Source organism: Adiantum capillus-veneris, chromosome 24, assembly GCF_014529385.1.
Source record: "Adiantum capillus-veneris isolate H3 chromosome 24, ASM1452938v2, whole genome shotgun sequence".
Taxonomy (NCBI): Eukaryota; Viridiplantae; Streptophyta; class Polypodiopsida; order Polypodiales; family Pteridaceae; genus Adiantum; species Adiantum capillus-veneris.
Window position 1 is genome coordinate 121,793,322 of NC_140954.1, and position 72,089 is coordinate 121,865,410.

The 72,089-nt window shown below is 43.4% G+C and overlaps 1 protein-coding gene across 1 annotated transcript; it reads left to right on the forward strand.

The window, feature by feature from the left end:
• Nucleotides 1-22,028: 22,028 nt before the first annotated feature.
• On the forward strand, nt 22,029-58,550 carry LOC147427049 (lysophospholipid acyltransferase LPEAT2-like). Its single transcript, XM_086498820.1, has 6 exons — nt 22,029-22,691; nt 45,808-46,089; nt 46,461-46,738; nt 46,887-47,004; nt 57,740-57,898; nt 57,976-58,550. Exons 1-6 carry the CDS (start codon nt 22,179-22,181, stop codon nt 58,135-58,137), a joined length of 1,512 nt encoding a protein of 503 aa, XP_086354946.1. The 5' UTR covers nt 22,029-22,178; the 3' UTR covers nt 58,138-58,550.
• The last annotated feature ends 13,539 nt before the right edge of the window (nt 58,551-72,089 follow it).

The following is a 72,089-nucleotide window of genomic DNA, read 5'->3' on the forward strand; positions in this document are numbered from 1 at the left end:
GGATCCTAAGATAGGTGGATATTGAGAACTCACGTAAGTCCAAATGCTCGCTAGTTGCTCTGTCTCTGGCACACGACCAAAGCACAGATGCATGTGCCTTGGGCACCCTACAATCATCGACGAATAACCTCGAAGGTTAACCGCTCACTCTTTTAGGCGTTTTGCACCCCGTTTTCACTCGTTTTTTGATGTTTTTTGATGATCGGTTTTTGGATTAGAATGTGTGATAGCTCAAAACAAGAGTATCACTTAGGGGGTCATGGTGTGCTTTACAACACAATGTTCGGTTACCCGAAGCTCCGTTGCTCCTCAAAAAGGTCGATTTTTACTTACACGTGAGGCTAAAATACGTAATTTTAAAGGGTGACTGAGACTTGAGCCTGAGCGTGGGCTTGGGCTTGGGCTTGGGCCTGGGGAATATTCCCGATCTCGGTCCTACCTTTAAATTTTTTTTATTTTTTATTTTTTGTTTTGTGGATAAGGTCGCCACGGCCGCGCTGCGCGTGCGAGCACACACACACCTAACCTACCTACTTACAACTAACAAAGCTGTTGTTACACACTAACACAGTACTGCATCAACTCATTAGCTAACAGGTCTACTTACTGTACCTTACAGAACTAACATTATAGCTCTCCTACCTTAATTCTAACACCTTATGAACAAAAAAAACACAGTACCTTTCAACATCTTATTAACAAAACAATACACAGCAACAAAACAAACTCCTTCTCAACACACACACCTTCTTTCTCTAACTTTCCTACATCTGAAATTGCACCACAAAGCAGCATACAGTGCCATTCGAGCTTAGTGCAGGGCATTTCCCCGGCAGCGGCGCCAAAAAATGTGGGCGTCTGCCGCACGTATCAAAGCAAGGGCCTTGCCTAACACTGTGTGTAAGCCACAGATGGCTCCAAGCACGCAACTAGCCTAAACTAGTAAGCTCAAAGATGACGATGGTGTGTCACTCACCGCTCTACGCTTGCTGTTGTGGAGGATTCCTCGCCGCGAAGAAGAGGGAGCCGCCGCTGTGCCGCACTCAACCGTCGTGCCGCCCCAACGCTCGATCACTCTCTCAAGCACACATACACATACTATTACACAAGGAAGACGGAGAAGGAGATGGAGCAAGAGCACTCTTCTTGCATTGCACAAATGAGAGAATGAGGTATTTTAGGTTTAGATTTATATGGGTTTGCCCATTCACATTTGGGCGCCCACACTTAGCCAATCTTACCCAAACATTATAGGTTCCAATTTTAGAGTGCGCCTCTCATCGGCAATCACTGTTAACCATTTCTATTGGACCGACAAGCCCGGTACCTGACTCTACCAAATAAAGAATACGGCGTCTATCGTAGGTGATAGGAATGTGCGTGAGGGTTAATAGTCACTCTTTGTGTTCTCATGGAGGAAAATGGGTTGAAAGGCAAGAGATTGTACTGTTGCTTTGTGGAATATAAGAAAGCCTTTGATATAGGATTCCATGTAATAATTTGTGGAGAAGGATGGAAAAAACTCCAAGTGCCAAGTGAGTTTATGCTTGCCGTTTCTAAAATCTATGAGAAGGCGATGTGTCAGTTGTTGCGCATGGGAAGAGTAATTTCAAAAAAAATGCAAACACATTAAACAAGGATATCCAATGTCACCAACTCTCTTTGGTCTATGCATCGGTCAATTGGAACAAATGGTACTTGACTTTATGCAAGAAGAAGGCATTGAAGAGGTCACTATTTGCATTGCGATAATCATGATTTTCTTGTATGTGGATGATGTAGTGCTTCTAGCACACACTTTAGAAGATGCACAAAAGCTTATGGTTGTCCTTGAGAACTTTTGCTTGCATGTGGGCTAATTGTGTATGAATCCAAAACAAAGGTTATGCTTGTGAAAACCAACCATAAGGAGAAGCCATGCATTGTGTACAACAATAAGACACTTGAAGTTGTTGAGAGATTTAAGTACCTTGGCCTTGAGGTTCCGACCAATCACAAGGGGCATGAATGTGCTATGTGTCATTTGGAAGTAGGAAAGAGAGCATACTATGTATTTAAAAACATGTGTAATGCGGGAAACATCAAGTGTTGGGTTCTCAAGGAGTACCTTTTCTACACATTGGTGACACCGGTTCTTCTTTATGGAGTTGAAGTGTGGGGTGAAAGCGTTTCAAAGTCTACTTGGAAAGAGTTGAGAATTTCCAAAAGCGTTTTCTTACAAACTTTCTCCACGTTAAGACACAAACACCATATATGTTCCTATTTCTTGATTTGGGATCTCTTCCAATTGAGATTATGAACATGGAAAGGGTTGTGGAGTACATGATAAAGATACATCAAAACCCCTCACATCGACTTCCTAAAATTGCATGGGAAGCAAGCAAAATAGTTCAAAAGAGACATAAAAGCAAGATCGTGAGCACGGGATGGATGCAAGACATAAATAATTGGTTTGAGAGATGGGATGCATTACACTTGCTACATGATGCCTCAATTGAATCAAGCTTTTCTACGACGCCAATGTATTACAGCTTGGGAGGAATTTGGCAAGTCATGCTTCATACATTACACCACCCATATTGCCCCCAACTACAAAACCATGTTCTTTGGTGAAAGAGGAAACCAGACTCACCCTTACATGCTTGAGCTTACCCCCTTGTAAATGATACGCACTACCATAGCCATTCAACTTAGCTCCCACTTCCTTCAATATGAGACAAGGCATTGGGCCAATGGAGAAGAGTCAAATCAATTGTGAAAATTATGCACTGCAAGTTTGAGAGTCTGAGTACCACACACTACTAGAGTGCTCAGCTTTTGGTCACATCTGAACTTGCTTCCCTCACATTTTTAGCCATGACCTAGACCTACACACTTTCCTATCCTAGCCACAGTGTGGGCTCTCCATTGCGACTCTCATCACCACAATTTTGGAGCATCTAGAGTCACTCATCAGTCACACACATACCACATCACATGTAACTTTGGTCCCATAGATCATATTTGACCTTTGAGAATGATAATAAAATCTCTCTCTCTCTCTCTCTCTCTCTCTCTCTCTCTCTCTCTCTCTCTCTCTCTCTCTCTCTCTCTCTCTCTCTCTCTCTCTCTCTCTTGCTTCTATTGCTCATGAGCTACCCAATTTCCCTGCTTTGTTTAGGGCTCCCAAAATTTGATGCTCGCTTCCACCTCAAATGTTGGAGAGTTGTGCTACTTGCTACCTTAGCCAATTCTTTCATTGGCTATTGGATTTCTTGCTCATAAGATTGCCTGTCTCAACAGAGCTTACTTGCAATGTTCCCCAAGCTCTTCAATTCTCAAATGCTTTAGTCGTGTCACTATATTGCAGCTCAAAAGTTATTTTTAGCTACTACTTGACAATAGATCATGCTTGCTCACTTTGCCTTGCTTCCAATGCTTGCAGTCTTGATTCTCTTGTGCTGCAAGATTCCAAGTTGGCTCTTGAATACCCAATTTTGAACTTATTGTTTGATTCTACTGCACTCCCCCAAGATTTGCTCAATTCCTCTCTGCACAAATTTTCCCGACGTGCACCAATGTCTGCAAAGACGCCATTACTACAAGATTCCATTGAATCTTACAAGCTCTAGGAGGAGCTGCACACACTGGGATGGTTTGAGCTCCAAGATTAGCTAGATCTCCTCCCAATGTGCCTTTCCCTTTCCAAATCTACCACCATTGAGCACCAAGCTCGATCATCAATGTCGAGAGCTTTCCCGAGAGGGGGGTGCAAGACTGCCGATTGCCTCCATGGCTCTAATACTAGTTGTAAGAGTGCATGTGCATGGCTTAAGTGTGCATGGTGTGCTGTGAAAGAGGGAAGATAATAAGCGTGCATTGCGTGGGTGAAGCAACACTCTCAAATGAGAGGCTCCTTATTCTTTGTATATGTACAAAAATAAGTATGGTGTAGTGAGTGGGTGGTCGAACACTGGTCGTCCTCAGCCCCGGGTAAAGGCATTTCGCCTTAACCCCAACAACTATGTCGCACCACTAATCGGTACACTTTTCTAGGAAAAGTTTTCATTGTCCCAAGAATGTGAGAGTTTGAATATCCCTTTGTTATTCACCTCTTTGGAAACTTCCCCCCAAAAGGTTTTCAAGCATCCTCCTTCCAGCATGGAGAGCCAAGGGGACCAATGTGAGATGACAACTTGATTATTTGAAGATCTCCCTACATTCTAGTGACAATGCTTCTTTGTTGCACTTTCATAGTATCTCCCCCATGCAGCCCCCAAGCTTCAAGAAAGTTCAATTTGGTGCCAAAATTTAATCATGCACTTTAACTTCCTTCCATGGGTCTCCTTGCAAGAAAATCTCTACTTTGTCAATCATATCCCAAACTATGATTGCCAAATCGTGCCTCTGATTTGTTAAAGAGACTACTAGGTTTGAACACATGGATTTTGTATGTAGTGATGGGTCCAATATCCTAATGCCACCTTGGTAATTGGGTCTTTCCACCTATTCACATTTCCCCTACTAGCATGCAGTCATGCTTTTGTTTTATTTTTCCATAAAAACTATTTATTGGGTTCAAAGATTCTCTCCAATTACATTCAAACATTTTCAGAATACATAACACAAAGAGATGTATGGAATGATGAAGGAGTTAATCACAGTCATCTTACTGTGAAAGGGGAGGAGTGTGTACTCCCACCTTCTCATCATACTGCTAATTGTGTTCATGACCTGGTCAAATCTTTTCTTATTAGAAATGTTCACCCCAAGTTGGGCATCAAGGTGTCTAAACACTTTTCCTTTTGAAATAATCTCCCCGACCATTTGGTGGGCTTAAACAAGTCGTTGATTGAAGTCAAATCTTTATTTTTTGATGTTGCACTTAGAGCTTGAAGTAGTTGCAAACATTTGGACTATCTTAAGTGCTCGTCTTAGCATCTGAGAGTTGACTTTTATAAAGAGCAGTGAATCATCTACAAATAATTTTGCTAGCCCTTATTTTCCCCCTAGTCGTGAGAGACCTTGAATCCCCCCTTTCACATCATCATCGTCAAGTGGTCACAAGTGGAAGTGAACCAATTGCAAAGATCAATGGTGCAAGTGGGAAACCTTGATCAATTGATCTCTTCACTTGAAACATTCCTACAACCCTATTTTTGAAGAGGGCCTCAAAGCAACTAACCTCCCCAAGGATGCATACTAACCTATTACGGGTCATGTGATTGAAAGAGTTGTGGGTAAGGATCGCACACATTCTCACCAACACGTTCATAACAGCTACAATGTAAGACCATGAGATTTTGTCATATGCCTTGTCAAGGTTGAGTTGAAGGAGGAGGCATTCTTGTTTGGTGAAATTAGCATGTGATAGAATCTTATGGTCACATTACATTTCTTATCATCATTCATATCTGCTTTGTGACCAATCTTAATCGAGTTCCTTATCAACAAACACTTTATTTTCCACAAAGATAGACATCATATTTTAATATATATTTTATGTTGCATTTAACTTCAAAATGTAGAGAAAGAGAGCTTGTATCCCATGATGCATCAGCATAAGAAAAATCATGAATGGATTGATTATCATCCAATGCACGTCTTAAATGTCCAATCAGCCCACAACTCATCAAAAACCTCAATATTATAAAACACAAGATTGCATACATATTATTGCACACATTTTAAGAGCCAATATACTTCTCTCTCGAATGTACGCTATGAGGATAAGGTTGAAACAAAGGAGGCTAGAGGTATGCCAAAATGTATGGTGCAAACTCTACTTGATAGTAAATTGGGTTTACCTTTGTCTATTTATACTCATTCAAGTTCTTAGCATATCTGTTATGTATCACATTGTTAGGTTTTGGTTGTGTTTAGTCACAGGGCCTCCACTATTAGAAACCCTCTATATCACATGTGTTCAAGCAGCATTTAAATAATCCCTCTTCACATACATACTTTCATGAATTGAGCGACCCCTCTTCCTTTAAAACCTATAGATTTTTTCCAAAAGTAATTTTGTAAACCCCTTCCATTGGTGTAAACCGTACCCTTTTTGAAATTAAATAGCCCTATTTATGAACTCCCGTGCTACATTTACATATTTTGAGGTGGACCCTCAAGTATCTAGTATGTATATGAGGAAAAACCTTTGTCCTTTTATGAAGCACAAAAATTCAAAAAGTTGGTTAGCTATAATGCAAACTGAGTACGATGCTATTCTAAAGAATGGCTTGTGGTCCCTGGACAAAAGCCATCGATACCAAGTGAAATTTTTTCTTGAAATGTAAGCTCATGGTAGTGTTCATTGCTATAAGGCTAGACCAGTGGCAAAAGGTTTTGCTCAAGAGAAGGCCATTGATTTTGATGAGATTTCTTCTCCCACTTGTCATATGACTACCATTTGTAGCATTTGTTTGTTGGTAGATCATAATGGCTAGAATGTGCACTAGTTGGACTTTAAGATTGTTACTTTTAATGGAGGTTTACATGAGGAAATGTATGTAGTATAGTCTCACAATTTTATTCTAAACGGGTAGAAAAACAAGGTGTGTAGGTTGAAAAAGGATTTGTATGGTTTAAAGCAAGTTTTGCATGATTATTATGAGAAGATACTTCGTTATTTTGTTGACATGATTTTCAAAATAGTCCATGTGAAATCACTTTATATAATAAGTGTATGGATAGTGTACTTCTCATCATTGTCCTCTATGTTGATAAAATGTTCCTCATTGGACCAAATCAAGAAAAGTTGTTGATTTTAAGATTGACTTAAATGCCTTTTCTAAAACATTAGGTTTGGGGCTTTTGCATCATTATTCAAGCATATGCTTTAAATAGTGTGATGGAGGCATTGTTAAGGACACGGGAAGTACACTAAGACATGGATGCATAGACTTGGTCTTGAGGACTACAAGCCTATCGCTACTCTTATGGACATAGGTTGAACCTGAATCTTCATGTTGTTGCATATTATTTTCATGTCATTCTCTATCAGTATGGTGTTGGGTGCTTGATTTATGGGTGCACTACAAGGTCAAATTTTCACCATGAAGTCTCACAATTGAGAAAATGTATGCATAGCCCAAGATATAAGCATTGTAAAACAATTAGTGGAACTTTTGCTAGTTGAGTGGCACTATACATCTTGGGTCGGATTAATCGTTGTGATATTTACATCCTTTCTTGGCTTGATTGGGCTAGTTGCTATGACTTTTGAGTGTCCATCCGTGGTTTTTGTTTCATGATCGATAGCTTATGGGAGCATATCTTTCCTGACTAGGAAATACCCTACAATGGAAACTCCTAGTCATGAGGTTGCATATAGAGTAACTTTCATAGCTGCAATTGAGTGCATTTTCCTCAAATGCCTTAGGAATAACTTGGGTATTGGGCTATCAAGCCTATCTTCATTGGTAGTTCAAGTATAGTGGCAATTGCATTGAACTTGTTCATACTGAGGTGCATCACTATGTCAAAGAGAGGCTCACTACAAGAGGTGAATCATTATGTCAAAGAGAGACTCACTAAAAGACGTGTCAAGTTTGACCTATGTGCCTATGCAAGACAACCCTATGGATATTTTAACAAAGGCTTTGCCTCGTGAGAAGTTTGAAGCTCTTTATGAATCTTTGGGCTTACTCCATAGGGTCACATATTGTCTGGAAATTCCCCTATACATGAGTTCTAGCTCATGTTCATTGCATCACTCCTAGAAGAATTTGTTACCATATTACAATAGTGACGTGCGTGAACACACGTCACCAATAACGTCAAGTGTGAACACACTTGATGTTATTGGTGCACTTTGCTTTCTTGCTAGGAGGATTTTACCCCGATTTTTATATATGCCCATCATTCAAGGGAAATCCTTATCAATGTATGGACACACTATGTAATACCACTTCCTATGTTGTGTGCCCTTAATCTTGGGCCTTCATCTTCACCATCTTCATATTCTTGCAACCATGTATCCCTACCTAGTGACACAAACTAATTGTTGGTCCTTGGAGTACTAAGTGGTGGAAACTCTTTGCACGCATCTTGGTTGAAGGTTTGATGATGGTAGAGAAAATGAGGGCCTGAAAAAGAACACAATTGGAAAAGAGGGTAGTTCAAGGGGCATAGTCGCACATAGAAGGAGTATCACCATAGTATCCACCAACTTTGATGACAGCCTTGCAAATTTTGCAGTAGCAACGACAAAAGCTATTGTGATCCAACCGACAATCACATGAATAAGATATTTGTAGATCAAAGGTAGCAGTCATAGTTCTAGAGGATGATTGAGGATGAGAGGAGCAGTTAATGGCACTGAGAAAGAGACTTGCAAGAGGCCAAAGTTATCATCTGCAACCAAAAAAGCAACTTAGACATGTGTATTTGTAGCACACTCTTTTCCTCTTCGCGTGCTCCATCATCTTTGATTATGGGGACCTTTGATTGCATTCCACCCAGTGTAATGTTAGAAACCCATGGCCTTGTGAAGAAAAGATCAAGAACTCATGAGGCATAACCAAGAAAATCCCTAGTAAGGGCCCACCATCTCCACCAGACCTAGAGATTGGAGCGACGTGATAGTTGGCCTTCCTTTATTCTCAAGTTCCATCGATGAAACCTTAATCCAATTCAAATAAGTAAGGATACAAGCAATAGAAGTGAGGAATTCCTCTATCCCTCATGGTTGTGGATGTAAGGGTCATACACCACAAGCTAGTTCAATAACCCAAAGGTTATGATGAGAGCTATATCCTATATCGCAAAAATAAAATCTCATTAACATGCTTAGGATCTATAAACAACGCCTTTTTCCCCACGTTTGAAGAGGCACGACCACCATTCATAAAATCCTAGGGGTGATACAAAACTTAACTAGTCGGTAGACTTGTGAAAAATACCCGACTAATGAGGCCTACCCATCCATAGACATAGTTCCATTTGAATACTAGTCTCCTACCTTCCACACCGCACTCACCCATTCCTCTTGTTTCTTAATTACTACACATTGTTTTAAATATACAACTAGGGTTCCTTCATTAATTATGGGCACAGGTTCTTTCGTATAGCCATTCAAGTATTATGCAAACAATTTTTTCTCAAACAAGGTCCATTGAAGACAGTCCTATAATTTAACAAAAATGATTATCCAAAATTATGAGTTTGCTACTACCCACGGACTTTCTTTGTCTAACCGACAAAGCCTTTGCAAAGGTTTTCTTATTCGCTAACCGTGAAGCCGGTAATCATAACTTTCGATGTTGCTAACTGCTAGGGATACTTGTTTACCGTGAGATGCAAGTGCTGTTAACCACAAATTATTCTCCGATAGCCGTGGTAATTCCTCGCTAATCACGAGTTCCATCTGGCAAGAACATGACTTATCAGTGATTTCCTTTTCTAACCACAACTTATTCTCTGCTAGCCATAGTATTTTCTCACTTATAACGATATTTCCTCGCTAATCTCCGTGAGTTCCAGCTGGAAAGAACATACCTTATCAGTGACTTTCTTTTTTAGTGATAACTTTCCATAGTGATCAAACAAGTTTTCCCTAGATCAAATGATTCTTTTGCCAAACAATTCTTTCAACTTAATTTAGAAAAATATATTCTTGTCTCTTGTGATGATTATCACCTTCTTGGTCAATTGAGGACACCCTAGGCTTCTCGTGCTAAGGTCAACTTATGTATGAACAATGCAAAAACTAACAATTGACTTACCAAAATAGGAGCGGGTGTGACAACAACCTATGATTGGGGATGGCCACCAACAACCTCATTCTTTGGTGCCAGAGGTTTAGTGTTCACTTGAGGTTCAGACACGGCATTGGAGCTTCATGTTCTCTTCCTTGGTGGGGCCATCTCTCATGTAGTACACAAAAATGGTAAAAGGGTGTAATACTTGAATCAACCAAAATCACATGGATGTTAGTTACAACAAGGAGATATACTTGTAACTTACATAAGAATATGACTCTAGTGTGAAGTTTATGCATCCATTTAGCTAGAAACACCTCCTACCACCTACACAAACTTATGTAGGAAGGAAATTATGTTTCACACTCCACATCAAAGTGATCGGGAAAAGGGTATTCAAAGAAGAAGCATAACAACATGGAGGATGATTTTGGTAAAGAAAATCACACAAAACAATATTCTACTCCTTAATTATTAGTACACACGTCCATGTATGCTTAGTTAATCCTAGATGTTCCTTTATATGCTTATTTTTCACATGGTTTAGCTTAGGTAGACAGAAAACTCAAGCTTAACTCCATATTCTTTTGAACAAAGAGGTTTAACTCAATGGTTAGTTACCTTGTGGTTAAGGGTTCTCTATCAAAACCAATACTAGAGTGGGTAAACTCCCATGAAGTTTTGAGTCTTGGTAAACAATTGTGCCTTACGCGCAGCCAATAATTCCAACAAAGCCTTTGTAGCATTATTGCCAAGTATGCCAAGGACCATGCCTTGGTTGCCACCTTAATTGCAGTCGAGGTGAGGGGGTAATGCATGGATGGTGTGCTCTCACCATCGTGAAAATTTTTTATTGAAAAGTTATCTTGGTCTTGCTCTCTAGTTGTTCTTTGCTTTCCCTCTACCTCTTTTTATAGGCTTCTAGGGTGCGTTATTCATGGTGCATGCTTTTCAGATCCTTGTCTCACGTATCACTACTTTCATCTATAAGTCTTTGGCATCATTGATTTTTGTATAGTCAACTATGGGCGACCTTTGCTTTTAGCTATAAGGTCACGTAGGCCTCTCCTTTTGGAGTCTTTTTCTCTCGTTTCTCCAGGAGCCACAAATTATTCAACACCCAATTTCCTAAAAGTGAGGCCTCTAGAACCTTCTCTTAATTCCTTTAAGATCTAAAACATAGAACTAACATAACTTGCACATAGAATATCTGATTTTGAACCAAGCCCTGATTACTAATACACTTAAAAATGATCCAAAACTTAGAATAAGGAGCTTGAGTGAAAGCAAATTTATTACTAAAGTTCAAGTACATTACAGACTCCTCAACTTGGTATTTCAAGATGTCCTCATCCCAAGAACAACTGAGGATAGTCCTTCTCTAAGGTGGCTTTATCTTCCCATGTTGCGTGTTCTTTAGGATAGTCTTGCCATGAGACAAGGTGTTCTCTAAGAATTCTATTACAAAGAACTTTCTCTCAAGATTCCAAATTTGTAGAGGGTTGGAGCTCCAAGATGTTTTGGGTGGGCATGACAATTTGTTCATCGTCAAGGAGTTGGCCACCACTAGGAATATGGGGTTTCAATAAGCTTCCATGGAACACATCATGGACTTTGATATGATTTGGCAACTTCAACTTGTAAGCTTGAGTGCCTATACACTTGCTTACATCATAAGGACCACAATAATGTGGGCTAATCTTCTTGTACTTTCCAAGTTATAAGCTACTTCTGTTTGGGTGGGTGAATCTGAAGAAAAACTTTGTCTCCTTCCTTGATTATTCTTTTGGATCTCTTACCATCAACATATTGCATTTAGTGGTCTTGAGCTACTTGAATATCCTTTTGGATGGCTTAGAAAATGGTTTTCAAGGAGGAATAAAAACAACACGGAGAGTGATGAGGTAAATAAAATCACACAAAACCTCCCTAATTATTAGTTTGTGTGTCCTTAATACGTCCACAGACATGTCCATAATGCGCCCACATACATGCAAGATTAATTAATCCTAAATGTTTCTTTATATGCTAACTTTTCACATGGTTTGGCTTAGGTAGACCAGAAACTCAAGCTTAATCCATATTATTTTGAGGATATAGACAACAAGGAGGTATGGTTATTTACCATGGGTTAATCGTTTTCCCTTAAAACAATACTGAGATGGCTGACCTCTCGTGAAGTTTTGAGTCCTGGTAAATGGTTATGCCTCGTGTACATCCAATGACACCAATGAAGCCTTCGTAACCTCATTGCCAAGTATGCCAAGGACTATGCCTTGGTCGCTGCCTTGGTCGGAGTTGAGGAGGGGGAGGTGAGGGGGCAGTGTCGGGATGGCGTGCTCTCATTGTCGTGCAAATTTTTTTTGTAGAGATCTATTGCTCTTGCTCTATGACTGTTTTGTGCTTGCACTCTTACCTCTTTTTATAGGCTTTCGAGGTGTGTTATTCATGAAGCGTATTTTTTTGGTTCTTTGTCTCGCATGTAACTACCTTCGGCTACAAGTATCTCGTGTAAGTGCTTTTTGAGTAGTCAACTATGGCCAACCTCTGCTTTTAGCTAATGAGTTCACATCAGTCTCTCTTTTTGGAGCCTTTTTCTCTTGGTTATTAGAGAGCCACAAATTATTCAACACCCATTTTCTTAAAATTAAGACCTTTAGAACCTTCTCTTTATTCTTGTTGGAAATAGGGTTGCAGGGAAACACACACAGCTTGGGGAAGACGAAGGAAGCTCAAGGCACACAACAGATAGTAGTATTACTTAGTGTGCAATGGAAAGATTAGATTGCCTTAGAGTGATGGGCGTATATACAATGCGTGGGAGAAAAAACCTCCTAGTGAGAGAAAAAATACATTGGCAGTCCTAGGTTTGTTCACACACATCCCTACCACATGTATATGATAGCAATTCTTTAAGATCTAAAACATAGATGATCCCCCTTAGGATAAAACAACCCAAGATGTAAAGTGCCACTCAAGAAGAGAAAGATTTGCTTGACAGCTTGCCAATGCTTAGACCCTGGGTTATGCATAAATTTGCTGACCTATGAGACTACAAATTGAATATCTGGCCTTATGTTGCATACATAAATAAGGAAACCAACATTAGTTTGGTAAAGAGTGATATCGGCAGGATCACCATCATCATGAAGACTCAATTTCAAACCTGTTTCCATGGGAGTGGCAATAGATTTGCAATCCTCAAGTCGAAACTTACATAACAATGTCTCTATGTAACTTGTGTGACATAAGGCAATACCACCATCACAATGCTTAAACTATATGCCCAAGTAATGATTCAACAACCCCAAATATTTCATTTTGAAAGAAACATTCAAGTCAGTCTTAAATTTAGCAATATGTACCTCATTCGTACTAGTGATTAGTAAATCATCCACATATAGAACGACGATGAGAAGTACATTGCCCTCACATTTTACATACAAAGTGCTTTATATTGGATTGTTATACGAAAGCCTTGTTTAACCAAATGAGTGTCAGCTTTCTCATACCAAGCATGAGGAAACTGCTTCAACCCATACAAAGCATCCTTACATTTCAACACTTTATCTTCCTACCCTTTAATGACAAAACCGTGAGGTTGCATTACATAAACTTCCTCAAATATGTCACCATTCAAGAAAGCAATAACAATGTCTGATTGATGTACATCCCATCCAAAATGAGTTGCCAATGTACATAGAAAATGCTCAGTAGTCATACAACAAGTGGGAGCAAAAGTCTCTTCATAATCTATGCCTTTCTGTCGTGCATAGACTTTTGCAAAAAGTCAAATTTTATAGCGATCAATCTCACCATCCGGCTTGCGTTTCAACTTGTAAACCCACTTCATGCCAATGACCTTTTAGCTAGGAGGCAAATCACATAAAGTCCATGTGTCATTTTCTATAAGTGCATAATATTTTGATTGCATGGCAGCCATCCACAAGTTTTTGAATTCTGTGCGTCATCAACAGATAGAGGTTGCTCTTCACATCCCAACCATCCGATTTTTCGAATTCTGTGCTTCATCAAAGTTAGCCCTTTCCATATTGAGTACATCAGGTACATCTACATCTGAACTGTAGCATTTTCAAAAAACCCCCATAGGCTATATATTTGTTTTCACCACTGAAAAGAGGCAACAGACTGTCATAAATGTTCTATGAACCAGTACGACTAGACCAAGGTGCATCCAATTTATTGTCACCCAAAGTATGCACCAACCATTTTGTCATACCTCTAGCCTCATTCTTAGCCCTTTCCACATTGAATACATCATGTACATCTACATCAGAAATAGGATGATCTGTAGCATTTTCAAAAAAACCCTGTAGGCTATATATTTGTTTTCACCACTGAAAAGAGGCAACAAACTGTCATAAATGTCCTATGAGATTACATTACTATCTCTAGTACATGACAGCAAAGGCTGAACAGAATCTTCCACAAACACAACATCACGTGAAAACAAGATATGCTTCATTTGTGAATGGTATAACTTGTAACCTTTTCTTTCACTATAACCAACAAGAATACATTTGATATCCTTATCATCCAATTTGTTTGCACTGCGTTTGTGGCACCAAAGAAAAAGCCAAACAATCAAATACACGCATATTATCAATAGATGGCTTTTTATTGTGCCATGCGTCATATGGAGTCATAGACTACAAAGCTATTGAAGGACACCTATTAAGTACATAAGTAGCACACGTGCCTCAAGCCAAAATGCATGTGGCAAAGCTTGAATCTTAACCATACATTGTTCCATCTCCGTAAGTAACCTATTTTTCCTTTCAACAACACCATTTTGTGGAGGTGTATATGACACCGTACATTGGTGTTTTATCCCACGACTAGCCAAAAATGCATTACATTCATGAGACATATACTTCCCCCCCTCGATCAGAACGGAGGGTGCCCATACTACATTTAGAGACATTTTCAACCATAGCCAAAAATTGCTTGAAGCGCATAACACTTCGGACTTAGCTTTAAGCGGATACACGCATGCATACCTGGAGTAATCATCAATGAAAGTCACGAAGTAAAGGTAACTGCCCAAGGATGGAGTTTGCATGGGCCCACAAACATCACTATGCACAAGTTGCAACCTGCATGTAGCCCTTACCGAATCATCCTTTGGAAACTTTGAACGTTGCATCTTACCCAAAATACAACCTTCACAAACATGCTTCGCAGGTGCTTCAAGAGGTGGCAAAGAAGCAACCATATCAAATTTTTGCAAACGCAACAGACTGGCAAAATTCAGATGCCCAAAACATGCATGCCAAAGTTTGGCATCTGTAACAGCCTTTGAATCCACAACTACATTTGCAAAATTCTACCCACACTTGTCATACAAAGTGAGTTTATACAGCCCACGACACAAAATACCACATGCAACAATTTCATCACCAAAACTGAGATCATGAACTGTACATTTGTCATCCACAAATTTGACAACAAGACCAAGTCTAGTAAGTGCAGATACAGATAAAAGGTTCTTCTTGATCCCAGGTACATAAAGTGCATCAACAAGTATGAAAGAACTGCCATTTGCAACAATCAGCACAATATTTCCAACTCCCAGATAAGAGGCATTGTTGGGACAAGTGACTGATTCCCATGAGGTACATGGAATATGTGATTTACCACTTGTAGAAGAACCATGAGAATTGACCACATTGCTGTTACCACTTTGCCAAAATATTCGAACCTTGTTTAGCAGATTTAGATGAACAAATGTGAGGAGTAATTGTGCACTTCACAAACAATGCAATCAATGCATGAGCTTGCACATCTCTAACATCCCAACGAGCCTACTCAACCGTAGGAAAAACAAATCAGGCATCAACAACCATGCCAGCAAAACCTGCAACATCCTCAACATCACCTGTATCCTAAGAACCAGAGCAAACATCAATGCCTTGCACAACATTCCCAACGCCCTTTGACACAAGAACATGTTGCATCATGTAAGTCCACATTGGGTAGTTTTCCTTATCCAATTTATCCTCAACAACAAAGATCTTGAACACATCTGTGGTGTTGTCATCCATGGTGAATGCCTGCACATGATGTGAAAATTGCCCGAAAAGAGGAGAGATGAGGCGGGACTAATTAAGATCAATTAGCCTTGCTAATTACGTCGATTGTGTTAGGAAATAAGACGTAGCTAAATAGATAATTAAGTAGATTACTTAATGGAGAGAGACAGATTTACATACACGAGATTATAGAGTAGAGAGAGAGAGAGAGTACACACGATATACGTGGTTCACCCAATGTGGGCTACGTCCACGGGAAAGCAGCCACTCAATGGCTTTAGTACTTCAAAACAAGAAGTAGTTTACAAAGGGATTATACCCTTAATGGAGCTCCCGCCTTGCTTCACTCTCACCACCTCACACTCACCTTGCTGCATCAACTTCACACTATCAAATGTGTGTAGAAATGGCCTCCTTTTATAGGCCAAAAGGGCTGCCCTCTCTTATGAGAGACAGCCATGTGTAGCTGCCCTTGTGCGAATAAGTCCAAATCGGACCCTCCAATCCGCCCATGTGTGGCCGCCCTTGAGAAGACAAGTCCGCTTTTGAATTCGGCCACCGGCCATTGAATTCGGCCACCGGCCACCGGCCATTGACTTCCGACCACCGGCCACCGGCCATTGACTTCCGACCACCGGCCATCGGCCATTGACCACCGGCCAACCGATCGGTTGTTTTCCGACCACTTTCCAGCCGCCGTCCGGCCATAATATTCCGGCGAAAAAGAATATTCCGACGAAAAAAAAGTCTCGGGGGCCTCCGCTCCCGAGGCCTTTAAAGTTGCCCCTGATTCTTGTCCGTGAAAATTTTGGTTCCAGTGAGTGATTTTCCTTCACGCATGATGGCTTCTCCTCATAATGGGGGCCTTACAAATGTGCGCTTTTACCACAGAAAATTACAAGGGTAAATCAGGCTCCATACTTAACAGATTGTCCAAATCGAAAATGATCTGAAATTTCAACCATGCAGGTACTTGTCTTGAACACGTTGCAGTTGAATCGAGTGTGAGTGGTATTGCTTTCGACCGCAATCAATTTGAGAACTACTGTCGCTAATGAATCCGCTTATGAAGCTTTTATCGGCGTGCTAAATTTCTACAGCCAGCACACAGGGAATTTGTGAAAGCCATGTACTTGCCGGCCCCGTCTCGATTCCACTCGGTTGTGCTCGAGTTTGTTGCTCGTGGCGGGGGTGTGTATCCCTTGCGGGGGTTTGTAACACCCCTAAGCTTTAATTTGAAGTCCTAAGGCCCTTGGCCTTGGGCGTGTAAGTGTAAACTTCAAGCTTCAAATGGCCATCGCCATGAGCAGGTAGCACGCAGAGGCTTGGGAAGCCGGGGGCGGACGATGTGTTGCAATATGGGCTTTGGCCCTGTGTCGAGAAGTGACCAACAAGCCCTTGCGCATCTGTTGAGCCCGCGCGCCGTTGGTTTGGTGCTCCTGCACCCGACAGCTCTCCTCGCCAAGCCTGCTTGCCCACGGTGCTTCTTCCTCGTCGATTTCCTTAGCAAGGGGTGATCCCCACAGTCTTCGACCACGACATGCAAGGCTTTGTGTGGCTAGAAAGCACCATGTCTTCCCCTTTCCCAAAATAGGCACTTAGCTCTGATACCAGTGTAAGACAAGGGAAGCTAGAGCCTGAGAGTCTACCACCCAACCACCCATTATATAGCAAAGCTCCTGGCCCTTTGCCCTAGTTGGACTCCCTTTCCACACCGCCTAGCCTGCCCTTGTCTAGTTTGGCCTTGCCGATGTCCTGACACATTGTATATAGTCCCATCACTCTAGGGCTGTCTTATCTTTCCATTGCACACTAAGTAATACTACTCTGTGTTGTGTGCCTTGAGCTTCCTTCGTCTTCTCCAAGCTGTGTGTGTTTCCCTGCAACCCTATTTCCAACAATTGGTATAAGAGGATGTTGCGTCCTCCGAGGCTTAGTCGCCAGCACACGCATGCTCACTTTCTCAGACTTCAATGAGCATTGGTGAGCGTCAACAGGTCGACAAATACTTTGGGTGCGCTTCTAGAGCTCAGTCTGTTCAAATTTTCCATTCGGACCCATTTTGGCCTCCATTTCCACTACAGGCAAAACTGTGTAGGCAATTTTGTCATTTTGTGCTAAATTTTTGTCAGTGCTATTTTTTGTATAACACGTCCCTTACAGTCTTCTTTGGGTTGTGCTGTATAGCACGTGTTAGTATGTTTGGATTTTCAGGTTATGAACATGGAAAGGGCTGATGTGGTTCTTGGTAGGGAGTGGTTGCATAGCCTAGGACCATCACTGAAGTGTAGCTATGAGCACAATAGCTTGATGTTTGAATCCCATGGCGCACATGTGTTGTTGCTAGGAGAAGATATACCTTCATCACCACTGATTTGTACCGCTGAGCTTATGCAGCTCGTTTTTGATAATGAAATAGATCAGGTTTTCTTGTGTTACTCACTGTCTCATTTTCTTTCTAACATTGAGTCTGTTGAACATTCCTCAACGTCGCATGCTTCTCTCTCCTTTATTCCACCAATTTCTAATTCTAAACAAGCAAATGTTGCTAGTCAATTACAGAAATTATTAAAGGAATTTCAAGATGTATTTCCTAATGATTTGCCATCAGGATTATCGCCGACACGATCAGTACAACATAGCATTGACGTGGTTGCAGGCTGTAAACCTATTAGTAAACCACCTTACCGTATGAGTTATTCAGAAGCTGCTGAGGTGGAAAGTCAGCTTGCTGACAACCTTAGCAGAGGGTTTATACGACCCAGTTCTTCACCATGGGCTTCGCCTATCCTCTTAGTGAAGAAAAGAGACGGCATTATGCGCATGTGCATAGACTACCGTGGCTTAAATGCAGTTACAGTTAAGAACAAATACCCATTGCCCAGAGTAGATGAGTTGTTTGACAAGCTCACTCATGCTCGCATTTTTACGAAAATAGACTTGCGGCCAGGATATCACCAAATCCGTATTCGACTTGCTGATATACCTAAAAGTGCATTACGAACACGGTTTGGACACTACAAGTTCTTGGTGATGCCCTTTGGGTTAACCAATGCGTCCGCAACATTCATGACACTTATGGATAGTGTCTTGAAGCCATATTTGGGCAAATTTGTCATTGTTTTCCTCGATGACATCTTAGTCTATAGTGCTTCTGAAGAAGAACACTTACAACATCTCGGGTAGGTGTTTGAGTTGTTACGCACAAACAAATTATATGCCAAGGAATCTAAATGTGATTTTCTAAAAGATGAAATTCATTATTTAGGGCATGTTATTTCAGCTAACGGGCTATATATGGATCAATCCAAAGTGGATACCATCCGAAAATGGCCTTCTCCTAAAAATCTGGAAGAATTACACATATTTTTAGGTTTGCAGGTTTTTACCGAAGGTTCGTTAAAAACTATGCTCAAATTGTTGTTCCTATGACAGATCAACTAAAAAGCAAAGGTAAAGCTTTTCAATGGGGATCCGCTCAACAGCACAGTTTTGATACGCTCAAGGATGCATTAGCTACAACTCTTATACTTGCTATTGTAGATCTTTTGAAACCATTCGTTTTGGAAACGAATGCCAGTGACCGTGCTATTGGAGCAGTCCTGTTACAAGACGGACGGCCGATTGCATTTGAAAGCAAGAAGCTTGATGCAGCTTAGCAGAACTATTCTGCTTACGAACGCGAACTCTATGCAATAGTGTCTGTCTTAAAAACATGGTGGCATTATCTGTATGTTGCTTAGTTTGATATTATGTTTGACCATGAAAGCATCAAATGGTTTACACAACAAATGGATTTGAAGGGTCGAAAAGCCAGGTGGGCCGAGATTCTTCAAGAATATGACGCTAAGCTAAGGTATCGCAAAGGCCGATACAATGTCGTGGCAGAGATCAATTCGCTCTTGTTCACGGAACTTCGTAGTGAATTTTTAGATTCTCTCAAAGGCAAATATGAGCATGATGAAGCATATTCCAAAGTGTGGAGTCATGTTCAAAAGAGGGATCCTTCTCACTCCAATGACGGTAGTGTACAGTTAACCTCCACACCTAGTTCTCCTTTATCAAGTGATGAACTACAGCGATGGAAGCATTTCACCATCGACAATGGGTACCTACTCCATAAGGGGAGAGTTTGTGTACCGACGGACACAGACATTCGGCGCCAAATTCTTTATGAATGTCATGATAGTCCAAGTGCAGGGCACCCGGGGATTAGAAAAACTTATGCTCTCGTATGATGACAGTTTTACTGGCCAGGTATACATGGCTTTGTTCAAGCTTATGTCTTGCATTGCCAAAAATGTCAAGGGTAACAAAGCAGAGCGCTTGAAAGCAAGAGGACTCTTACATCCTTTGGAGATTCCCAATAGAAAATGGGAAAGCATCTCTATGGATTTTACGGTGGGTTTACCAACCACTGTACGAGGTCATGACTCGGTATGGGTGGTCGTAGACAGGTTGACTAAACTATGTAAGTTTATTCCGACCAAATCAACAGTTAAGACACCAGAACTAGCCAAGTTATTTGTGGACAATCTATACAAACTGTATGGTTTGCCTAGTAACATTGTTAGTGACCGTGATCCCAAGTTTAACAGCCACTTTTGGAGAGCTGTATTTAAACGATTGGGTACACAACTGAACCTCAATATAGCTGATCATCGAGAAACAGATGGTCAGATGGAACGAGTTAACCAGGTGCTAGAGGATATGCTAAGAGCATACGTCAGCAAAAAACATCCAGACTGGGAAGAATACTTACCTATTCTCAAGTTTGCCTACAACAGTGCTAAGCATGTCACAACAGGCTTCAATCCTTTCATGCTCATGTACGGGTTTCAACCTAGGTCACCGGTTACGGTGGGGTTGGCAACCGAAAAACTCCAACAGGTTAAGGATTTTCTCCAAGGCCACATGGATATGCTGAAACTTCCTCGTCAGAATGTCCGACAAGCACAGGATCAGTATAAGAAGTACACTGATGAGAAACGTCGGCAAGTTACCTTCGAAGAAGGGGAGGAAGTATTTTTACGTGTGCCAGAACATTCAGAAAGTCAGAAAACTGGGCCAACACCTAAATTATCTCCCCCGATATTGTGGGCCTTTCAAAATACTCAAGCGAGTAGGTGATCGTGCCTACAAAGTATTACTACCTTCACATTCTCGCATTCATCTGGTGTTTCATGTAAGCCGTTTACGTAAGCGGTTACATGGGGACGACAATGTCATTGACCAACAAGTTTTGGTTGATTTCATTGAACCTCCTACCTTACCGCATGAACCTGAACGTGTTCTCGATTATCATGAGTTGCGTACACGTCATCACGTACGTCAACAAGCCTTAATTAAGTGGAAAGAACGACCTGAGGAAGGTGCCACTTGGGAAAACATTAGTGTTCTTAAGAAGAAGTTCCCCGCTTTTGTTTTCGAGGATGAAAACTCTTCTTAAGGGGGGAGTAATGTCAGGACACCAACAAGGCCGGACTAAACAAGGGCAGGGCCGGGCTAGGCGGTGTGGAAAGGGAGTCCAACTAGGGCAAAGGGCCAGGGGCTTTGCTATATAATGGGTGGTTGGGTGGTGGACTCTCAGGCTCTAGCTTCCCTTGTCTTACACAATGCATGGGGAAAAAACCTCCTAGAGAGGGAAAAAATGCCCCTGACGGTCCTAATTGTGTTCACACACATCATTACCACATGTACATGATAACAATTCTTTAAGATCTAAAACAAACAATTAACATGGTTATGCAAAGAATGTCTAATTTTAGAACTAATTGTCTTGAACAAATCCCTTATTATCAATACACTTAAAAATGCTCCAAAACTTAAGAATAAAGACCTTGAGTAAAAGCGAAATTTATTATAAAAATTCAGGTACATTACAAAGAGCATTCTCATGGTGAGTGGAGCAATGTTTTGCCATCGTCATCGTGCATTTGACGTTTGCTAAGAACACAACTCTTATGTCTCAACTCTGCCAATTTTGACAGAGTTGGGCAAACACTGTCCATCTCTCTCTACTCTCTCTAGTGCAGAGTTCAGAGATGACAATGATAACACTGTGGAGTTATGCACTTGTAACTTACCTCTAATAAAATGCTGCTTTTGCAGCGTGTGAATGAGCCTTAAACACCTCGTCATATTAGACCAAAGGACTGAATGCTAAGGGCTTGTCCGGCCAAGCGCCCACGCACCACTGATCAATTTTTGGGAAAAAGTTTTCTTTGAGCATTCCTGAGGCAACCATTGTGGATCCTGAGGTTGACGTGTCAAAACCCAGGAGATGGCAACTTGGCAAAAGTTCAAATAGCCCCCAGCCCGGCTCTCTCTTTCATCCTCCATCCGTGAGTGACTGTTGCTGGAGCAAAACTTATGCAGACGGAGTGACATATACACAACTAGCGCAGCGGCTGGTGTGCGTGCGCGTCTCCCTCTGTGCCAACAGATGGCTATGGCTGCATCGGCAACGTCTTGCTCCTCACCAAGGAAGGGCCTTCCAAGGCCCCCACCGATCGGGGATGACCCTAACATAAACCCTTTCGCTGATCCGCGCCCACCCATTACACCTCTGCGGATCGTCTTCTTCATTCTCATGCTACCCCTCCTCATTCTGCGCGTCCTGTTCCTCCTGGTCATCCTCATCATCGGCTATATTTCTGTCAAGCTTGCACTTATTGGGGTCAAGGATCCCCTGTTCCGGCCTTTCCCACCATGGCGCCGCTCCTTGCTTTGGCCTGTTCGTATAGGTGTGCGAGCTATTATGTTCTTTGTATTTGGCTACTATTGGATTCCCACCAAGGGCAAATGTGCTCCACGGGATGTTGCACCCATCATCGTCTCCAACCATATCTCCTTCTTGGAACCTCTGTTCGTCTTCTATGCTCACCTCCCAGTTATTGTTAGTGCCAAGGAGAATGCGGAGCTACCTCTTGTTGGAGTGTTCTTACAGGCCCTTCAGGTACTAGTTCTTGGTCTTGTTTATCTTCTTCTATCGTATAATAGACAAGGCCAGGGATGTTTAATTGAGTAGTTTCTCAAACAGCTGGACTATGGACAAGGATCTGTTCTCTATGTGCTAACGAGTTGTTGAAATCATCATACCAAGTGCAGAGGAAGGGAGAATATGAGGAATAGCTGAAGACATAGTCATGGAAAAATCAGAATATATCAGAGACTGAGAAAATTGAGAGATATCTCATACTGCCAACTAGTGAGTTTTAGCTCATATGCATGTGGGGGTGTGATAAATTATGGAAACAATTGATAGACTTTACACATGGTTGACATCAGCCTCCTTTATAGGAGACAACAGTGGCCAGGTAGAAGTGCGACATTGGGAGAGAGAAATTCCAAAGTGGATATATAGCGTCGGCGCATGGATCGTGATTGGCTTGAGTAGGCTCGGATAAATTCTCTTTTCTACCTCTTAGAACTTACTCTTTTTAGCGACAATACAACCCTGTATGTTTTTGGGGCTGTGTATGTGTGCACATATGTGAACCTAGCGATCTTTGGTTGTGGAGTGGGCACATAGTAAATGGCACCTTCTCTTTTTGTGGGTGATCTTGGGCTTCTGGTATGTACTAGCTGTTAGGGGCTGCTCTGGTGGGGTTCTTATGCGGGGGCTCCCGCCGTGTATAGTTCATCTGATTATTGACATGCTTAGTTGGTTGCACTGTGTAGCCATGCTGTGGCCTCTTTTCATCGTGCACACACGGGCACTCTCTCTTTACAGAGAAAAGAGAACCTATAAATTGAACTTCTTGAGGGCAGATTTTCCAAGATAGAAAATCTGAAATTGTGGATTACATATTGCAGAGAGTTCTCATGAGGTGGACACAAAAGAAGAATACGTTGATATTGTGGACGACTCTTTGGATCTTTTGCAAAATTCTACTCATAGAGAGTTGTTGTTGGAGTTACTTGAGAGGAAGTTTACGGTGTTGCCGGCATTTCTAGGGGATCAAAAGCTGGATGCCACCAGCTACCAGGACTGCCAGGTGCTTATGGAGATGGTATTCAAGACCTACGAGCTCTTGATGGTGCGTGACGAGATTGAGCGGCCAAAGGCTCCTATAGATGTACTTCTCTCTTCCAAGGAGTTGGAGAAGCTTGCAGAGCTGTAACGTGCTTGGGATTGACTTAATGCAAGGATCTTGTTTTTCATCTTCCTGAATTATATGTTGTCGGAACTTGGACATGTTCGGAGCATGACTAACGGAGCATGACTAATGCTCTAGCGATCCTTAACCACTTGGAGAAAATTTACAATAAGATGATCCCTATGAAGAGAGCTCACTTGGAGGTACAGTTGCGGACTTTGGACCCAATGCAATGAAAGTCCATGAAGGATCGCATTGAGAAGATGGAGGAGATGCAATAAGTGATTCTTCAGGCAAGGGAGCTGATCTCTTATGAAGATATGGCTACAATCTTGATTATGCATTTGACACCTGTTTACATTGCTTTTTATTCAGCCTTGATCACTTCAGGGATTGGATATAGGAGGAGCTTGTTCCCATGGTGTTGGATCAGTAGGACAATTTACGAAGATTGGGATTTAGAGGGGGACTCAGAGGCCTTGATTAGACAATTGTTCAAGAAATCAACCCCCCATAAGGAAATTGGCCATTTTGAACTTTCAAGCATGGAAGTTGTTCTTGTCCAGCTTCTCACTGACAACTTGGTTAAGCCCATCATTGTTGGACGACATGTTTCCAACCCTTCAAGCAGCTTGCTAAAAATAGTCGATTACCACCTATAGCCACAATCTGCGTACATACACCTGTTTCACTGCACTAAACAGTGTTTGTGCACACTGCAGCCAACAAACCAAAGCTTTCTGCACCACCTATATGTAGATCTGCAAAATCCCGAACCTCAGTGTTTCTGCATGTGAACGCACTCTAATTCCAAAACGGGGGTAACACGCCCATAATGGAATTTTGGTTGCACAGTCTTAGTCCAAAGGACTGCATAGGAACCTGAGATGCACACTCTCGAAGTGGAATGCCTAGATCCATTAACCAATGGAGATACATGGTGTATTTGCTAAGCAAGAAGTTCATACATGGCTCAGCACCTAGACAAAGACCCTTTAACACCTGATACTTTCGTACTTGTTTAGGCATTGCTTTTTCTGGTTGAGTTCCTCATCAATGGATTTAGTTTGCCCTCGTATGTGTGGAAAAATGCTCGCCAGACGTGATAAAAACCAAGATTGCTTCACATACACTAAATGCATGTCACTCAAATTACTTTTAGAAAGAAAAGAAATGTGACGGACATGACATTACAGATACTAAAAATCACAAATTGAATGTAACCAGATCACAATCTCATAGAATAACGCAGTGCCAGATCCCAAAGATCCATCTGCAAATGTTTTCAGCCCTCCCAATATCAGGTTTTGACTTAGCCTTTTCCCTGTTTGCTTTACTTGCGTCTGGACTCTGCATTGAGCAAAAACATCTGTAACAAAGCACTAAAAAAAATTGATACAAAGGATTAGCTTTTTCAGAAAAGGAGGCCATATAGCACAATTGAGAGCTTTGAAACATAATCTACAGGCGAGATTCTCACTTCAAATATATGTTCACAAAACAATAGAATCAACCATCAACACTCGTTCTTAGAGCCCTTTGAAGCTGAAACCTCAAACAAGAACAATCATTTTCAAAGAGTTTTTCTTTTTTGGGTTTCAAAAGGTAGGTTATTGGTTCGATTTGCTCTGCATTACACAGGCTAAGGAGCATATTCTTTCAGATGATATTTTATCCAATTTGTACAAGCATTCCCCTGTTAAAAGTCAACCTGAAACATAAGAGGGGTGGAGATCGTTTATGACAATTAATAGAGCTATATATCTTGTCAAGGAAGCCATAAAAAACAGAACAATTTTAGCTCGCTGCTGCTCCCACGCCATTGCTCGCTACCCCTTGCCCTCCCTAGAGCTGCCCAGCCCGCCCCCCACACTCTCGTGCCTACCTGCTCGCCCCCCCCTCGCATTGACCTGCCCGCCCCCTCCCCCCTCCCCCCCCTTCAACTTTCTCCCTCCCCACTCCTTAGCCCCTTTCCCTCCAGCCCTACCCCGAGCTCTTGTTTCGGTGAACAACGCTTGTAGGCTGCCCTCAGCACGCAAGTGCTTTTCGTCGACATCCTCGCCTCCTCTCTAGAGCAGTAGACGCAGAATGGCGACCCCTGTTTCATCCCAAAGGGACTCCACAGAAGCCCACTTGTCGGACACCGTGGAGCCGACCCTTCAACTTGCTCTTCGCCAGAAGAGCAAGTGAGCTTGAAGGCCGAGGTGGAACGGCTTCAAGCCACCTCAGTCATTTGCAAGATTGTTGGCACACGCCTAGCAGAGGCCGAAGTAAGCAAGATCATCGATTTACAGATTCTCAAGAGAGGCTACTACCAGTCTCCAGAGATGGAAGCCAAAGTGATCTCGAGCTTACTTCAGGTGGCTCGAGCTTACTTCAGATAGTGGCACCACAACTTCGACCTGACTACAAATGTGCGTGAGGAGGAGCCCATCTCAGTTTGCTTTCTAGGATTGAGGCGGGAGTATCCACCTTTACTTTCTAGGATTGGTTCCATGTTTGGGACCATCTTGGAGAGCCCGGCACGTCAGCTTCAGTTGTGGCCAGGGTTGGAAGGTTACTCATCATGCGAGTTGTTGTTCGGGACACACATACACTTCCGAAGGTGGTTCTGCTACATCGGGTGAGTGGTGGTTGGATCAGACAATGTGGAGCATTCGATCCTTTCAAACTAGCGCTTCACTTGCAGACAGATGGCCATCTTGCGGGCCTATGCACGTAGGAGAGCTCAGCCCGCTCCATAACGATAGGTCCTAGAGCAGGCTCTTCATCGAGTTCCAAAGTCCCTCCAACCGGCAGTCTCTGGGGGACTTCGGAGACCCCCAGAGACCCAGCCTCAACAGCGGTAGATGACCTACTGAGGAGGGATGGCACCAGGTTCGGGGCCGCCGTCGTGACAGGCAAGGCTCCTTGCCTTGGAGGCCACCCCACTGTTCCTTGATAGGAGTGGGTTCCTATGGGAAACCGCTTCAGACCTTTGTAGTAGGAGACCACCTCAGACCCCTCCCTGTCTACCTCTTTTGTGCAGGAGGATCCTCTCCATCCTTCCAGCGCAATTGATGGCGATTACAATCCTTTCAAGAGGGGTTGTCATGACGTTGCATGACCAAGTGGAAGAGAAATGGCCGAGTGGACAAGAGAAACTAAGACGACCAACTTAAAGAACTTCTGAGCATCGACCGTGGGGCCTAAAACCCTAGGAACCAAAAGCTTGATCTCTGGCCTAGCTGCCCGTATAATGTGCTGACATGGCACGTGGCAAGACTGTCAGAATCTTGCAATTTGCGCTGTTGAAGCCATGTGGCAGGTGTACCGATTTTTGCGTTTGGCGTTGGTTGCTGACGTGGCAGTTTTTACGTGAGCTTTTGAGAACATTTGCTTTTGGGCTACAATGCTTTTTGAATTTATGCTTTTGGGCAACCCTTGTAAGTTTAACCGAGCCCTTGGGCCTCTAACTCGGCCGAGCATCTGGACGTAGAGTTTGAGAGCAGAGGACTCTCGGAGTTGTATTTTGTAGTGAGCAATAATAAAGAAATACCAAAAGGGACGCCCGTCTTTGGGGTGAGTGCATTTGGGCGTGGAAGTTCGCTGTGCCGTCTCTCTCTCTCTCTCAAACTTATTCAGTTTCCATTCGTTGTTGCTATTGATTTCTCGCTTGGAGTGTCTTTTTGAGCGAGATGCAGAGAACGTTTTAGCCTGTTTAGATGAGTGCCAGATATATATTGCAGCTAAGAATTCAGAATTTTCATGACTGAGATGTCTTATCTAGGGTATGTCATCTCTGCAGACGGTGTCTACTGGGCCCTTGGTTCATAATTGGGACTTACCCAAAACTGCATAGGAGGTGCGTTCATTTTTAGGTTTGTGTCAGGCATATAATTCACATATTAAAGATTTTGCACACATTGTTGAACCTATGATTGGTGTTATGAGGTTTTGTCTTGCCTGAGGCAATCGTTGAGGCTTTTGGAAGCTCTCAAGGTTGCGGTGACTAAAGCTCTGAGTCTCATCCTTGCCTCCCTTTGGAGGTGTAGATGGATGCGAGCAACGTCGCCATAGGAGCTGTGTTTGCAATATCACGGACGTCTCGTTGCAATTTCTCAATAGAAAGGTAAATAGTGCATAAAAAGAATTATTCAGTTTATGACAAGGAACTCCTCTCTTTCATTCATTCTCTAAAGCATTGGAAGCATTTTCTATATGGTAGAGAGTTTGGGCAATGGAAGATGCAATGAAGACGAGAACTGGCTCTGGGCACCTCGACTCTGATCTAAAACACCTGCAATGCCAAACATATGAACAAGGCACACCTATGGAGAAGTGAGATCACTGAGGTAGAGAGAGACAAGACATCTGAGGATGAGAGAGAGAGAGAGAGAGAAAGCTTTATTTACGTCTACTAAAGGCCAAAGTTGGCCTATGAGACCAAATCATATACAAAAGTGGTGATCTGGGTGTCGGTAAAATGAGAGAAAAGAAAGAATAAATCGACTGTGCCTATTGTGAATGAGTATGAGAGTGGGTGGTAGCTCCGACTCCACGGATAGTGGCTACCCTGTGTGTGCAGCATAGCAGTATAGGCACGTGTGTGTAGCTCTATCATAGCAGAAAATGACTACACAGTATAATACAAGGCCACATGATGGTGGGCAATGTCCAGCTTTCCATGCTGATAACAATCTGCTCATACAAGTGACCAAGGGGGGTCCGGCATAGAATTGACATGCCAATTGGATAGACCCGAGGTACACACAACTGCGACTGCTACTGACACTGCCAACTGCTCCTCCCCATGAGACCGTTGACACGGTCTCCACATGGGCTCGAAATCCCAACACAGATCCACCTCCTGGCATCAAGGAAGAACTGGAGAGAGAGAGAGAGACGCCACAAGGCTGCCGGTATGGTTGCCCTCTGGTGACGGTGGAAATCTCTGGTCTCCTAGGTTGGCACCATCGGAAAGGTACTCTGCCTATGATTGCGATGCCCACTGCATGGGATGGAATGGAGAGAAATTTGCTTCCCAAAGCACCTGGACCAAAAATGCCGGGCTAGCTGGCCGCTGGCTGCCCAAAAACGCAGACGTGGGGGCTGCCCAAAAATGATGGGCTGCCTCCCCTCTGCCCACTGGTTGCCTTTCCTCAAAGGGCTAACCCCCTGGGGTGCCCAAGGGAGGGTGCAAATGACCCCCCCCCTCTGCATATATATGCGAGATTGTTGGCTACCCAACCCAACATAGTTATCCAGAACGGGAACGGGGAAGAGGACGGGAACGGGGAGGAGGGGCCGGAATGGGAATGGGAACAGGGCGAGGGCCGGAACGGTTGACTAAAGTAACGCTTGCATTACCTTCATTAAGCTTAGTCCCAAATCAACTCCTAAACAACCCCAAAACTGCCCTCAAATTGCCCCAAATATTTCCCCCAAAAAGCCCCAAATCTGCCCCCAAATGCCTGCTTTTGCCCGTTCCGTCCGACCAGTTCCCACCCGTTTCGGAACACTGTTCCAATTACACCCTGTTTTGGAACAGCATTCCGTTCCTGGCTCCGTTTCTAAAACGGGACTCGTCCGCAACGTCATGTCGGGACATTTGGGTTGCGTTCCGCCCGTTCCTTGTTACATTGCGACCCAGCCCTCAGCCACCATGACTCTGACAAATGGGGAAAATGACTCTGACAAATGGGGAAAATAGGAAAAGAGGGGAAAGGAGGCACCGGGTGCCCATGGGGCTCAAGGGGAAAACATCACAAGGCTGGCGAATAATATTCCCAGCGTGCAGGAGCACAAATGGCCATGGAATGTAAGGTGCAGCGGAAGTGAATGTTGAACTTTACTCAAGATGAATGCTCCGAACTGTGCTCAAGGGTTCCTTTTACTTACGGAAGGGAGAGGCTTCCGTTCCTTAGTGAGAGAGTGCAAATGATCACAAACAAAGTGGGTAAACATTGTGAATGAAGGTGCTAAGACTGAGAGATAGAGAGAGAAGAATACGACACCAGAATGTTGTCAAACTCCAAGGGTCCCACTCTCTATGGCGAGAGAGGTCTATGCTATTGATTGCACAAATCTCGTACAATGGTCTAAATGCAATGGACTTGCCGATGATGTCGACGACGATGAGGATGGCGATGAGATGGGCTGAAATCTGACGACGGCGATGGCGACGACGATGCGCTGGAAACGCAGATTCTGAAATCTGCGAATAGCGGGCTGAATCTACAAACTCTGACTAATCTGACCGTGCGGCGAGAATATACTGCGGGAAGGAGAGATCTGCAAGGTTTGATTGCTGCGGGATGCAATCTAACTGCTGAAAATGCAAAACGCTGATGCAAGTGAAGGTTCTGTCGTCGGAAATATGAAAAACACTGATGGTAGTTTGCAATTGCAAAAACGTTGGGCTGATCTGTTGTCTGTTGCAAAAACGCTAGGGAATCTGCTGTGAATTTGCTAACGCCAGGCTGATCTGCAAGTTGCAAAACGTTGGGGCTGATCTGCAAATGTTGAAAATGCTAGGTTGTCTTGATAGCTGAAAAACGCTAGGAGTTCCTGCCGGGGGTCTTGCTAAGAAGGTGCACTGCCAGATACCGGGACCTTGCTGCCTCTTTTGCCAGAAAGTGCTAGCGCTAGCTTTTCTTATATATTGCCTTAGTCAATTTTCCCTAACCAGTTTCCCAACAAAGTCACTTAATATTAATAAGTGAAAAATGGCTAAAATAGGGAAAACAGGTTCAATGCACTTTAAAATGCTGTGTGCAACCAGAGGAAATGCAACTACTCAAGTGCCTGGACATGCACGGCTTGCGAACAGACTCACAAAGGTGCCAGAACACTTCCTAAGCTGAATTGAACCCCAGTCATGAAGTAGCTTGTCCACATGCACATAGGGTTAGATGTGCATGTGACATCCCCTCCTTTTTAAAGTGAGATACTGGTACCGTAATGTATGGCGTCGAGGGAGATCGTCAACAGTGTCTGGAATCCTGTGAAGAACTCTTCACCGGCCCACTTTGATGTGTGGGTTGTGCGATACTTGAACTTCATAAAGGTCTGCAATGCTTGCTTCTTTTGGCCGTGCCGAAAGCGACACAAAGTCATCTGTGGTTGCTATGGACATAGGTCCACCTTCTTCAAGAATCTCCGAGGAGGAAAATTCCTGAAACCACTTCCAACACAAAAACATGAACATATCCATTCCATGTAGAGTGATTGGAAAAAGACTATTCTTTCGAAAAACTGTGCATGCAATGCAGATGAACAAAACGACGGAGTGCCAAACCGTTCATCAAACACACGCAAACTGTGAGATCGAATCTTGACTTTTTGATATAAATCTATCAATTGTGGCAAATCACAATGGAAATGCTGATGCTTGATGCTCAATCATGCTTGTGCTCTTTCGGATATCGTGTCATGCCAAGGAAGAGACATGGAATGTGAATTCCTTAAATGTAAACATTTCATCTTTTCATGATTAATCTGCATATATCCGTGCTTATTCATGAGTGAATCGTGTTCATCATACAATATGGCATGCCTATGAAAAGGGAACACATAAAGACGGTGACTAAAATACAGGAAACCGTCACGAATGAAACACTCGAACAATGCGTACTGACTAATCATGCACATACACAATACTTCCTGTGGGGGTTCCTTAGATCTCGGCTCGAGAGCCAAGATCTGTTCTTCGTGATTGATCGAATCTGCAATGAGGTTAGCTTCACTAGAAAAGGGGACTCTTTCGACAAGAGAGTCACTAATCACATCATGCATACTGCCTGGATCAAACAATATGACAAAATACTGACCCTTCACATGACCATAACACTTAATGAGAGACTCATCAATGGGAGGATCATGAGAAACTTGGGTCATACTAGTGTTCTCATTTATGGCATTGACAGAGGATGTGGGTTCTTTAGATTCGTTAGATTCAATCTTAGGACATGTTCTTTTTATGTGACCCTTGATGTGACAATGATAACATCGACCTTCCTTCGAATAAATGCTTTGTTCTTCTGACGTGATGTATCCTTTTAAAATTCCTTGTGCTGCTTTTTCATCTGGCGTGAGCTTAGGTTTAGCAATTGTGTTAGCTTTACCCTTAGATACATTTTGTGAGTTCTTTTCTGAGAGACTAGATGAAGATTGGTTAGAAGAGTTACCATTCTTACCGCTCTTACTGTTCCGAGGGTTCTGAGAAGTTTGAGAGGTACTTTGCGAAGTCTTGTTTTCCTTGGGCTTTCCCTTATTGTGCTTCATCTCCTGTACGAGAGCAAGCGCTACCGCCTTGTTGAGATCGATTGGATCGAGTATCTCGACACCATACTTGATATACTCGTCCAATCCAAAAAGGAATGCCTCCTTGCACTCATCATCCGATTTGTGTAATTGGGTACCGAGTTGCAAAACACGATTAGAGAAAGACATAACTGGCAAACCATTTTGCTTGAGACTGCACCAATCGTCCTTTAATCATGCTAGGTACTGAGGTGGCATAAACCGCGCCTTGAGCTTGTCTTGGAAGTCGGATCAATTGAAGGAAAGGGGAGTGCCTTCGTCTGCTTCCTCTAGGTGCACGGCCAACTGTGTCTCTTGCCGTGTGTGGTACCAATTAAGGCATCACCGGCAAGGTATATGGCTGCCGTCAAAACCTTGCTATTCCCTGTCTTCTTAGTTGTCGCAAAATAAGCATTAAATTGATGCAACGAAGAATGAATAACACTAGCATTCATCTTACCGTCATTACTTACTGAATGTGATCTTCTCTGTGACGGAGTAGTTGGAGTTCGAGTCTCTGCTACTTGATGAACTACCAACATCTTTGACCGGCTCGGATTTCGAGGTGAGTACCTGCAGGATCAACTCTTGCATGCGTTGGTCTCTCTGCGCCTCACGCTCTAACTCCAAGGCCGCTCGTCTGTCTTCGGCCGCCAAGCGCTCACGCTCCAAGGCTAACCGTCTTTCTTCGTGCTCGCGATCCAATTCTGTCTTTGTCACGGGGACGTGGCAACTGTTAACTATGTCACGAGGACGTGGCAATTGCTAACCTTAGTTGTTGGTTTCTTTCCAATGATTTTTGTTTTATTTTTGAGACCCTCTTTTTGAAGTAGCAAACGGTCGGACATTGTATGGCCAATGTGAACGGTAGTTTCACCCGTAGATGGGAAGTGGTCGGCACTGGAATTCGTATAGTAAGAGGATGTCTAGGCTCATAGCAAGAGAGCAAGATCATATAGGTCCCTCCATCGCACTTAGCAAGTTCATGGATACTAGGAAGTGAACTCAATAAAGGCATAAAGTCAAGGTGGGACTACCAATAGAAAGTATCTGACAGTTGGGCCACATTGCACTTTTGGATGCAGTCCCAATGAGGATAGATGGTCAGAAGACCATTCGGAGCCCAACGGAATCATTTCCAAAAAATTAGGGAATTGCTATTTTGGGCCGTGAAATGTGTTCGCGTCATTACCTCCGGTATGACTAGGGGAACATTTTACAACTCTGTCGCGAAGTCAATTGAGCAACCAGTCGGGAGATTTTTAGGCGGCAACTCGAAACGGGCAAATGCTTGTAAATGCGCCAAAGTGGCAATTTTTCATGGACTTGCCTCTTACAGAAAATTGGGCGCTGAATTGTAAGTTGGGAGGAGGCTTCATTTGGTTTTTGTCATAGGTTAAGAGCTATGGAGTGCTTTCTTTCCCTCCCATGTACAGTGTGGTGCTAGGAGTGATGCCCTGCACGCTACACACTGCTCTCTCTCCCCTTCGTGCAGTTATGTGATGCCCCACAAGAGGGCTCTTCATTTGCCTGATGTACAGCTGTGTGGTTTCATGCTTTTGTGCTGAGGCAAGAGCCTCCTTGAGCAGGAACGGGGGTAGCTAGTTGCTACTCCAAAGCAGGCACCGGTGAGGGTCATAACCTCAGCGTACAGGTGCAAATTCAGCGCTGTGTATGCGCAGAAAATTGGCTGTTTTTCAGCCATACGGACGCCAGAACCCTTGGGAATCGTGCCCCACTGGTAGAGGACAGCTAGGGGACTATCTGGGGCTGAAAACAGAGCAAAAACCAGTAAATACAGCGAGCTGAATTTACTGTTTTTGGGCAGGAATCACAGGGTATACGCCAGTGAAAGTGAGTTCCAGCAGGGGAATTGGTTTCGCGCAAGTTTGTGGGTTGTTATGTTGCCAAAATTTGGCCAAATCAGGCAGTATCTAGCGGGATACATGTAAAGGATTCCCAGGACTCTACTTTGTAATTTACCCTCTCAAAGAATAAAGAAATACTGAAAGGGGCACCAATTTTGGGGCCTACAGGTCGTTGGCGTCTGCTCGGGGTATTCTAGTTTCCGAGCCGTGTGTGTATTCAAGTGTTAATTCCCGTCGCAGGTTCTCTTTGCGAAGTGCTCTGTGTGTGTGTCTAAAGTAAAGAATTTCGGGTGAAAGCCAAAGCCTACCGCCCCACGGGCCGGTTACAAGGTTCCGTTGCGTGGACATCAATCACTTTTTCCTCAAAGAGTGAGCCTCAGTTGTTTTGGGTAAAGACAGAGTGCACGAACGCGGGATTACACTATGGCTGACAAAGGAAAGGGCATAATGTAAGAGGATTCCTCTTCAAAAGATAGACAGGAAATCCCTATGGTTTTCGAGATTGGCGAGAGCTCACGGCCACGTTAGTCTGTACCTCCTGTTAATGTGAATGTCCCTCCAATAGTACAGGGCTTTATGATTGGGCAACTTCAGGATGATGCGTTCAGGACTCAGTTAGTTGCCGTGGTGAATGTCTTTTCGCTAGCTGGTGTAGAATTCAAGGTTTATGGAGTTTTTGCAAGCGCCACCAGTGCACAACAAAATAGGCAACCTACACCGCGTATGGAGCTTGTTGAGGCTCAAGCCCAAGTACTTAACGTGACTCAGCAGGAAAGGGAACACTCGCATGTTGTGGAGTTAGGGGCTCCAAAACAGGTTCCTCCTGTGCTTGAACAGGTGGCTAGAGGGCCTATTCCACAGGTTATGCCAGTTCAGCCCGCCGCCTTTCAAAGCCCGCATGCTGTCTTAAATGGACAGGGAACTGGAAACCAGGCTATGCACCCAGTTTTTCCACCACCCACGGTACATCCTGGGTATTTCAGGGGTGGATCAGTGTTCCAAAGTATGGTTGGTTATGCGCCTGGAAGTCAGCCATACATGCCAGGAATAGTGTTTGGGGGTATGCAAGGCATCATGCCAAACCCCATGTATGGTAGTATCGGCATGCAGCAGGGTTTTTAGTGCAACCAGGGCCAGTTTGGGGTGCCACAGGGTCATTTTGGCATGGCTGGTTTTTTTGGACAGCAGCCAGACATCGCACCTCTGACGCAAAATGTGAATGGCCAAGATGTGCCGATCATGCCTACTACAGTGCCCATGTTGCAGACCATTCCTTATGACAACTTGGGGCACTGGAGAATTCGAAAGCTTATAAAGAAGGTGGTGCAGCTGTAAAGTTCATTACTTTCAGTGTCTTTGAAGATAAAGCAAAGGCTCTTACTTTCCTCCAGCAGTTTGATACAGCTTATGCAGGAGGAAATTTTACAAAGGCCTCGAAAGTCAGGAAAGCTGCCACTTTCTTAAAGGACAATGCGCTTACTTGGTGGATGACATTGTTAATGCAAGGACATGCACCCGCCACTTGGGTCTACTTCAAGAAAATGTTTGCATCTGCTTGGCTGTCAAATGAATTTGAAGCCGACGTCATGACAGATTGGCACCAGCTTACTTCGGCTACATGCAAGAGCTTGCTAGAGTACAATCGGAGGTTTTGTAAAGCGTTACTCTCAGTGACCTACAGATTTGTGCCATTGACAGAGCAGATAGAGAAGTATTGTTGTGGGCTGCCTAAAGGGCTTCGTGATTACTGTACCAGCTGACTCAGATGATAAAGAAGACCAGAAAGGCAAGAAGCCTAAACCCACGGCAGGTTTGGTGCCAGACATGGTGGGTGACAGGCCTAGTACAGATGCCAGTGAGTTATGTAGGACTTGGGGTAAAGTTAGGGATCAGACGACACTCATCTTCTTTGATCCAGGTGCCCAAGCCAACTTTATCTCACGAGAGTTAGCTATGAAGCTGGGCATCAGAGCTGAAGAGATGGGGTACACAACACAAGTAGGGTTGGCATGTCCTGGCCACTCAGAGTGTGTTACTCCCATCATTGGAAAGCTGCGTCTGCATATTCAGTCGTATGTGGACACAGAAGAGTTCTACATCATGCCGCTGGAAGGATGTGATGCCTTGTTGGGGATCCCGTGGATGTTCCGAGTGCATGGAGTCTTGAATGCCTACAACAAAAAGATCACTGTACAGCATAGGGGCAAAACTCACATCTTGGATGTAAAGCTAAAAGGAGAGTCAGTCCCTATTGTATCTGCTTCTGCTATCACTTCTGTAATAAAGAATCATCTTTCTGTGTACTTGATTTTTGCACGTCATGTCTCAGATAGTGATCAATCAAATTTATCTGTGTTAGATAAAGAAAGGTCAGCATTTTTGCAAAAGTTTAGTGATTGTTTTTCTGATTCATTATCGTCGCAATTGCCGCAAGAGAGACTTGAGGACCACCGGATAGATTTGGTGCCAGGGTGTAGCCCACCAAATAGACCTCCCTACAGGGTTAGTGCGGCGCAGCAAAAAGAGATTATGGGTCAGGTTGAGGAGTTATTAGAGAAGGGGATGATTCAGCCTAGTTCTTCACCCTTTTGCTCCCCAGTGCTCCTAGTGCAGAAGAAGGATGGCTCATGGCGCACGTGTATTGATTACCGTGCGTTGAATAAGAATACCATCAAGAATAGGTTTCCTATTCCTTGCATTAATGATATTCTCGATCGTTTAGAGGGTGCTGTAGTTTTCAGCAGGATAGACCTTAAGAGTGGGTACCATCAGATTCGTATAAGGCCAAAGGATGTGCACAAGACTGCGTGTAGAACAACATTTGGTCTTTATGAGTTTCTAGTGATGCCGTTTGGTCTAACAAATGCTCCTGCCACGTTCAACAGAATGATGGACCGGATTTTCCGCTCGCATCAGCAGTTTGTTGGAACATTCTTTGATGACATGATAGTCTATTCGAAGAATGAAGAGGAGCATAGGCGTCACTTGACCATTGTGTTCGAAGAGCTGCGCAGCTCACAGGCTACTTGTCAATCCTAAGAAAAGTGAATTCTTCCCGGAAGAGATCCACTTTCTTGGCCACATAGTCTCAAAGGATGGTGTCAGAATGGATTCCACAAAGGTTAAAGCTATTAAGACATGGCCAGACTTGAAGACTGTGCACGATGTTTGAAGTTTCTTGGGATTATGTTCCTACTATAGAAGGTTTATCAGGAATTTTTCAGAGATAACATCGCCTCTTCACGCTTTGCAAAAGAAAGAGGTCACTTTTAGATGGACCCAAAAAGAGATTTCAGCTTTTAGTCTCTTAAAGGAAAAGTTGACTTCAGATCCAGTAATTGTTTTGCCAGATCTCAGGAAGTCGTTTGAAGTAGCAAACGGTCGGACATTGTATGGCCAATGTGAACGGTAGTTTCACCCACAGATGGGAAGTGGTCGGCACTGGAATTCTTATAGTAAGAGGATGTCTAGGCTCAGAGCAAGATCATATAGGTCCCCCTGTCGCACTTAGCAAGTTGGTGGATACTAGGAAGTGAACTCAATAAAGGCATAAAGTCAAGGTGGGACTACCAACAGAAAGTATTCGACAGTTGGGCCACATTGCACTTTTGGATGCGGTCCCAATGAGGATAGATGGTCAGAAGACCATTGGGAGCCCAACGGAATCATTTCCTAAAAATTAGGGAGCTGTTCTTTTGGGCCATGAAATGTGTTCGCGTCAGTACCTCCCGTATGACTAGGGGAACATTTTACAACTCTGTTGCGAAGTCAATTGAGCAACCAATCGGGAGATTTTTAGGCAGCAACCCCGAAACGGGCAAATGCTTGTAAATGCGCCAAGTGGCAATTTTTCATGGACTTGCCTCTTACAAAAAATTGGGCGTTGAATTTTAAGCTGGGAGGAGGCTTCATTTGGTTTTTGTCACAGGTTAAGAGCTATGGAGTGCTTTATTTCCCTCCCATGTATAGTGTGGTGCTAGGAGTGATGCCCTGCACGCTACACACTGCTCTCTCTCTCCCCTACGTGCAGTTATGTGATGCCCCACGAGGACTCTTCATTTGACTGATGTACAACTGTGTCGTTTCATGCTTTTGTGCTAAGGCAAGAGCCTCTGAGCAGGAACGGGGGTAGCTAGCTGCTACTCCAAAGCAGACACCGGTGAGGGTCATAACCTCACCGTACAGGTGCAAATTCAGCGCTGTGTATGTGCAAAAAATTGACCGTTTTTCAGCCATACGAACGCCAAAACCCTTGGGAATCGTGCCCCACTGGTAGAGGATAGGTAGGGGACTGTTTGGGGCTGAAAACAGGGCAAAAGCCAGTAATTACAGCGAGCTGAATTTACGCAGGAATCAGAGGGTATACGCCAGTGGAAGTGAGTTCCAGCAGGGGACTTGGTTTCGCGCAAGTTTTGGGGCTGTTATGCTGTCGAAAGTTGGCCAAATCAGGCAGTATCTAGCGGGATACAGGTAAAGGATTCCCAGGACTCTACTTTGTAATTTACCCTCTCAAAGAATAAAGAAATACCGAAAGGGGCGCCAATTTTGGGCCCTACAGGTGGTCGGCGTCTGCTCGGGGCATTTTAGTTTCCGAGCCGTGTGTGTATTCAAGTGTTAATTCCCGTCACAGATTCTCTTTGCGAAGTGCTCTCTGTGTGTGTCTAAAGTAAAGAGTTTCGGGTGAAAGCCAAAGCCTACCGCCCCACGGCCGGTTACAACCTTTCTTTCTTCGGCTGCTAAGCGTGCTTGCTCACGCTCTAAGGAAACGTTCTTTCTTCGCGCTCGCGATCCAAGGTGCCGCATTGCGCTTCTTGTCGTATCATCATGTCCATCATCGTTTTGACCAAAGCCTCCATAGGATTTGGTGCAATCCTTGTCGTAGATGGGGAAGGGGGAGGGTCGGAAAAACCACCTGGTGGGGAAAATTCTTCTTCGCCACCTCCATGCTCATCACCTTCACGCGAAGTATCCATTCCGCTTCGGGTGATGACCATACATGGAGATCTTGGGTTCTTAAGTTCACGAAGAACTTGGGTTCTTGAGTTCTTGAGGTTCTTCTTTAGCTTGCAATCTGTGTTAGAGAAGGATCTTCTCTTACCCAAGCTCTACTCTTCCCTACGGGCGCACCCCTTTGCTTTTTCCCACCTCACGTCGATTGGCCGGCCGCTAAGTGCACGGTCCGCTCTCAATGAGTGAAAAGAGGAGCAAGGGGAGGCCGGACAAGCCCTTCTTTCTTGGGTTTCTTGTCACTCTTTAAAAACACGATTAGGAATCGACACGCCCAAGAGGACTTGGGTTACGTGCGATGGCAACAAGCAAAAGAAATTATGTGGTTCTTTCCTTGAGTGATATAAAACACTGCCAAAGATCTGATACCAATGAGAGCCTTCCGTTCCTTAGTGAGAGAGTGCAAATGATCACAAACAAAGTGGGTAAGCACTATGAATGAAGGTGCTGAGATTGAGAGATAGAGAGAGAAGAATACAACACCAGAATGTTGTCAAACTTTCCTCCAAGGGCCCCACTCTCTATGGCGAGAGAGGTCTATGCTATTGATTGCACAAATCTCGTACAATGATCTAAATGCAATGGACTTGCCGACGATGTCGACGACGATGAGGACGGCAACGAGACGGGCTGAAATATGCAAATCTTGTGTCTACTAAATTTTGACTCTAGTCGGTAACGACGGTGATGAGGATGATGCGTCGAAAACCCAGATGCTGAAATTTGCGAATAGCGGGCTGAATCTGCAAACTCTGGCTGATCTGACCGTGCGGTGAGAATCTACTGTGGGAAGGTGAGATCTGCGAGGTTTGGGGGCTGCGGTACGGAATCTAACTACTAAAAATGCCAAACGTTGATGCAAGTCAACATTGCAAAAACACTGGGCTGATCTGCTGTCTATTGCAAAAACACTAGGGAATCTGCTAACGCCAGCTTGATCTGCAAGTTGCAAAACGCTGGGCTGATCTGCAAATGTTGAAAACGCTAGGGTGTCTTGATGGCTGAAAGATGCTAGGAGTTCCTGCCGGGAGTCTAGAAGGTGCACTGCCAGACACTCGGTCCGTGCTGCCTCTTCTGCCAAAAAGTGCTAGCGCTAGCTTTTCTTATATATTGCTTTAATCAATTTGCCCTACCTAGTTTCCCAACAAAGTCACTTAATAATAATAAGTGAAAAATGGCTAAAGTAGGGAAAATAGGTTCTATGCACTGCAAAATGGTCTTGATGGGTAGTGGCTGTAATCTGATGATCATGTTGTGTGCAACCAGAGGAAATGCAACTACTTTAAGTGCCTGGACATGCACCGCTTGCGAACAGACTCACAAAGGTGCCAGAACACTTCCTAGGCTGAACTGAACCCTAGTCATGAAGTAGGTTGTCCACATGCTCATAGTGTTAATTGTGCACGTGACATGGAACCAAGCCAAAACCCAAGGCTAAACATGGCTAGACACAACCCGACATGAGAAACCTACCTCACACTGGTCGGGCACAGCCACAAAACAGCCCTCATTCCATAGTCACAAGGGACGCATTCCGGGACGGGGAACGGGGGACGGGGCTCAAATGGATTTTTAGTGTAAAAAAGAGGACGGGACGGCAAGTGGGGACGGGGAGAAACCGGGACTGACTGGACGAATCAAGAGATATGCATGTACTCTTAACAATGTCATCATGGTTATTGGCGAGGCATGAATAACAAGTCATCGACATAAGCCTGCCCAAGAAAACCATTTTCAGAGGGTTATTGCTACCCGTGAAGATGACCAAGCGAAGTCAAGTGATCCAAATGCAACAACAAGGGGTGAGTGGCAATGGAAAAAAATAAGGCACCGAGGGGCAACCTTGCCTGACAGAGCGTCCAAGCGGTCAAGGGTCAATCAGCTCACCATCAAGAAGGCTAGAAGATATACTATGGAGCATACAAGAAATATACAACATTGGCTAATTTAGGATCGAATCCAAGTGCCCGTATTGTGTCAGCGATGAAATCCCACTATACCGTATCAAAGGCCTTTCTAATGTCTACCTGCATCACGCGAGTACATCTTGTTGGATATATTTGGCATATTCCATTCCAATCAAGACATGAGCCAAATGATCGATGATTTGATGGCGGGGGATGAAGCCATACCCGCAAGAAGAGGCTCCTTGATGTGATGTACAATCATCTCAGCCAATATTTAATATGTGACAGGCATAAGAGTCAGCCACCAATGTGAGAAATGCTCACAAAGCGCCTGTTTGGGTAATAATTTCAGCAAGCCTTCTATCCAAGATAATGGCAAGTTTTGCTTAGTCCACGCAACATTCATCATGTAAAGCAAATTCTCTTTTAACGGCTCCTAAAAGGAGATGAAAATATTCCACAGTGAGTCCCTTTCCTGCTAGGAAAACGCCATCAACTGAGAGCAAGTAATGCTGAGTGCAATTCATTTTCAATAAAATCCACCTTCATTGCTTTTGCATCTTGAGGTGGGAGAATTGAATGCACCGTAGATGACAAAGGTTGTCATGCATGATGAGGAAGCCGGAGGAGGAGCAAAAAATTTATCTTCAAATGTAAAGCCATGGCATCAACAAGCTCACATTTTGAGGCTGTCCAAGTGCTCGATCGGAGCATAACCCTCTTGATGGTTTGAGAGGCCCTTGAATGGTGTAGGTGCTTTAAAAACTGTTTTGAGGCACATCCCTTATCCACAAACGCTTGATGTCGAGCGCGAGTCTGTCTGCCATTTATTTAGCTTTCGTTTATCATTATTTTGCAGACATACACGAGCCTGATAAAGCGTTGTCAATTTATTCAGTCAATAGGCGAGTATCAGCCAAAAGTTGGAGATTTTGATAAACATATTTGGTATCTTCAACATCCCTGCGTAAGCTGTAACTGAAGCATGTAGTGCTTGCCATAATCCTGAATCACACATTGCACGCGCATGATGAAACAATACCAAGCAATATCAAGATTAAGATGCACTTGGGTGAGGAGTGGGGGAATAACATCATGAATCATTTTGCGAAATGCCTCATGCGAAAGATATGCATTATTGATTTATAGCAGACGTTTTCTAGAGAGAGAGGCTGATCACATTGCAATTGTCCAAAGCGCAAGGTCATCAAAACGGGGGCATGATCGGACAATAGCAAGGTGTGGTCTATGCTCATCTCGTATACAAACTCATCATATTGTTGCATGTTGAGAACATACCACTGATCTAATCATGCACGATACGAGGAGTGAGCATTATACGGAAAAGTGTTCCCATAAACATTCGGATGCAAAGGCTCCACAAATTCAACATTCGTGTTTTTGTAGTAAGATCTGTCCAAGCGTGCAATACCACACCCACCTTGTGTGAATGCCTTGTGGTGCTATCTGATAAAGCGGGGGCATTGTTAAAATCGCCACAAAGCAAAGCATTGGAGAGCCATGGATAGGAAGACATCTCACGCCATAAAACAGCCCGTTGCCCCGAGTGCACATAGACATCATCCAATTCATAAATCTTGCATTGATTATACATTGAATTACCGTCCAACAACCTGCTGGATCATTGTATGCAAGAATTGGCTGCAGCTCATGCATAGCCATCATCAAAACACCTGAAAAGCCCATTAAACTAGCTTATACTATCTAGTTTCTTGTAAAAGAGCAATTTCTGCCTTACATGTATGTACATATTGCGATGTTAATCTCCACTTATCATAACTTGTGCACATTGTATGAAATGCATTTAACACAACTATGCATTGATACATATGTACAAAGGCAAAGGAAAGAGGGAACTAAGTTGACGTGCCCATAGGCACATCAGCATCAATAGACCGTGGCTTGACTACAACATCATGCATGCCCGCATCAAAGGAAGCCCCATGAATCACTGCATCTCTGTAAGAATGTACCATCTTGTTCCATGTGTCCGTCAATGTGCAATTATCATTACAAGGAAGAGGTTTTTGCACCGTAGATTTCACTGCGGGAGGTACTTCTACATAATTACGAGAAGAAAGTTGAGAGCGTATTTTAATAGTCTTCTTGAGGGTCACCCAAGGAGATCCTTCTCCTGAATCTATATTCTTACCCTTATTCCTAGTCTCATGTGCAATCGCAAGCTTTCCCTTTCTCGGAGCATTTGGGGAACTAACAGATTTGACTCTTATATTAAGAGGTGGAGCATCAGGCAAGGTAGAGGCCCCAATGGAGGTTGATCTAGGGTTAGAGGCCTCTCTCGTTGGAAAAAGCAAGCTGGGGAACAATTGAAGGAGGAGGTTGCAAATTAGGCTTAGGACATTGAGATTACATGAGTCCAAAGCATGAATTTGCAAATTTCCCTCATTTGAGCTTGAAGGGGAACTTCCCAATGAGAGGGTCCCCCGAGCTAACAATAATACCTTCAGAGGTGGGAGTGTGCCAAAGTACACAAAACCGGTTTGTATTGGCATCAAGTTTGGAAGGACATATCACTTTCCCTAGTGAGAAGCAAGCATAAGAAGAAAATGACGCCAGGTGTGCGAAAAGTCAACTATTTCCACCCTTATTGGGCACTTGTGGTGGATGAGGCTTTGATAGTCTTTGGTAAGAGCCCAGGGCAATACGTGTGTCATCTAAGTACTAAAAAACAATGGGGATAATTCAAGCAACATATTGTGGGCATCAGTGTTTGCCAACAAGACTTCATAGAATCTTCTGACGCCAAAGCAGACACCTCTGGCTGCCTAGCGTTTAAGAATGAAATCTACCCATTGGCCCACCTCTTGCGCTGTGGGCATCTTTCGCGGAAAGAACAAAATAACCACATTGAGAGCATATTGTGCCACTGGGTCCATGAGAGCTTGAACTGGAATGAGCACCTCAATGGTGGGTTCCTAATCCTCCTGGGCATTCTACGCACCCTCAAAATCCTCCATTAAGCACGCTCGGATTTCACCCGTTTTCAGGGACTCTATGGCCATTTGTTTCCTGTGTTTGTAAGAGCAAATGGTAGGCGCGGCAGAATCCGTCATACACTGAAGGGAGATATTCTGAGAACTGAGCACACAGATTTTTTATTTTCTGAAATTATATCAGCCACACACACACACACGTTCTCCTCTATCTCATGTACATACAACACACTGAGCAAAGAACAGAGAAAACACAGAGAACAGCGATGGCGATTAAAAGCTGGTGATGAAATTAATTCAAAATTAAGCTAGAGAACTTCACACACACACACACACACACACACACACACACAATTTTCTGTAAATCTTAACAGGTGGGAAACCTCGATGTGAGGAAAACCCACAAAAAAGATCATATACAAAGGGACGAACAAAAAAGTGTCCGGCTGAAAAAGATGACTAAAAGCATTCATAGGCGAGCTGATGCATCTCCGAGGTGATATCACCAACATCCAAGGCAAATCGTAAAGATTGTTGCCTAAGGGAGAGCTTGAAAAATTGAAAAGGATCTGCATCGGAGCGGTGGAACATATAGCCGTTATGTTGACGCCACAGGGTCCAACAAGCCCAATATCTGACCCCATAAAGAAAGTCGCAAATCGGTGCAAGGAAGGTTGGAGAATGCCAAAAGCCCAAAACTGTTTGTGGAAGAGCATCGAAGGGAAGCAAAGTCGCATACAAATTGATAAGCGTCAAAGAAAAGCTCTACAACTTAGCCAATAGCTTGTAAATTACGGGCATCAAAGTAATTGGCCGTCATGAGAAAATTGCTCACAAAGTGCTTGCTTAGGCAACAATTTAAGCAAACCCCCTTCTAAGATACTGGCAAATCTTGTTTCTCCCATGCTCATTCAAAATGAAGAGTTAAGGCTCTTTAAGAGACTCCCAAGAGGAGAGGAAGAATTCCACAGTAAGCCCATCCCAGCCAAGGGATCGCCATCGGCCCAACGCAAGCAGCACACAATGCAATTTAGAATCAGTGAATGGTTCCTCAAGGCATTGTGCATCTTGTGAAGAAAGGATTGGATGTACATGAGAAAGCAACAATTGACGTACTTGTTGAACTGCTGTGGAGGGCTGAGGAGGAGAAACAAAGACTTGCTGATAACATGAGACCATGGCATCAGCAAGTTCTTGTTTGGATGATGTCCAAGCGCCTAAAGGAAGCAACACTCGATTAATGTCCTGAGAAACTCTTGTATGATGCAGATGCTTGAAAAATTGTTTTGAAGCACAGCCTTTATCCACAAAAGCGTGTTGACGACGAGCACGTGTTTGCCATTCGCACACACACGCACATGCACACGAGCGCGCACACGTGCACACACGCACACAGACGCGTGCACACACGCGCACATCTCACAATGAGGCCCAAATGTAAGAAGGTTGTTTTCTAGATGGAAATGTTAAGACCCTGTTTATATTGGCCAATTGATGCTGTAGATGGTTGTGTTTCTCATAATATATGAAGCTGTACATCAAGCAGATGCAGCAGTAGTCTCCTGAGCTGAGAATTTATTTGCCAAGTTCTGAAGATAGGAAGGTGAGAAATCATGAACAAATTTTGAACTTCTAAGATAATCAAAGCCTTCAAAGAAAGAGTTGAATGTCATCAATAAAACTGTTGGACTTTTTTTAAGTGTTCTCTAATTTGAATATGCACGTTTCGCATAAATTGGGTGGAAATTTGGAGTTAAGCTTCTGGTTAGGCGGCCTGTATGATATTCCCTGCAACATTAGCAGTTTACTCATGTTTCACATGAGTCTTTAATAATTTTTGTGTGCTTTCCAATCCAAGAGCTCACTCTTGCTAGTACCTTATTTGTTGAGAGGTTTATACAAGTGCTGTTTGTTTGCCTGCTGTTGTTGTAGATCATTCCAGTTGATCGTGTGTCTCCAAACTCGAGACACGATGCTGCTGCTCAAATTAAGAGAAGGGCAATGGACAATTTTTGGCCTCACGTTGCCATTTTTCCCGAGGGAACAACAACAAATGGAAAGGTTTTGATATCTTTCAAAACTGGGGCATTCTCTCCAGGTCTTCCCATTCAGCCTATGGTCGTGAAGTATCGGAACATCAATCCAGCATGGGTTAACACTGGGCCGTACCCCATCCTTCTTCATTTGATGACACAGCCAATAAATTTTATGGAGGTATGCCATTAATTCCTGCTGATGTGTATTCATCACAAAGTTTGAAAATGAGGATAGCTAGTGGTCAAGTATGCTCTGCACTTTTGGAGCTATGACAGTAGTCATTGTACAGACCTTTGTATAAGATATTTGCTTGGGTACATGCGTGTGAGGATTACAAATAAGTAGTTTTAAATTCTCTCCTCACTTCTAGCACGCTAAATACTTAGTTGATAGTATGCATGATTGGAGTTGATGAGTGTTATTCTTGTGGATGTATACTTGAAGAAAAAATGTGATATATAGCATAATTCTCTGCTCATGCAGGTATATAATGTAGGAATATGTTGTTGCGTTGACTTTATTTAGCTTGTTTTGAAACGGAGGTTTAGGTGGAATATCTTGACGTTTGTGTTCCAACAAGGCATGAAATGGCACATCCTCGTAGCTATGCTGATACAGTGCGGAAAAGCATGGCTCAAGCATTGAACATTCGCTTTACAGATCACACATTCTTAGATGCAAAGCTTGCCATGGAAGCTGTGAAGCTCCAGCAGCCAGCAGAACTCACTCTGGCGGAGTTTGGAGTGATGGAAAGGCTTTTCCATCTCAATTATGACTCTGCCAAAGCTTATCTTCAAAAGTTCAGCTCCATGGATTCCACTCACAGGTGAAGATATTTGCCCCTCACGCTCGTCTAATGAGAAACTCACTTGTACGCTTTCTCTTGATCGGAACTTCTTTGTGTTGATTATTTCCTTTTTGTATGGTAGCACTTGGTACTTGATGTTCTCATTCGATGTTCTTATGAATGACAGTGGATACCTTCGAATAGATCAGTTTCTGGATGCTCTTAATCTTCCACTGACTCCGTTCACCCAAGAAGTTTTTCAGCTCTTTGACACTGCTGATAAAGGGTACATTAACTTTAGAGAGGTATACTTTCTTGGGCCTGTCCAAAGTTTGTAATGGCAAAGACATTGTGATCTTTTTATCAGCAAAAAACAATTCATGCCTTAGGTTTTTTTCTTAATTACCTTACTGAGAGGAAGTGCATGTAGTGCAGGCTGCCTCCGCCCAGACCTGTGAATGATTGCCCAAATTGCACGCATCAAATTCTTCCCCTCAGCCTTTCCCCCTCTCACCTTTGTCCACGCCACTCCCTGCCCCATGCTCATTTTATGCTCATTGCTGCAGGACCACCTGCATATTCTCAGCTTGCACTGCCAAACCTGCCAAGTGTCTCCGTCTGCTGTCATGCATAACCGACTTGCTTTGTTCAGTGATATTCTGATTTTGATATTGCTGGCTTTGAGGACAGATGTCAGATTCCAGATATTCAGTGAAAGTTTTGTTTTGAGAGTTGGAGACACAGTTTAGATGCCTAGTTTTATTGAGCAGACAGGTTGTATCCTTTACACTCCTTGTTGCAGCTTAAGCATCTATCCCATGATCATCTATCAAGGCGACGATGGAATGGAGTTTCTAGAGTCCATTGATTTTGAGTGGGAGGGGGTTATTTATTCTCAGAGAACTGTGGTCACAGGCATACCTAACCAGTGTGCGAGATTCAACAACCCAAGGCAAACCACGCAAGAACCACCAAAAGAAGACAAAAACAAGGAAGACGGTGAAGGAAACACAAAACAAAGAAAATCAAGGGGAAAAAAAAAAACCTGCTCTAGAACAAACTTCACCCACACACACACACACACATACACACACCCATTCGCCCAGCCAAAAGCCAGTCTTAAGAGCACGAAGAAACCAACTCACACAAAACCAAGCTCCACTCGCGCACCTGACACATACACATGCGGACACACACACCCACATAAACGAGAGCAAGCAGTCAAGCAAAAACAAGGAAGCAGGAAAAGCAAAACAAGAAGACATACAAGCAAACAAAGAGAAGAGTAGATCCGTCTAAAAGCCACTATGGAAGATTCGCCAAGTCAAGCACCTTCTGTAGCATCAGGAGAACCAGCAAGCGCACTTGATCTAGGGCACCTCTGCTTAGGGGGTTCATTGTAGGCGCTCCCACTTTTTCTCACACACACACACACACACACACACACACACACACAGAGAGAGAGAGAGAGAGAGAGAGAGAGAGAGAGAGAGAGAGAGAGAGAGAGAGAGAGAGAGAGAGAGAGAGAAATGAAATGTAATGAAATGAAATGTTATATTAACGTCTTCAAAAGGCCAAAGTGACCTATGAGACCAGGAAGTTACAATGCGGTGTATCTGATATCAAGTCAGATTAACAAAATAAATTAAACTAGGGATAACAAGATATAAATACTATGGAATCCTAAACTAAGCGGATAGGTGTGAAAGGCGAAAGGCGTGAATCGTGTGAACTGAGCTATACAATGTGTAGACAATTTGGGAGGGAAGTAGAAATCTATCTGCATAGAGATCCATCTTCATCTGCACTCTGGACGATGAAAAAGTATGGCTCGAATCCTTTGCTGTAGCCTCCTTCGAAACTGTGTAGCTCCTCTTCTCCATTGGGGTCGTCTAGATCTCCCTAGCTCCAATGCACGGTCTATTAGAATGCCAGTAGTGCGGGTAGACCTCTCTACTGTTGGTTGCTCCTCTGTCTGTTCTTCTGGGTGTACAGTATCTAGTGTAAAGAAATCTGTGATCTGTCTCTGGGGTTGTCTCTCTTTAGCTCTCCTCAGTAAAGTTTCTCTATGCCTGTGTAGCTCAAGTAGATATAGCCCAAGACATCTCTGATCCTCATAACTCATGACCCTAGATAGTGGCCCGAAACCTTCTCTGAATAGACAATGAAAACGGCCTCGTATCTCATAGTACACTGTGCAATGACATATGTAGTGTACCTCTGTCTCTGGCTCTAGATGGCATAAGCGGCATATCCTGCTATCTGCTGGTGTCCCTCTGAATCTGCCAGTCTCAATCTCGAGCTGATGTGAGGACGTGCGTATCTGGCCAATGGCACATCGGACACCATGAGAAAGATGCCTATCCATATAGCTAGGTCGAATCACAAACCTATCCTCCGTGAGGTGGAGAAAATGCTCTCTATAGAAAGCCGTCTTTGTGCCCAACTCCTGTATCGGCTCTATCCATGTCCTCCTTGTGTCCAGCTGAATCAGATCTTGACGAATGAGTCTATTAATCTCTACCCGCGTCAAAGACCTCAAGGGTGCCTGTAGAGAGTATTGAAAAGGAGGCAACTTGTCCATGGTGAAACCACGTGTCTGAAACCATGATGCCATCTGTGCATACCAGCATGATGTATCCCCATTAAGAGCTAATTGTCTGGAGGACTCTAGAGCCACCCTGGCATATCTGTCTCTGGTAGTATCCCACAGACTGTGAACAAAGGAGACTGATCTAGTAAGTGCCTCAATCACCATAGGGGGAGCAGCTAATTCCGCTCGAATGATATCATGCGGTACGGAAGCCTTGGCTCTAATCAGCCGAGAGATCATAGATACCAGGGGCTTCTCCATACGCCTCCAACCCTCCTGGCCTATAGAAGGTCCTTAAACCTACACCCCATATAACATAGTAGAGGCAACCAGAGTATCAAAGAGCCATAACTTTGTCCTGGGTTCCTGGAACTGAACTTGCGAACACATCCTCTCCATTCCTCCCAGAGCTGCACCAGCTCTGGTGCAGCTCTGGTTAGTCTAGTCTCTGCCGCTCTTTTCAAGGAAAATCTCGGCCCAGTAAAGACTACCCCCAGGTAAGTGTATGCATCTGTATACTCCACAGTCTCTTGACCATACTTGAAAGTAGGTATTGATTTCCTGACCCATTGCGGTGTGGTGTTAAACACCATAACCTTGGTTTTACCTAGGTTTACACACAATCCACTATCCTGTGCAAAACTGCGTAGTGCATCCAACTGTCGTTGCATACCTTCTGATGAATCAGATATCAGCACAATATCATCAGCATAAAGCAACAATGGGATCCACGTCCCTGCCAGCTGTGCACCTTTGTCACCCTCTCTGTCGATGTAATCAGACACCTCATCAACATACATATCAAATAGCGTAGGAGACAATGGGCAGCCCTGTTTCACTCCAATAGTAGAGTGAATTAAATCAGATACCCCTTCCGGAGTGCGTACATGTCCCATCACTGATCTGTACAAAGCCATAATCCCCCAAATCACCTCTATGGGCACCCCCATCTCCTGTAATCTGCGCATCAATCGAGCTCTTGGTACCATGTCAAATGGCCACTGATGCAGCCCCATGCAGTGTCTCAGTCAATAGAGTGGTGCACTCCTCCACTGAGAGGCATGTACCATTTGTGCCAGTTGTGCCTTCCAATAGACGGTCCCAGATCTCCTCTGAATAAACGAAATCAGTCTCTGGTGTGAATGTATAGCGAGTGTGTGACCTGCCTCCTGATGTCTGGGTTGTACTATACTGAAATTTAATGGATAGTGTCAAGAGAGCATGATCTACTGCTATGCCCATTGGCCTGGCTCCCACTGTGAAATCCTGAATGCAGGGGACAAAGCTCGGTTGTGTCATAACATAATCCACTGTACTGGCCCCATGTCTATGTGGAAAGCATGTGAAACCAGCTGCTCCAGGAAATCGCTGTAAGCCATTAAGTATGGCTAATCCATGTGTAGTCGTCATTTCCATGAGGTATCTCCCATACTCCGTTTGCTCTCTGTCATCTGAGCATCTGTCAAGTCCCAACTCACCCACATCCAGCTCTCTAAGCATCTCATCTGAAGTGTCGTAGAAGACTGTCTGCGAGTTGCCCGTTCGGGCATTGAAGTCCCCTAGGAGAATGATATCACCCTCCCTAGAGAACTCCCAAATGTCATCATCTAGGATAGAGAAAGGCGACTGCCCTCTGGATGCGGCATACATTGATGTACTGGGAGGAAAGTAACATATGGCAATATATAGGAACCGGCCTGTGTCAGCTCTCAGTCTCACCCACATATATCTAGCATGATCATCTCTTCGTACAATATGCAGTAATGGTTGTAGTTCCTCTCTAAATAGCACTGCTACTCCTCCTGAGCCTCTACTCCCATGCTCAGATCTCGCATTTGTCTTGTGAGTTGTTTCCCATCTGTATCCCACCACATGTGGCATTACCTGTCCAGGGGCCTGATGAGTCTCTGAGAAGAACACAATATCCTTGTCTTTGAAACTCTCCTCAAATGCACCCACGTCCAATCTCATAGACCCATTACAATTCCAAGTAGCCATCTTCAGTGTGGTCCCATATGTCTCGCACCGTCATGCAGTACGCCGCTCTAAAATCACCACCCTTCCATCTCTGTAGAAGGATATCTTTCCCTTCTCCCTTGCCGTTGTAATCTCTGGCATTACCTCTCTCATATGTGCGAGCTGTGAGAGAGTCAGATCATCGCCGAGGAAAATACCTGTCTTTTTGAGAGTAGGCCTCTTCCTCAAGAATTCCTTCTTCTCTTCCAACGAGGGGAAGCGTAGTATGAGAGCTCTCCCCTTTGAAGACTCTCCCGTGCCATCAATTTTCTTACCTACCCTCCATGCCTTTGTGTGCAAAGGCTTCTCCATCCCCATCATGGATGTAAGGCTTGTGACCTCTTTCTCTACATTGTTTATGTCCTTGAGACCGGTCACTCTCACATGCAATGTTCGCATCCGCCTTCTTTGTTCCTCTTCGAGAGTCATGTTGATAAGCGTCGGTGTACAAGGATTTTCTTGACCTTTCCCTTTCTTGGCGACCTCAATCCATTTTTCAGCCTCGTCTGCCTTTTTCTGTGTTCTTGTTATCATCTCCGCCCATGAAGATGTCTTTGCCACACTCAGTTTCTCTTCCTCGGTGATCATCCTTACCTGTTCCTTAATTTCCTTGATTTCATCTATTACCGAGGGTTGAAATTCGCCTTCCTCTAGTCCATTGCTTACTCTATCAGCAAGCTCCTGTTTAAGGGCTGAGACATCTTTTTTGAGTGCCCGTATCTCGGCGTTTGGGTTCTCCTGTTTGAGGGCTGAGACTTCTTCTTTGAGTGTCTTTATTTCTGCGTTAAGGCTCTCTTTCTCCTTCTTCCACTGTGCGCCTTCATTGAAGACCATCTGAAGGAGGTTGGCCTTCTCCTTCCACCATCCTTCCATCTCTGTTTTCCACTCCTTCATTTCCCTCTCCATCTGCGCCATCCGCTTATTTGTGAGCATGAAGGTTGCCTTCGCTCTTGGCTTGCAAACAGGTGAGACATTGGCGGCTTCCGTGTCGTGTGTAGGGTCTTCTTCAAGTGTGACAGTTTGTGCAACATCCATCAAACATTCATGGCCTTGACGTTGATCCATTACGGTGTGGCTCAAAGAATCATTTTCCATTATAAAATTCAAGCTGGACGTGCAGGGCTGATCTGCTGGGGTTGCGCTCTTTGTACGTTCTCAATCATTGCAATCCGCCATGTGTTCAAAGATGGGCGCGCTGAGAGAGTTTAGAGTCTTGTCGATGCTCTTGCTGTGGTGCCGCGCGAACAAAGGGAGGCTGGGTTGCTGCTACAGTCCCGAGAGAGAGAGAGAGAGAGAGAGAGAGAGAGAGAGAGAGAGAGAGAGAGAGAGAGAGAGAGAGAGAGAGAGAGATGAAATGAAATGAAATGATATATTTATGTCTTCAAAAGGTCAAAATGAGTCTTACCAAACACCGAGCAAAATATTCCGAGCAAGCCAAAAAGCGAGCAAGTTCTTATAACATTTTTGGATAAATGTTACACAATGAACCCCCCCCCCCCCCCCCCCCCCCCCAAGCTATACACACAAAATCTCTCTCTCTCTCTCTTTGCTCATGGTAGAGCATTAAATATTAAACACACGCACACACTATCTCTATCTCTCTCTTGTTGCACATATATTCATACTTCTTATTTTTTGGAATTTATAAACCATATCATGCACATTTTCTCTCCCTTTCTATCTCTCTCGATGTCTCATAGTTTGTGGAATACACAAACTCTCTCTCTCTCTCTCTCTCTCTCTCTCTCTCTCCCCCCCCCCCTAAAATATACATACATAAAAATTTTGCATGCACATATAGTTTCTCTCTCACACTCTCTCTCTCCCCCTCCCCCTAAAAAAAACATACATAAAAATTTTGCAGGCACATGTAGGGTAAAGGGGCCGATACAAGGCCACGTAAGGAGGCGTACGATTATCTGGCAGCAAGCTTATCCGATTTTCGCTTGGAAGAATGCAATCGACAGCTCACTCTTGAGTGCACAAGCTGTAAAAACATTAGTGTTGACGGAGATTTGTAGGCGACACACAGCAACGTCAAACAATTCTTGTGTAACAAAATCGATCGTGAGAAACAAGCCATATCGGGGGGTATTAAGTGCCCATACTGCCAACAAGGATTGAGCACAGATCGTGTGGATCAAATCCTTCGACCAACTCATGTAACCAGCCTAGCGCTCGTCGCTCAGTGTCCTACAACTAGGTAATAATAATCTTATTTTTGGGGGCTCCCGCGTCCTTGTAAAGGGGACGGCTTTTAACTGACCTCTTTACCCTAGTCTCTCTCTCTCTCTCTCTCTCTCTCTCTCTCAAACACACACACACACATGCGCGCACGCACACGCAAAAGTAAAGCTTCGTCTCTCAAGTTGAAAAAAGGGAGAGGGATAAGGTTTAGATGTAGCTAAATAAAAATAAAACTCTCTCAAGGATCCCGCGCCGGCGCGTGGTGCTTGAGGGAGTTTTGTTTTTATATTCTCCTTTGAAAGAAGGACACCGAGGGCAACAAAACAAAATAAACAATCTCCCAGATCGATCTTATACATCGTTGAAATTAAAGCTCGCTGGAACCCCTCCCCTCACACTTTAGACCTCCAAGCCTATGATAGATCCTCCTAGATGACTCTCCGTCTATACCCTGCATTGCCTCCCACCACACCCACATTGGCTCTGCAAGAGTCTTCACAAATAGAGCACGAGAGGAAAATATCTATAAAAGAGAGAGAGAGAGAGAGAGAGAGAGAGAGAGAGAGATAGTTCCATTTAAGCCCAATACGCAACCATTGTCCGTACCATTAAAAAAAGCTTTTCTCGTGACTCATGCCTCTGCCTCCTCCTTTCTTTTCACCCTTCTACCCGATACGCATCTTTGGAGATTCTTCTTAATTAGCCCCTCAAAATTTTTAAAAAGATGGGCAAGACCTACTCATAACTAAGTCTCCATTTCAATCATCTACCCAAGGGTCTACAAAAGCTTAAGCTTCACAGAAATTGGAAGTCTCACATTTTTGAAGCTTCCTCAAGTGCAACTTAGAAAAAAAATGGGAGTTGTTGATGACAACATGAAGTGGTTGGTGTCCGTATTGTAGGGTCCTTTTTTGCACTCTTCGCACCCATATATCGTGTTCATCCAGAACATGGCTATGGTTCTCATAATTTCCTAATTAATCAAGAGGCATTTAATTGATAGAGAGAGAGAGAGAGAGAGAGAGAGAGAGAGAGAGAGAGAGAGAGAGATGATATAGAACACGCTACTCCACAACATGAAAAAATGGAGAAAGAAATGATAGAGCAAACATTGCATATGCCACAATAAACAAAAATAGAGAGAGAGAGAGAGAGAGAGAGAGAGAGAGAGAGAGAGAGTCAAAAAGTATGCGAGAGAAAAAGACCCATATACATATAATTTTAAGAGTAATTTTAAACAATACTTTTTGTGGTTTAGATTATGGTCTTCATTTTTGTTGACTCTTGCTCGGTTCAGGTTTTGCTCGGAAAGTCTCGCTCGGAGTTTGAAACTCCTCGGTCAAAATGACCTATGAGACCAAGCTGTTACAACATGGTGAATCTGATACCATGTCCGGAATCAAGAAGAACTAAAACAAAAATACAACTACTACAAGCTGGGACTGTATGGATGTGCCAGCTACTACAAAAGGTGCTCAATACAATGTGTAGTACAATGAGAGAAGTGGGGGGGGGGGGGGGGGATATATGGTAGAGATCCATCCTCATCTGCACTCTGGACGTCGACAAAGTATAGCTCGAATCCTCTGTTGTAGTATCCGTCGATACTGTGGACGTCGACAAAGTATGGCTCGAATCCTCTACTGTAGTCTCCGTCGATACTCCTCTCCTCAATCGTGGTCGTCTAGATCTCCCTAGCTCTAACGCTCGGTCTATGAGAATGCCAGTTGTGGTAGTATGAGTGCGGGCAGAGCTCTGCAATGGTGGCTGCTCCTCTCGTTGCTTCTTTGGGTGTCCAATATCTAGTGTAAAGAAATCTGTAATGTGTCTTTGGGACTGTCTCTCTCCAGCTCTTCTTAGTAAAGTGTCTCTATGCCTGTGTAACTCAAGTAGATACAGTCCAAGACATCTCTAATCCTCATAACTCATGACCCTAGATAGAGGCCCAAAACCCCCTCTGAATAGACAATGAAAACGGCCTCTTATCTCATATTACATTGTGCAATGACATATGTAATGTAACTCTGTCTCTGGCTCTAGATGACATAAGCGGCTATCCTGCTATCTGTCGGTATCCCTTTGAATCTGCCAATCTCAATCTCAATGTGATGTGAGGATGTGCGTATCTTGCCAATGGCACAACGCAAACCATTAGAAAGATGTGTGTCCATATAGCTAGGTCGAATCACAAACCCATCCCCTGTGAGGTGGAGAAGATGCTCTCTATAGAAAGCCATCTTCGTGCCCCACTCCTGTACCGGCTCTATCCATGTCCTCGTGTCCAGCTGGATCAGATCATGACGAATGAGTCTAGTAATCTCCACCCATGTCAGAGACATCAGGGGTGCCTGTAGAGAGTATTGAAAAGGAGGTAGCTTGTCCATGGTGAAGCCATGTGTCTGAAACCATGATGTCATCTGTGTATACCAGCATGATGTATCCCCCTGTAGAGTTGACTGTCTGGAGGACTCTAGGGCCAACCTGGCATATCTATCTCTGGTAGTATCCCATAGGCTGTGTACAAAGGAGACTGATCTGATAAGCACCTCAATCTCCATAGGGGGGGTAGCCAACTCCGCTCGAATGATATCATGTGGTACGGAGGCCTTGGCTCTAATCAGCCGAGAGAGAGAGAGAGAGAGAGAGAGAGAGAGAGAGAGAGAGGTGGCTTTGTTTCCGTCTTTGGCCCAAATGCGGAGCTTTTGTTTGCTTGAAGATGATCTGCGCGACATTTTCCTTACTGTGGATTGTTCCTGTCATTGTCTGCAAATGCAGGAAGTACCTTATTATAACAAACGCGTGGTTGTGCGAGTGAAAGAGAGAGAGAGAAAGGAGACTAACACCAGTTGGGGTCCCAAGCCTTCTCCAAGGGGCCCCCCTTTATCGCTAGAGAGGTATTTGCTTTAGATTGCACAAATGCTGATACAATGGTCATAGATTTTGAGATGCTGATGGGATCTTGCTATTGATGGTTGGATCTGTGAGGCTAAAGTGTGAAAACTAAAAATGCTAGGGATGCTGAATGGGATCTGTGGCTGACGAGGCTATGGACTGAAAACTTAAAAATGCTGGCTGATCTGCTGTCTTGGGCTGAAAACTGAAAACGCTAGTACTGATGGCTGGAGCTATAACGATGCGGCGAGGTTATGCTGAACTGAAAACGTTGGTGCTGATGGCCGATCTGGTGCAAAAATGCCAGAGATGCTGAGATACTGTGGGTACTAGGTGTGGGTATTGACTTACGCTTGAGAACTAACCCACCCATATATTAGGGCAATGCAACTAAAAATCCCACTATTTCTAAAAATGGCTATAAGAGGTGCTTCGTATGCAGATAAATACCTAGGTTGGGTACTTATGCAACTGTATGGGAACACTCCACAGTGCCTACACCTACCCATATATTGGGGCAATGCAACTAAAAATCCCACTATTTCTAAAAATGGCTATAAGAGGTGCTTCGTATGCAGATAAATACCTAGGCTGGGTACTTATGCAACTGTATGGGAACACTCCACAGTGCCTACACCTAGCACACACTGGCTGTGCTCATGTGCAATTAGAGGGTATGCAACTAATCTAAAGTTCCTCGACATGCAGGTCTTGCGTACAGGCTCACAAGGGTGTCAGAACTCTTCCTAGGCTGTTCTAAACCCTAGAAATAGGAGCAACAACTTGTCAGCATGCACATAGGGTTAAATGTGCACATGACATTTGTCATTTGAATTTGGTTGTTTTTTCTTGTGTCAAAAACTGATGCATGCGCCCTTTAGCTGCCACTTTGCTTCCCATATGTTGACATGTCTCCTACTCAGGTTTCGACTTCAATAAGGCCTCTTAACTGTCGGGCAAGTGATTTTGAATGAATAGGCCTATTTCACAGTGGCCATGCATTACCTGGGATAGAAGACAAGATGCACCTCTTGGTAGCAGAAAGCCTTGGCCTGCTTCTTGGCTGAGGGTAACCCCACATTGCCTCATAGGCTCCTGGTGGGGTGTCATTTCCATCAATTGAAAGAACTCAATGAGTTGTTCCAGCTTAGTTTTGTCTCTTCCAAGTGCTCTTAGTCCTAGTATATTACTAAGGGGAAGCAGGCCGCGGGGTGGGGGGGGGGTTTGTGTGTGTGTGTGTGTGTGTGTGTGTTAAGGTGGGGGGCGGGGCAGTGTGTGTTATGCCTGTTACATATGCTTATGCTCTTTTGCTTCTCCACTGATTATTTTTGGTGACTGCTCGTCTTCAACAGTTCGTTGCAGGGATGGCCTTTTTGTCTACTCAAACATCCTTTTCATCTGCAATAGAAGTAGCTTTTCGGGCATGTGATGCTGATCACGATGGTTCACTTTCATGGGCTGAAGTTCAGAGAAGCCTGAAGAACATCTTCCCAGAGATGCAAACCACAGTGGTAACAGAGCTTTCTTGCATAGCGTATCTATCAGCGAAGCTTTCTTTTGCCTGAGCTTCTGCATGCTTCCTTTGCAGATGATGAAGCTTTTCAATTCTTTGGATTTGGACCATGATGGGGTCATAAGTTGGGATGAGTTTAGTGGATTTCTACAACGCAATCCGGAGTACCTTGCTGTCATAATGGCAGCACGTCCAGATCTTTTATACCATGATTCAGAACAAGGGGACCATGTTTAATTTTCTTGGGAAGTTCAAGCATTTCTTCTCTGGCTGTTTTTGGACATCAGCTCCTGCATTATGGGGAGTCTGAGTTTGTCAAACTTATAGAAGCATCTGCGTGATGCATCAGGCATAAGATATGCACAGATGCAGTAACCTTTAGCTGAAGGCAAAGCCTTCTAATCTTCTTGTGTGTGGGCAGTGCTTTGCAGGATTTTGGGGTAGGTAATTCACAAATGCTGTAGATATTTGCTCACATTGTTGGCGCTCTTACTAGAAACTACTATATGTCAGGTAGCATGTATCTATAGGCATCTTGCAGCCATTGTCTTTCACTGCACGTTTGGCTGTACATCCTAATCTCGTTGTATGATTGTCTCCTTGAAGGCTGAGCACTCGGGAGTAATAAATGAAGACAAGTTTCCTTTGTTTCTGGGGAATAACTGTATAATTGCTAAGTCAATGATTATTTCCGTTTTTTTTTGTCATATAAAAAATTGTGGGTTAAAGGTGTCAGAAAGTGGGGGGGAGAATTTTGAAACCCAAAAGTTAAATCCCATGTTGAATTTTCTGTTGGATGGTGGTTCATGTGCTTGCTTGCCCATATGCGCGTATGACAAATGGGTCGGTTTCATATTCGCCCTTTGGAGGATGATGCTAGATTCGATGTTGCATTTTCCTGTAGAAGCCAAGCTTGAAGTGCAAAAGCTGCAGCCAATCAGCCTGAGGATGCCCTTTCCCCAAGCAATGCACTTCGTAATCCCTTGGATGTCTTGTTCTCCTCTATTGAAGGCTCAAGATAGCTCTCGGTTGGTGGGTCTGTTGGGTCCATTACATAGAATCCTAGGAGATGCTCTTTGAGTTGGTTTTGGAAAAGGGAAAGAGGAGTGACCAGGTGGCGGGCATGGAGTGAGGGCGAAGCCAGAGAGAGAGAGAGAGAGAGAGAGAGAGAGAGGTACCCGTGTTGGGCAGTGCAAGAGCACTGTAGGGAGAGAGATAGGAGGCAGAAGTATGAGAAGGGTACGCAGAGCAAGAGGGAGAGCGATGGGCAGGCTGAACAGAAGACATGGCGGGCAGGAGCGAATGGGGTAGGGAAAGGTCGCTCCCTGTCATGTGGGAAACCAACTGGCGACCGGCGGAGGCTGGGAGCGCAGATTACGGGAAAGGTCACTGAGAGACCTTTCCCGGCCTTCACAGTCAGGCGGAGGGGGGGCCAGACCCAGAGCCACTGCACTGCAGGCGCAAGATTGCAACATACGCGAGCAGTTGAGGTGACACAGGCAGGATTACCACAGCTGAGATGGCAGCACCTCAGTACATTCCACCAGCTGATTTGGCACCATGTATATTGAACAAGTTGCATTCCGGTTGCTGACGTGCTTGCAATCTGATGGTGCAGGTGAAAATCACGGTGGGAACACTCAATTTTAATGCTAACTTTCTTACTGTATAACTCAAGTGAGACAGAGAAAGTGAGCATTAAAATTGAGCAAGCACGTCTCCATTTTACTACAAATGTATACTTCTACATAAAAAGCACCAAAGGATAAAAGGTATTATTGAGTGCACAAATGTGTGTCCAAACACTAAAAAGTATATTATGTTTAGTTGTATTGAAATAGATTATCGTCTCTAGTGCACATACAAGTTGTTCCTAAAACAGATTGTAATGCCTGTCACGAAGAATGTTATATTCTATAGTTAACAAAATCCTTTAGCTAGCCATAGCTCTTAAGAAGTTGCTAGACCCTCTCTACCAACATATTCTCTTTCAATGTCTCTAGAGCACATTTTGCCTTGGGAGTCCTTCAAAGGTGACACATAAGGGTGTTTGAAACAAGCCTTCCATAGAGTGAGTATCATTTGCAACTTGCATAGATAAGTACATGATTAATGAAAAAAAGTGATTGTTGAGATAAGCTTGATCAGTGCTCTGATGAAGAAACATCCATTTAATGATCCCCATTATCCACCAAGTGAACCATACAAATAGAATGAAAGTTAATCCCCTTAGTCTCGCATACTCGAGATTTCAAAATGCTTGTACTTCCTCTCTACAAGTATCATCTCAACTTGAGGCTTTGCGACCTCTATAAGAATGCTTATGCTCTTGCTATGATACAACTCTTTGCATGTCAAAAAATGGTTGTTTTTTCATGAAATGAACATCTCTTCTTCTTTTGCATGTAATTACCAAGACAGTCATATACATTCTATGGACCAAAAATGACTTTGCTTGTGAAAGAACATCAATCATCACGAAGCTTCTAAACTTAGGTAGTGCAAAATCTTTTGCTAAAATCTCTCTCTCTCTCTCTCTCTCTCTCTCTCTCTCTCTCTCTCTCTCTCTCTCTCTCTCTGTGTGTGTGGAGTCCAATCCATCTATCTCTGAAAAGAATATGCACATTAACAAATCTCTATATGTTTCCCTGCTTGGACCACCTCCAACAGTTGATGAGAACTCTCTCTCTCTCTCTCTCTCTCTCTCTCTCTCTCTCTCACACACACACACACACACACACACACACACACACACACACACACAAGCGCCCTTTCTCTTTAGAATGTTGACAATTCTCTTTAGAGATTGTCCTCCTCTTAAATTAGCTTTGCAATTGGAGACAAGCATAAGAAATGTTACAGAATTTAAGATGGCCTTCCAATTAGAGGGAGTGACAAATTCTGTGAGTGTTCATGAATGAAACTGTGCCAAATAGTTCATCGAAGTTAAACCTTTGAAGATTTTCAAACAAATGGGGAAGTAAATAAAATCCATCATAACTGGCACACCACTTGAAATTATGAAAGCCTTATCTCCAAAGTTACAAAAATAAAGTTTGACATTGTGGGAGCAATCCGAAGAGACCTCATAAATCTACCCATGCATCTTGTACACAAGGCGTGTCACTCAAAATTGATATGGGATAGCAAATCTACCACAATAGGATGATAGGAAGGTGATTCCTTTTTATTTTTCTTATCACGTTGCTAGGACTCTTTTGCCCCCTACCCACCAATGCATGTCAAATTACACCCCCAGTTTGGTGAAGCATGGAGCTAGCTAGCCCTTTTCATATCATGGTTATAATTCCACTTCCATTGGAGGTATGGCTCCATTCCCCTCATCCCTCATAGACATGTACAAACACCCCATGTTACTCAATTTTATATTATTTGGGAAACTTACAAAAATACCCCTAAATTTTGTGGAAATTTGAACAATACCCCTCAAATTTCAAAAATTCCCAAAATACCCTTGTACCAAATTCGGGGTGGATTGGTCCCCTTTTTTCTAATTAAATTATTATATTGGTCGATAGTAGCTTCAATGTCTCAAACAAAAAATTTCATCAGTGAGCTCACAAATAGAGGGATTTTTCTCTACAAAAAAAAAAAAAAGTACTATTTCATCTTGAGAGCCAGTAATATCATCTAAAATCCTACTTCTTTCATCTTCAATTGAGGGGCAACCAATCTTCCTATGAACTATTGCAACAAAAATGTTTTTGAGATGTTTGTAAGATGAACAACGGGTAATTTGGGATCAAAAAATTAAGGGATGTTTTGGAAAAATGTTAGGGGTACTTTGGGAAGTTTGAAATTTGAAGGATATTTTGAGGATATATACAAATTTCAACGATATTTTGGTAATGTTTTTGCTTTATTTTGTAGCAGGTTTATCTTCAATACCTTTCTCTTTTTTTGATGGACATCCAAAAGACAAACACACACCCTTCTTTTGGTCTTTTGATTGACTTTACCCCTAGGAGAGGATAATAATAGCATTCTCTCTCTCTCTCTCTCTCTCTCTCTCTCTCTCTCTCTCTATCTCTCTCTCTCTCTCTCACACACACACACACACACACACGTGTGTGTGTTGACATGCAAGAACTAGCATAGGTGTGAGTCAGCAGCAATTTGGATAAAAGCCTAGTTGGACAATTCTCTTTCAAAGCACTAAGGACTTTCTTGTTCTACCATGTAAGCCAAACCTATTGCATTGCAAAATGAAGAAGGCTTTCCTCTTGGCTCCTTCTCGACAACTCTCTCTCTCTCTCTCTCTCTCTCTCTCTCTCTCTCTTCCCACACCATAGTAGAGCCTCCACAATGTGTGTTGTGTCTTTGTAAAATGTTGCTACTACGTTTCAAAATATAGTAGATTTCATGCTTTTTTATCAGTGTTTGGAAGAAATCATTTTCACAACCTTACGCAATTCCTCTAAGTAAGTCTTCCAAAAAGACTTTTTGAAAAATTGAGCTAATTTCTAATATTTTCCTCAAAATCTAGGTGGGGTCCTTTTCCTCTTGCTCTCTACCGGCATATTTTTTATAAATATAGTGTCTAGTCTTAATCCTTACACCCCTCATGAATAAGGGAGATGCATTTTCTACAAATATGTATTTTTGGTGTGGCTTTTTTGAATAAATGACCTTTTAGCATGGTGTGAATAGTTCACATACATGCGATTTACATATCACATTGTAGAGGAGTTGGCATTATGATCCACAAATTGCTTCAACAAATATCTTAGCACTACAAGAGTTGATAATGTTGTGGTCACGTGAGGCATAGTTATTAGTAAGATGGTACTGATGCAACTATGCCAAAATTGCTATAGTTGCATATAAAACAAATAAATAGAGCATGCGTGACCATGCATGAAGGACAATTATTTCAAATAGTAGCTGATAACTATGCATTGCGTGACCACTACCTAATGTCCTGAAACTTGGTCTTGAAATCCTTTAATTATCAAAGAACATCCTAGACCAAGTGGCAAGATCTTCATGCTTTCCCTCTTGCTCCCATTTTTTCATAGTACTTGAGGGCATCCTCAAGTATCGTGAGCCTTTGGGTGATAGAGCGGACATTCTTGACTCTCTCTATGTGTACATCAAAAAAGATCTTCATGCTTTCCCTCTTGCTCCCATTCTGCATAGTACTTGAGGGCATCCTTAAGTATGGTGAGCCTTTGGGTGATAGAGTGGACATCCTTGACTCTCTCTACGTGTACATCAAACAACATATCACCAACCCTGACCATAATATCCACAAAAATTATTCTCTTTTTTAGTTCCAAAATTCACTTTAAAACCTATGTTGTCACCAAGGCTGAATTGTTTCCCACCAAATGAGTGTTTGAGGAAAACATTCGGAAATATGAAAGACAAACTTAAATCTTGACTTGCAAGCACGAATAGAATGCAACCCCTTTTCCAATTCTCAAGGTTATCTCACGGGTCTCTATGTTATCCAAATTTGTTTGTGTATAGTACGTAGTCTAGAAAAGGGTTCATTGGGAGAATCTTAGAAGATGCCTTCTTTGATTAAGTAGGAAAGAAAATGTGCGCTCCTTGCCGCACTGTCGAAGCAAGGGACTTGCCGATACACCGTGTGCGAGCCACAAATGGCTCCCAGCACACAACAAGACTAATCTAGCAAGCTCAAAAGAGGGCAATGGTGTGTCACTCACCGCTCTATGCTCCTGCCGTGGAGGATTCCTTGCCGTGATGAAGAAGAAGTTGCAGTCGTGCCGCGCTCAACCGCTTCGCCGCCGTCGTGCCTTCGTAATGCTCGATCGCACACACACTCTCCCTCTCTCTCTCTCTCTCTCTCTCTCTCTCTCTCTCTCACACACACACACACACACACACACACATACACACACACACGAGGAGGTGAAGAAGAAGAAGAAGAAGAAGAAGATGGAGATGGAGATGGAGATGGAGATGGAGATGGAGCAAGAGCACTCTTCTATTGCACAAATGAGAGAATGAGTGAATTTTAGGTTTAGTTGGCTTTTATATGAGCTCACCCCATTCACACTTGGGCGCCCATGCTTAGCCAACTAATCCCTTGAATGTCCCAGTTAGAGTGCGCCTCTCATCGGCGATCACTCTTACCCTTTTCCTATTGGTCCGACAAGCCCGGTACCTGACTCTACCAAATACATAATACACGTCCGTCGTAGGTGATGGGGTGTCCGTGAGCCGTGAGGGTTAACATGCCCCCCTTCCTGATGTAGATTCCGTCCTCGGAAGCTATTGAGTTGAAGCTGGTTCGTCGAGGTGGAAGAGCATTTGAGATGAATGTCCTTAGCCTTCTTCAGTCACTGCAAAATCAAACAACATTGGCACAGTAATTGCATTCTCTTAAAAAGTATATGCAGTTTTAGGTAGACAAATTGATTGGTAAAAGAATTTCAAACAATTTGTCAGCAATGAACATTAAATTGCAATGTAATCAAATGCATAAACAGATATAAAGGTAAAAAATTAAACAAGTCTGGGGTCGCTAATTTGACGGTCGAAAGGCACTAGAGATCGAATATTAATACCATGGGTAAGCTTCTTAATTATCTGTGGTCAATTAAGTTGTTTAATCGCGAGAGCCAAGTATTCATGTTCGAGGGCTGACTAGAGGCGATATTTAAAAGACCTTGTAGTTAAGCTACCATAAAAGGAATTTCTCATGAAATCATCGCCTGACTGATTACTTCTTCTTTGACCCCCCAAAGTCTTTTCACAGTGATTCAATTTTGATGTGTGTGCTTATTTTGTATGTCTTGGGTTTTTTGCTTTTCAAGTAAAAGCGCCCATACTGGGAACCTCTAGGGCTCTAGTACCATAGGCAATACATGTGAGTGAAGTACCAAATCAAGCTGAGATTTCTCTTCCAGCTTAAGATTTTACAGTATGGCACTTTGATTTTTTGTTTGTTCATTTTCAGCATTTTAATTTTGTAACTTTGGGGGGTCATATAACACTGATACACCTCCCAGGCTCATCACACCAGTAAACTCCCTTTATAATACTTAAGCTAAAGATCAATAGGGTCAAGCCCACTAGAAATCCCTAGTACATTTCACACAATGCTGCCTAAATCGGATTAAGAACCTAAGTAACCATTAATTATTAGGAAGGCATTCCCCATGGTATTAAGAGAAGATTTCTAACACCTAACTTGGTCAAACTAGCTTAGTCGGACTGCTTGATTTTTAAACTTAGACAAGTGATTATGACAAAAAATTACATTGAATTAAATGTTTGATACTAAGCAAATGCGGTGAATATTAGGCTACCAATCACAATTAAAGCTGACAATCATAGATGCAAAAAAGATAAGGGGCAATGCTAATGGACAAGAAACACCTGTTTGTGTCGATGGTCGCGCTTGATTTGAAGAGTGAGTTGAGATAAAGATTCCATGAAGGTCCAAATCCTACCAATAGCAACACGCTCCTGTACACACTAGGAAACAAAAGGAATACCTCCAGGAGGCACATTAGTGGAAAAAGGTACCAACACTTATTGAACACAACAAAAAACATAAGGAACCCTAACCTAATTATTTGCACTCCCCCTAGAGAGTCAAGGGAATAGGATATTGTAGAGGTTGGGGGGAAACCCTAAGGCTAAACCCCTATCCTCGTCGTCGAGATAAACAAAGTCATCATCCATGAGACCATATGTGCCATCCGTGTAGTCGTGTAAATTTTCTTCTTCATCATAGGTGCCCATGTTTACTAAGAAGGTCACTAGAAGCCTATAGTCATCTTGGTCAAAAGGGTAGGCTTGTGCAATGGGAGAAACGCTCTCTACTAAGTATGGATCAGACGTGGTCAAGAGACGTATCAGCCATTCTAACTCCTCAAAATTCCTCTCACATGCTAGCGTACCTATCAAATCCCATTCACATGCAAGCACTGGAAAGACCATGTGAAATATTTGTGAAAAGTAACGAGGGTACCTCTCACCCAAGGCAGGAGTGGATGACTCTAGCGTACTAGCCATATCTGTACACGCAAATAGATGATGGTTAGAGTGCAAATATTACAAGGGTCGTGTTCTTGTGCATAATTTGTTTTTATGATTTGTGTTATGGCTCTTGCTCTTTTACTTTTTTATCTTGTTTTTGTGAGTATAAGGCTTTATATATACATTCCCTAAGATTGGAGATTAAGAGGTCAGGGAGAAAGGTTGAGAGGGAAGCAAGTGAATGATGGATATCCACAAACACTCCCCCCTTCCTTGGGTAGATCATACCGTTTGAAATGAGCTTGTCACCCTTTGAAACCAATTGTTCCAGTTGGTAATAGGTGAGGATTTTTGTCAGTAGTTTTCTATTACCCTAGGTGCCTCGTCAAGTTGCAAGGGTGGTAAGGTACTCTCCCAGGATCGAACTTGAAGTGGTTCATCAGGTGATTCTTGAACACTGGGAGGTGTGGATTCTTTTGTAGCTTCATGGAGGTCCACTACTATAGATGGAGGCTGTGTAGAAGCTTTTACCTCTATGGATGTATTACATGAGGAGCTAGAAGCTTCATGGAACTCCCCCCTTCCTGAGCTAGGTGGAATAAATTGGTTTTGCCTTGGAGCCCAAACTAGCTCTGGACTAGGTGTGTAGCATTCTGTGATCTTTCCCTTCCCACGGCCTGCCATTGGCTTTAGCGTTACACTGTTTGACTCATATGGGTTTGTTGTCGATAGGGAAGGACATATTTTACGTTTAGGTACCCAAATTTGTTCATTTCCATCATAGTACCCTTGAGCTTCTAATAGTTGTTTTGGAATCCATCGTGATTTGGTCTTGACTCTCCTAGGGCGCGCTCTTGGTTTTCCCAGGAAATTTTTTCTTGGAATGGATGGGAGGGTTGAGGCAGTTGGAAGTAAGGCCTTGGGGACCCATTGATATGTACTCTTAGGTCGTGCAGGTTGAGTACTTGCAATATTACTGTTTGCTGCAACTACAAGTGTTGAAGTGCTAGATTCATGGGTAGCCGGCAAAGACGAGTTAACCACCTTGGCTTGTGAATGTTGACTATCCTTCAACTTTGCTAGAGTTTGCAACGTAGGTGACTTTGCTTGAATGATAGGGGTAAGAGTCGGTGGTCGCGTCGTGACACTACCAGTATCCCAATCAATAGTGCATTTGGTTGCCAACATCCACGTGTGTCCCAGGTTTACCTTGCCTTCCATAGCTCCTGCGGGCATGACTAGAAAACTCTGCACTATGCTTCCATTGTCATAGACAACAGGGGTCTGAAGGACTCCAAGAATAGCAGTTTTCTTTTTATTAATGCCCTTGACTTGCATCGTACTCGGGGATAGGGTCGGTTTCCCTAATTGACACCAAACTCCATAGGATAACAAATTGTGTTTAGCTCCCGTATCTAATAAAGCATTGTATAGTACTTTCCCATAGGGGCTATTTAGCTCAATTGGGTATCGTAGGGGTGGCTCAGATTCTAATGAGTCGTCATCTGTGTCCTCGAAAAATGCTTGCGTGATTCCCAGATAATCCTCTCGTTGGTGTCTAAGACGTTGTTGTCATTCTCGAGCCTCAACTCTTGCTTGGATTTTTTTAAGCTCTGCTTGTTCCTTGGCATCCTTCTTTTGATGGATGGCTTGCAACTCTTCCTGGCTTAGAGGATCATAATATCTTTTGAATTTACTCCCATTAAGGAATCCAATGGTTTCAACTCCATCTAGAGTCTCCACACGAATGGTACCTTGCGGGGTAATTTCACACACTCGATATGGTCCCTTACCAGCGTATTTCAATTTCTTCTTTTCATTACGTACCCCGTACATAAGAACTTTATCACCAACCTTGATGTCTTTATCCTTTAAATGGCTATCAAACCACTTCTTTCTCCTATCCTTCTCCACTAGAGCATTTCGCACAGCTAATTGCCTCTCTTCATCTAGCCTTTCCAGGATATATAATCGCTCCACTAAGGGGTTACCATCCCAACCTTCTTGAGAAGCTACTCGAAGACTAGGAATGACAAACTCCCATGGCATAACTGCTTCTTGGCCATACACCATCTTAAACGGTGTGCAATTAATAGCAACTTTATACGCAGTACGATAAGCCCATAAAGCTGATGTAAGCTTTAGGTCCCAATCAGTGCGATGAGCCTTAACTGTCTTTGTCAAAATGGAGATGAGAGTTTTGTTGGTACTCTCAGCTTGGCCATTTGCTTGGGGATAATAGGGTGTAGACTTGTGGTGAGATATCATGAAGTTTGATGTGAGTTCTTTTATTACTTCATTTATAAAATGAGTTCCATTGTCACTCACAAGTTCAAAGGGGCGTCCAAAACGTGTGATAATGTTCTCAAAGAGGAACTTAGCTGTTGTTTTTGCATCCGCCTTCCGTGTTGCTTTTGCTTCAGCCCATTTGGTTACATAGTCGGTAGCCACAATGATATATCGTGATTGCGTGTTACGTGCAGCCGGACTAATCGGTCCTACAAAGTCTAAGCCCCACTTTTCAAATGGTTGGGTTACCTTGATGGGATGTAGAGGCATCCTATCACTTCTTTGTGGCTTCTTGAAGCGTTGGCATTCATCACATCCCTTTGCAAAAAGTGATGCATCCTTAAATGGAGTGGGCCACCAATAGCCTGACTGTAAGATCTTTCGGGCAGTCAAGTTTCCTGAAAAGTGACCACCAGCTACACCCATGTGTGCCTCTTGTAGAATATATAAATACTCATCCTCGCAGACACAGCGTCTAAGAACATCATCTTTTCCTCTCTTATAGAGAGTTCCAGCCAGTAAACAATAGGGTTCGCATTCCTTGATTAATTTTTGAGCTATATCTTTTCGCAGTTCTTTGGGTGGAAAACCATTAACTAAGAAGTTAACAATCTTTTCACTCCATTCAGGCATTGTCTCAACAATGAACAAAGGAGTATCAGGCAATTCATCATCAACCCCCGTAGGAGCTTCGCCATTAGGGATACGAGATAAATGATCCGCCATGACATGTTTCCTCCCAAGCCTCACAACAACGGTGAAGTCAAACTCAAGAAGAATTAACAACCATCGTGTAATTCGACCTGTGGAACACGGCTTGTTTACCAAATATAGCAATGCTTGATGATCAACATAAAACACAAACTTGGTAGCAAGAAGGTAATAGCGAAATTTCTTTACTGCGTAAATCATAGCTAGACCTTCGCGCTCTGTAGTAGTGTAGTTCATCTCGGCATCATTTAATTGGCGACTTGCAAAGCTAATAGGGTAGTCCAATTTATGTTCTCCTGGTTGAGTTAGAACACACCCAATAGCAAAATTTGATGCATCAATATGCACATGAAAAGGTACATTCCAATCAGGTGTTCGCAGGATTGGAGCACTTGTTAGGGCCTTCTTTAATAACTCATAAGATTGATAACATTCTTTCGTCCAGTGAAACTCGATAAGAAGCTTGTACAATGGACGCGCTATCTCGGCAAAGTTTAAAATAAATCTTCGATAATAACCAACATGGCCCATAAATCTTTGAACTCCTTTATAGTTCGTAGGTGGTGGCAAATCGGCAATGGCTTTAATCTTACTCTCATCTGTGGATATCCCGTTCTTGGACACTATGCCCTAGAATGACTCCATGCTTAACCCAAAATTGGCATTTGAAAGGGTTCAATGAGATGCGATAAAATCTGCACCTTTCAAATATTTTTTGTAGATATAACAAATGCTTCTCCCAAGAAGAATAAACACACAGGTCGTCTAGGAAAGCTTCACAAAACTCCCTTAGAAATTCTTTAAACGCGGTGTTTATTAATCGTTGGAATGTAGCAGGGGCATTTGTTAAGCCAAAAGCCATAACACGAAATGCAAACACTCCAAACTCTGTGATAAAAGCAGTTTTAGCTTGGTCCTCTAATGCAATTGTGATTTGATTGTAACCAGAGTACCCATCTAAAAAGCTATAAGCTTCCTTGCCCACAACTCTTTCAAGCACATGTTCTGAATATGGCAAGGGATAATGATCTCTCCTAGTAGCTGCATTAACTTTCTTGAGGTCCACGCACACTCTTAGTTTCCCATTATTTTTTGGCACAATGACTATTGGAGAAACCCATTCTGAGTGCTCAATAGGGTATATGAATCCACATTGGATAAGTTTTTCAATCTCCTCTTGTACAATTTTGGCGTACTTAGGATTCATTGGATAGGGTCGTTGCTGGACGGGTTTAGCAGTGTTGATCATGGGAATTGTATGTTGCACCAAAGAAGGTGGAACGCCCTTCATGTCATGATATGTCCAAGCAAAGATATCCTTGTATTCCTTGAGGAGCTCCTTAAGTACAGCCTCTTCAGTTTCGGTAAGGTCTTGAGCAATAAAGACTGGTTTAGACTCCTCACCTGGTTCTACTAATTCTATCTCTTTAACTACCGTTGGACCATCATAGACTCCACTGCTTCCATTGGTAGGTATTCGTTGGGCCTTGGCATACACAACCTTTCGCTCCCCCGTGGTATAAGATTTAAAATGTTCAGGAGCCGTATGTAAATCAGCAGGCTCTTGTCCTGACGGAGACCTTTCTTTTAGTTCTGCCTCCTTTTGTTGTTGTGCTAACTCCCGGTTTTGACGTCTTCTTATAGTTCGATTCAATTTCGGCTCTGTAACCTCCAATTGAGCGAGGTCAATGGGTCGCGGACTGCACCACATGACACTCTGGAGATGTTCACCCCAATTGTCTACTAGTTTTCGATGAGCATCACATGCCCCTAGATAGCTAAGCCATTCTGCAGTAGATCTTTCCTTGTTTATCCTAGCTCTCACATTTGCTCGATATCGTCGTCTCTTATATGACCTTTGTTTCTTGTTAAGGTTTTGATTTTGGTAAATGTTTGAACTCGACTCGCTTGATAAGTCTTCACTTGTATCTTCTTCACTCTCATATAAATTACCATAGATGGTCGTACTAGACCTTGAGTGTTCAGTTTCTATACTTGGCTCACTCGATGTTTCCTCAGGTTCTGAATCCATTTCTCCCTGAGATTCCGTTTCCGATGTGTATTGGCCTGAAGCCTTTGAGGAATCATCAGTTTCACTCTCAGGTAGGTGTGCCTCTTTCTTATCATCGGATGTTACATGCGCTACACCTAACATGTTTACTGGTGCAATGTGTGGTATCTCTTCCCCATCTGGTGTTACCCACATTGTTCCTCTAGCTCCCCATGTATCTATAGTTGCTGCTAGGTGTACCCAATCGACATTGTCTGACTCAGCCATTCCGGGTAGGATATCCATATAAGGAGAGTTCTTCCCAATATCCGTGTCTTCGTTACACGTGTAACAATACTGTAATGGAGCTGAGTGAATTGTTGTGTCTGATCGATTATCAATGATGAATTTATTTCCTAGAGGATGCGTTCGACCACTTAAAAGATCAACTCGAATGACAGAGTCTTGGAACTGTAAGTAGACGTGGTTTTTGGACCAGTCATGCACCATTTTTGCTTCCCTCATGAATGGACGCCCTAAGATCATCTCAAATGACATAGGATGCTTGGAAAAATCCATAACAATGAAAGTTTGCCTTACCCTGTGTCCCAAGACCTTGATTCTAAGATCCTTTAGCATTCCAATAGGCGTAACAATAGATCCATTAGCCATTTTTACCACTACGCTTGTGGCTTCAAGGTGAGGTCGCCCCATAGACTCCCAACAACTTTTTGTCACCATGCTGACTCCCGCACCACCGTCAAGGACCCCCTTTACAGTTAATCCTTTAGTAGTGATTGGCAGAGTAGCATTAGATTCATCACCTTCAAAGTATTGCCCCAACTTGTTAACGGGTACTTCAATTACAGATTCATGTCCCGCTAGGTCAGATGGTGGTGCTAAATGTTCCTCATCATTCATTACCGAGTCAGGTTTGTTCATATGTGCAAACTGTGGTAATCCGGCCTGTAATTCTCCATTGAGGAAGGCTCGAAGAGCTGAGACTAGCTCGGGGTCTTTATATAGTTTGGACATGATGGTGGTTCTAACTTCTGAAGACATGAAATCCATCAATTTGGCAACATTTAATGGCATCTTGTGGGACGTAGGACCCTGACAAGAGAATGGTGAAGATGGAATCTCCACTTCCTCAAGGGGGTCATGTATTCCCTCACCAAACATTCTCTCTAGTAGGAAAGGTGTGTGTCCACTTTCAGATGTC

Bases quoted from the DNA above. Each gene is read 5' to 3' on its own strand.
- LOC147427049 (XM_086498820.1), top strand. From the start codon at position 22,179: ATGGCTATGGCTGCATCGGCAACGTCTTGCTCCTCACCAAGGAAGGGC. The intron at 47,005-57,739 runs GTATACTTTCTT...CGTCTTCAACAG, and splicing joins GGTACATTAACTTTAGAGAG to TTCGTTGCAGGGATGGCCTT. The intron at 57,899-57,975 runs GTAACAGAGCTT...CTTCCTTTGCAG, and splicing joins CAGAGATGCAAACCACAGTG to ATGATGAAGCTTTTCAATTC.